This window comes from Thermobia domestica, chromosome 6, assembly GCF_964235325.1.
Source record: "Thermobia domestica chromosome 6, izTheDome1.hap1.1, whole genome shotgun sequence".
Lineage (NCBI taxonomy): Eukaryota > Metazoa > Arthropoda > Insecta > Zygentoma > Lepismatidae > Thermobia > Thermobia domestica.
In genome coordinates, this window is record NC_137459.1 from 38,485,807 (window position 1) to 38,539,903 (window position 54,097).

The window sequence follows — 54,097 nt, forward strand, 5'->3', positions numbered from 1 at the left end:
ATAAAGACCGTTACATTTGGTAGCTGAGCTTTGCACGCCGGGAGCTTGTGAATTCATTTCACCTTGGTTTGTTAAGAATTTTGTTCTAGTGTTTCGGCTTTAAGGTTGGAATGGGTATGTTTATAAATATAACACTGAACCAAGTAACTCAATACTTTTTTTAATTTGCAAAAGCAAAAGATGTGACTAATACATTCACAGTGATTCATCTATGTATTCTGTATCGATTTTAGTCTTTTTTTTTTTTTTTTTTTTTTTTTTTTTAGAAAGATACATCATAAAATGTCTTCTTAATATATCACTCTATTGGATAATCACCACTCGTTTATTTTTATTCAGGTGCAATACTGTTTATAATTATATAACTGTACGTAAATTTTGTGTTTTAGTAACCATTTGCAAGAAACGGGCTAGGAATATCACCAAACTGGACCACACTGTAATTCTCATGAAGTGTCTTCTTAAGCTCTCGTGCATGCTCCATGTCACGTGTTTCACATACCACTTTCACCTGCAGAAAGAGAAAGACAACGGTTGTTAGTTTTGAGGTTAAATCAGTAGTTCTCAATCTAATTCTATCACAACTCTCATTTTATCACATCCTCTTGCCAGCGACCCCCTTATAATTTCTGGTTTCTAATAAGCTTGTGTGGATTTTTAATATACCTATTGCGGGGCTCTCACGATATCCATCTATTTCTGTAATAGTAGAATCCATTTCTTGTATATAGTGCCTACAGTAACTTTCCTAAAAGCGAATGAATTGAAACCAAATTTGGTCCGTTCATTCATATTACAAATATGGAATCCGATCCGTCATACTGTTTCAAAATGGTGGCCGTTTGAAAATTTTAAAATTTCATAATTCCTTTAATTTTGGATCAAATGTTTTAAAAAATAGTGATTTTTGATTTTGGTTTAAAACTTGAGTATTTTTAATGACTTAATAATGTACGTCACGAAGATTGAACCGGAAATTGCCGTACAAGCGAAATCACACCATGCTCAAGTACCTCATTAACTTTCAATTTTAATTGTATTTCAATATGCAGGTTTTGTTGCATTTGTATTTTTCTGGTATTTCAATATGCAGTTCTCATTACTTTCCTATCATACCTCTTTCATTTAAATTGACTTTTAAACAACTCTGCATCTGTTGAAAATGTTTAGTAGACCTATTTTTTGTTCTTAACAGTATGTATAAAATATGCCTATCAGAACAAAATTCAAAATAATATTTAAAAATATTTTCCTGTATTAGATTCTAACTATGTTTATCACTCCCACTTATCTTTGCTACCCCCAGGTTGAGAAATCCTGTGTTAGATCATGCAACAAAGGAAAAACTTGATTGAAACTAGTGAAGCACAGCGGTTCATAGTAGAACGCTCACCTCTATTGTAAGTGGTTTTACGTTCAATCTCAGGTCGCGTAAAAGTTTTCTCGATATTTTCTTTTTCTCCATATTTTTACTTCATCAATAGGGTACGAAATCCTGGTAGTGGTAGTGGGAATTGAACCTGCACGTAACATTTTTGGAAGAAAATTCCCCCCCCCCCCCACTAATACCTTACTGGGAGGTGGATAAAATGACACTATTATCAGAAGTTTCAAAATTAATTACAGTAATTCATACGTAATTGATGAGTGAATTAGTGGTTACATAGTAAATGCAAGAGTAAAGTGTTAGATGTTCAAATATGTAAACTCTCTATGTCAAAACACACCAGTGGGAATTTTTTACTCCATCCCTCCACTTTGACTTTTACGATTTTGCATCCTGTCCACCAATTCTTCTATAAGCATTCTCTTGCGTTTATAGTCAGTCTCGTTTAGCCAATAAGGTAAAACTGTGGGATGTGGAACTAAAGATTTTTATTTCATTTCACTGATTGATATATAGGGTGGCCCAAAAGTAGTGGAGCTTTTGGAAGATGCTGGAAGAACAATTTCTAACTTAAGTTTCCATTTGACATAGGGACTCGGGACATGGTGGCTCAGTGGTAAAGCGCTTATCTCTGGTGCATGGGATCCCTAGTTCGATTCCCGACCAAGTACGTTTGTGGTGAACAATATTGTGTCCGTAAGTTTTCTCGAGTGCTCCCGTTTCCTTCTACATACTCACTCTATCAATTCTTTCATCATGATTCACTTATCTTAGCCATCCGTCTTCCTTAGCCGTGAGGGCATAATCGTGGGACGCTAAGCTGAAAGATTTCATTTCATGACATACAAACTGAGAATAGCTCCATTTCCTTCCACTATATTACACATCTAGTTAGATGTTTCCCATCTCACTTCACACTGTGAGAAATCTAATACTCTAATAAGTTTCCTAATCTAACACACCTGGACTTTTTGATATGATTTTCCACAAAGAACTCAGTTTATAAAATCATTCTTTTTTTTAAAAAATGATCTGGCTAAAATTGAGGTAAGAATAATCGTGAATAACTGTTAAAATATAACATTTGGAGAAGCTAATCTCGATCAGAATAATGTACTCGAACATCATACTCAGGGCTTTTTAATAGGCATTCTACACTCCATAACTGTCTATTGTTACTTCCAACGTCTTCCACGTATCTAATGAATTACCGGTACTTACTTCCACACTGAAGATATCCGAGGTAATCCATGCTCTCTCATGCATTATATCCTTGATCGAAACTCCTAGCGACGAAAGAAGGCGTGTTAACTCGGCGATTCCTCCAGGACGGTCGCTCACAGTCACGGAGAATTTTAACAATCTTCCATCAACAGCCAGGCCGCGCTCAAGGCATCGTCCGAGAATCGTGGTGTCAATATTCCCTCCGCACAAAGGTATTACAACCCTAGTCAGACAAAAGGATTTGATTTACAGTTTTGATAAATACTAGTGCAGTTGATTATTTGTTCAAAATCGCAAATTTTCACAAGAAACACAATTCTGATCATGCAGTTTCACCAAGGTCCAGAGGGGTGTATGGAGACCAAACACTATGTAACTTACTAAGGAAGTTCAAGAGCAAATAGATCAAGACACACATGGAGAGAACAGCTGAGGAACGGAAACGTGGAAAGCAAGAAGGAGACCAAGAAAATGCTCAAATAATCAGACCATATGTCGTGCTTTAGAGAGAATTTATCTTCACAAGGAAGATAGGAATTAAATAAGTCAATTTATATTTACTGAAATATTAATATCACTACGAATACAAACACTTACTTAAACAATTCAGTTTTGATTTGCATTGTAAAATTACAGTGAACTTCCAAACTATTGGGATCTAGAACTGAAACCGATTTTTTTTTTTTTTTTTTTTTTTTTGATCAAGAGATCCAACATATTTCGAATATATTTCGATCAAAATTTTTCTTGTATGCCTTATATCTCAAGAACTACATATAATGTAGCCAAACCCAAACTATCAATTAACTCAGCATGATGTGCTTATTCCGTAGAAAATACGAAAACTTGATTTAGGGGCCGTTCAAAAATTTTGTGGCCCCTGATTCAAAAATTGGCCAAAATCGCAATCTTTTGATGCATTTTTGATCAATCCTAAAATTCTTGGCCAAGATCGCAATCTTTTGATCCATTTATTGGATCATTCCTAAAATTCTTGTTAATTAAGAACATAACTCGAGATTCTACCTAGCCCTCACCAGATGGATTTCAAGTAATTTTATTTTCGTCTTAATATTCGAGATCTCAAGAGGGAACCTTGAGTCGATCATTATGGATTTTTCAATATTTTGTAGAAATGTTGCAGAATCAGTATAATGGATTTTGATAATGAAGGAAGTCAGTATCTCCAGAATCAGGAAGATACGATCTTACCAGTTTCACTACTGGAATAAAGATGGAACCTGTTCTCGAAACCCTGAATCTATTGTCTTACTATCTCGTACCGTTTTTGTTCTATGTGGATCTAATCTTGGAATCATCTACTATCGATATCCATACAAGGATAGAAATTGAGAATGAATATGTTATTGAGACACTAAATCCATTTCTTTAAATCCCGTAATCTCTAATCGTTCTCATTGTCACACCTGGTGATAGACAGATGGACGGAAAGGGTGGTTCTAGAAGACTTTCCATACTTCTGTGTAGCATATTTCGAAGTCTAAAACTGCTTTAATACAGAAATTGACCACGTACGAGATTCTAACTAATTTCGTATTATTAGATATATGTCTCAGTAAATCTAGAAAGTTTTTTTTTTTTTTTCGGCTATTCTATCTTCATTATATTAGCAAGAATAATAACAAATATTTATCGGCATAATCAAAATCAATTCTTAACTGTACTCAATTCAGTTCTACGCTAGGAATATCCCCTGTTTCTTTGTTTGTCGAGTAGGTTTCCGCCTTAGTCGCGGCGAATACAGAAGGATACTCTGTGTGAACACAACAGATTGGCTCATCAACTACCACCGTGATATGTTACTTTCTGTTTTTACCTAATCTTTTTAATTATTTTTTGTTTCTCAACATTTATAGAAACATTTTTTAAATAACTTTCAAACGAAAATATCAGATTTGTTAGGAAAAATGAATGATTGTTAAATTTGTTAGGAAATACCTTTTGCCCTTCATTTCGTCAAGTTGCCCTGCCAAGATTGCTGCTAAGGCTGCTGCTCCGGCTCCTTCCACAACACACTTTTCGTGTTCTACGAGCCGAAGAATAGCAATGGCAATCCATTCTTCTTTTACGACTACCTGAAAAGGAGAGAAAAAATTACAAATTTAGTTCTAACTCATTTCATATCTATTTATCTCTTTTTTCTAACTCATTTCATATCAAGACAAAAAAAAAGTCCTCGTCTAATGGTCTATGCGCATGCCCTTAGTACACAAGAACCTCGCTTCTATTCCTTGTAGGGGAGTCCTCCCATCTCGCCTAACGATTTATTAGACACTAATGTCTCCAAGATAAGAATGTTCGCTATTTTAGGCGAGATGGAAATTCCCATCTTGCCTAATCCCATCTCGCCTAAAATGACGGTAAGACGCAATATACTAGTTCAGATCTAGAATAGCCAGCTTATGATAAGCCAAAAATCGGGACACAGTTGATGAGCATATGTTCATTGCTGGTTCCTCAGACCCAAACTTGTAAAATGAACTATTTATTAAGAATAATAAATACTATTCTAGAAAGAAGTACATTTATTCATGAATAAAATATTGCAATGGGGAATTTAAACAAACAAGAACTAAACCGAAGACTCGCGACATTAGCTTAGAGGTTAATTAAACAACAATTAAAAACTATTGAACTTAAAAGGAGTAATATTTGTAGTGGTTCAATTGCTACCAACATGAGAAGTTTAAGCGATAGAATCATATCGATATCTCGATAGTCATAAGTACAAATCGTGGGTAGAAATTTATAAATGTTACTTTAGAACTTCTGTCGCATAATTTAGAAATGTCTTGGATAATTTAACGTCCCACATAAGCATGATCCGGGACGCTGAACAAGTTCTTAAAATTCGGGATGCCCCAACTAATTCTAGATAAGTAGCAACCATATTCAGATCCCACTTTAAGCTGTATATAACTATTGCCCCATATAATGCCTCTCCTCACAATGGGCGTAAATATATAACAATAAATAATAATAATAATAATAATAATAATAATAATAATAATAATAATAATAATAATAATAAAACAGTCTCCTTCAGAACTTTCCATGAATTTCATATGTTGTTATTTTGTCGAGTAATTAGAATCGATTCGTACTAAGAACAGAATAAAATAGAATATTAATTACTTTAATTGCTTTCGAAAAAAACAAGTAAAACTCAAAATGTTTAAGATAAAACTAATGTTTACCACTATCTAATGTTCTAAAAGGGAACAAATTTTAGAAAGTTATAGCAATCAAGATTCGTTGAGTTGCAGATATTTTAATATTTTTAGTCTTTCCATTGTTGTCCTGTTTCATACATCTAAGTATAATTATATCCGTGTGTTTTTTTACACTTTTTTCTTTATTAAGTCTATTTCAAATAGCCTAGGTGCTGAAAAGGGGAAAACCATTTTGCCCTGATGACGGAATAAAGTTGTGTCCGAAATAATATTATAAGTATTCTGCTTTTTGGCAGATACTGGGCCAATTTTTAAATTTTTTTTAAAGATTTGGGCCTGGAAATGTTTCTTCCACGTTTCTCGATTTTCAGCTTCATCTTTTAACTCCCAATATTTTCTTCTATTTTTCAAATCATCGATCAGCTGTGTTCTCCGTACACGGAGAAAAATGCATAATCCAGTCGGCATGTAAATGCTGTTTTTACCAGGTTACGCGCGTCACTACATTAAGTAATGTTGTTTCATCAGTAGTACGATCTACACCACCGTCCAGCGAAAATTTTGTATTGTGGGACCACCATTTCAAATCTAGAATTAACGCCATACCCATTCCGACGGTGGTAACTTACGTATATAATGTTGTTACTACCTTTATACGAGTGTCCCCTCTTGGTTCTTTCTAAATCTGTGACTCCCTACCTTACGAGAGTAATACTTTTTAACACGAAATCAATCATGTGAATAAAATTATCCAATCACAGCGAGTCTAGTTCGACGCCGAAGGTTTAAAATACAATTATTCCATATCTATTTTGAGGATTATGAGCGGGTGTCGGTAATTTTATTGTTCAGAGTTGGCAACCCTAGTGAAAACACTGTTGCCACTACTTTTTATCCAACCTATGTAATAATAATGCACATTGACTGGACACATAGAAGTGGGGATCGATGAAAAGTCCAACAAATAGGAAGAATTGGTTCCACTTCCCCGGCATTACCTTCATCTCTCTTTGAAAATCAAATATTGGGGAAAAGTACTTTATTTCTTATTTTCGGTCAGTCTTTCAGTGACAACAATAGAAATTATATTTGTTAATGTTGAGTGTAATAATCCTACAAATAGAGTTAGAGCACTTACCATTCTATCAATAAGTGGAGCTGCAGTCACAAAAGCATTATATCCTACCATAGGCACTGCTAAACCATCAGCTAGTGTTGATTCAATTGGCGTGTATACAGGTTTGCCTGCTTTAAGAGCATTTGAAAAGCTTGCACATCGTTCAGACTCGACACCCTAAAAATATATTTAAAATAATAATTTCAAAGAAAAGTTATTTCACTCAATTTAATTCTATATTATGAAATATGCAATACAATCCGTAGCAACCATGCATTTCACAGTTTAAATCGCGAGCTAGCTTGTTGGTGGCTCTGGTAGGGAATTTGGGGTGTCACAGAGTCTCTAAGTAAACATAAATAAATAAAAATTAAAAAATCTCTATATAGTCATCGTTCTGACAGAAGTCACTAAGTCCAAAATATTAGTTTTGAGATACAGATGTTTCAAAGTTAGAAAACCATTGCTAAAATCAGTGTGAAGTGTTAACTGATGCCGATAGACGTTTTATGTTTTCCTTTGAAAACTTGAGGAAGGGCTGTGAAGAATATGTGGTGAAAATAAATGTTTAGAAAGACAAAAGCCATGGTGATTGGAATGAGGGGGTCGGTGAAAAATATAGAAGTAGCAAGGAAGAAGATAGAACAGGTGACTTAATTTCGATACTTGAGTAGTATTATTAGTGATAATATGAAGTGTGAACGTGAAATAAAATCAAGAATAAGAATGGCGAAAGAAGCCTTTAGGAGAAAAAGAAAGACTATTTTGTGGGACCTTGATTAAAGAGTTGAGAAAAAGACTTATAAAATGCTTCGTGTGGAATATTGTACTGTACACTGAGAAAAAAAATGTATGAGGCGTACGTAAAATCATATGTTACATCTGTAAATCCTGTAGTTTTTGGACTTAATGTACAGCAAACGTATAACTGAAAAGGCATGTTTTATAATGCATTCTGTATAAGTGTACCACCTGTCCATACTTTCCGTATGAAATAATATAGGCGGTCAGAATCTCACATACAAATGGACGTATATAACATATAGCTGACGAAGGTAACATACATATATGTATGTATATAAGGAAGACTGTTAGATATCAGACATCCTCGAACGGCAAGATGTAACATCTAAGGGTACCGGTATTGCATATATAGCATATGGATAACGTATGCTTCGTACTGATTTCTGTAGTAAGCAAGAGGATTCCGTATATTTGTGCAATATACCGTTGCCCGTAGAACGGACTTTTCTCAGTGTATGGGTCAGGATCTAAAACATTAGTCGGACAATAGCTATGATTGCTTGTTGGGCATTCAAATCCTTTAGGATATATGTGTAATGCATTCTTTCACCATTTATTTGATACCATCATTAATGTCTCATCCTCTCATTTTGTTAAAACGATGCAATCGTAAAACAAACAAATAAATTATCTTACTCCTCTTCTGTTAATGATTGCTAATGAAACCTATTGCATCAGAGTAAGACATAAGAATGAGTATAAAGTGTCTGCAGTACTCACTATAACTTTAACGTGTGGATAAAGGGTTTTAACAGCCAAACCAACGCCCGCTATAAGTCCTCCTCCTCCAACAGGAACAATGACAGCATCAATATCAGGTACTTGCTCAACAATTTCTAAACCGAGTGTTCCTTGGCCAGCCATGATGTGAGGGTGGTCATACCTGGAAAAGAAGTCATTTAGTAAAAGTGAAGAAGTATTGGAACTTGAAGTAGATGAAGGGTTAATTGTTTCTTCTCATCACAAAAAATCACAGGCTTCTGTTACAGTGTTATATGTTGTTAAGTCGTAGTACTCTTAATACTAATTCTGAGCTCATAAACATTGAACGTCTGTGCATTACACGCGCTAATTCTTAATAAAGTCACACTGATAGATATCGCTACCTATGATATCGCTTGCCTACCTGACGCCAATAGATATTGTTACCTGCGCGCTAGTTTGTTAAACTGTGCAGACAATTTGCCAATTGTAGATAATCAGGGACAGACTTGGGAGATAAGGGCCTCAGGTGCCCAGCCAACTCCCACCTGTATAAGTGTGCATGTGCTTGCAAAATGCAAATTGAGTCAATAGAAAGATGATAAAATGATAATGTTTCTTGGATAAAGAATTTGTCTAGACTAAAAGTCAAATAAGAAGTAACATAATACATAATTTTTAAAGTATCATAATTTCTTAATTTTTAAAGTATTTTTGTACTTTGGCTACAAAATACAGGGTGTTTATTTAAAAGCAACATTGCCATAAAATAGGTCTTATGTGTAGCTACTGAGCAGCATTGCCCAATTATGGTAAAATATGATAGGAATACTCTAAGTAATTACCAACAGTTTCGTTGAAATATTTTCCTACAGAGAAAGAAACCACAAATAATAAAAAAAGAACTTTTCGCGGAACGTAGGAGATAAAGCTTCTACAATATTAAATTTGACTATCCCCTGTTGACGAATATTAGAAGTATCTAAAAAAAGCGACCCGCAAATCAGGTATATCAATATTGCATGAAAGCAATAATGCCAATTAAATGATCACTGAAGTAATAATTTGTGCGGATAACGCAATAGAATATGATGTTGCTTGAGAGCAACCCTGCCCAATAAAAGGTTAAATATTTAAATTGAGGTTATATATAAATATTGAAAAACTTATATTGGTCCATATACTACAAAAGTATTTATTAAAAATTACATGAAGAAGCAATAGAAAGAAAAAAGATACATGACGAAGTTGAAATGATTCCACTTACCAAATAAGAAATAAAAATTTTTAACAGCTCAAATACTTGTCATATATGTGAGAGAAATTTGAATAATTTACCACTTGATGTAATTGAAAAACAAACACAATAAAGAAAAACACAAATCTCCAAGGATAAAGATAATTTGGTTGATAAGTTAAAGAAATATAAAGATGAATTAAGAAAATGCTTGCGCGAGGTAAATATGAATAAATCAAAAGTAAGAAATCATGATCTAACTGGAATGTTTAGAAGTGCAGCTCATAGCCATTGCAATTTAACCTATAAAAATCCTAAACTTATTCAAGTATTTATTCACAACTTCAGTGCTTATGATATTTATTTATTAAAGAACTTCCTTATGATACAAATGCAAAAAACAAGTGGCAAATAGTGAAGAAAAATATATAAGATACTCGAAATATGTAAAGATTGGTAAAAAGAATAGAATTCACATAAAATTTCTAGACTCATTTAGATTTCAATCGAAAAGGTTAGCAGAATTAGGAATTTAGAAAGCAATATATAGAAACATCAAAGCACTTTTCAAATGATCTATTAGATTTAGTAATTAAGAAAGAAATGAAATGAAATGAACTCTTTGAGTTTTACGACACACGATTATGTTGGCTAAGCTAAAGGAGACGGTGATGATGGGAAATGAACGAAATGGTGGAATGAAGAAAGTGGGAGGAAAGAAAGAACTCCGAGGAAACTCAAGCACACGATGTTTGTCCACCACAAAGTTCACTTGGCGCGATCTGGGATCGAACCATGGACCCCAAGCACCAAAGCAGCCAAGCTCTTTACTGAGCTACCGTGGCCCCTTAATTAAGAAAGTTGTGTACTCATATGATGATATAGATTCAATTGAAAACTTAAATAAACACAACTACCTCCAAAAGAAAAATTATTTAATAAACTTACCAAACTCATACAAGTGACAAACATTATACCTATGATCAAGCCGAAAACGTTTGGAAATCATTCATTAAAAATCTTGCAGAACATACTAAACTTTATTACAAAACAATATTAATTCTAGCACATGTGTTTGCGAATTTTAAAGATGTGTGCTTAAATTGAATTGAGTTGATTTTAGGTTAGCGTCCCTTTCAGCAGCGAGGCTATATGAGATGTGGACCTACTGATTAACGTGGAATCCGAACCACATGAGCTTCTGCCGGGAATCGAACCCGGGTCTCCCACGCCATAGGCGCGTACGCATGTGTGCTTAAAGGCATATGGATTAGATATTGCTTGGTGTTATATAGCATCTGGCTTTCCATGGGATTTAATGTTAAAAATAACTCAAATTAAAATAGAAATGTTAATTGATTATGATAATATTAATGATAAAAAGGCTATAAAATATAGAATCTCTCAATGCGTTAAAGGATATGTAAAAATTATTAACAACTACATGTGTGACTTTAATAAATATGAATGTTCAACATATCTGGCATATTTAGATGCAAATAACTTGTATGAGTGGGATGTAAGGCAAAATATGCCTTATACAGACTTCAAAGGATTCTCTCTTATATATAGTGAATATGCCAGATGACTCTGAAACTGGTTGCATATTAGAAGTCGGTTTAGAATATCCAAAGTACTTACATAACCAACACTCAGATTTACCATTATGTTTAGAAAACATGTGTCCACCAGAATCAAAACAAAGAAATTAATAATACTTTGCAAGAAAGAAAGATACGTTATTCAGTATAGAGACTTAAAAGTGTATATGCCACTTGGAGTGAGATTTAAAAAAAGAGTACATAGAGTATTAGAGTTTTAAAAATCAGATTAATCAAAGAAATATATTGATTCAAATACGAATATGAAACAAAAGTCAAGACCGATTTCGAAAAAAGATTTTTATAAACTCCTGAATAATTCTGTGTTCGGTAGAACTACGGAAAACATTAGAAAGAGGCCATGTGTTATCTTAGAATGTGATCCTAAGAAAGTAGAAAATTAACAGCGTAAACCAACTTTGATTATAGAACGATATTTACGGAAAAATCCCTGTGCAATACGTATGAAAAAAGAGCAATTAGCATTTAGTACTCTAATATATGTGAGTATAAGTGGATTACAATTATCAAAACTGTTAATCTACGACTTTTACTAGTATGTTATGAAGCTAGAGTATGCAAACAATATAGAGTTATGTTATATGGACATTGATAGTTTTATATATAAAATTACATAAGATGATTTAAGATACGAAACAAATGATACATCATTTCGACAGAAGTGATATCAAAAAGACCATAAATATAAAACACCACTCATTAATAAGACAGTATTGAGAAAGATGAATGATGAGAATAAATGTAAAATAATGACTGAACTTGTTGAATTAAAATAAAAAAAACATATACATTTAAAGTAAATGACAGATGGCAGAAAAAGCAAAAGAAATAACCAAATCAGTAGCAGCAAAAGAAATTAAATTTGTTGATTATAAGCAATATCTTTTAGAGAATAACATATAAAGATGTAAACCTAATTCGAAGTCATAAACATGATATTTATACTATAACTGTCAATAAGCTAGCGTTAGATTCTTTACATAATAGGACGTTTTAAATATTGAGATTTATATATAAAAATGTGGTCTAGAAAAAGTGGCGGTTGAGTCCAGAAGTCCCATTTACCTACTGCTATAACCTGTACACTTACCTCACCTTTGAATTGTTTCAAACCCTGCATCTCTCATGTTTAAACATAAGATTTTACAATCATTCTGAGAAAAATTAAAATTACTTTAAGATTTAAATATTAAATTCGCACTTTCTTCATTACATTTTTATCCCCTCTCACAGAAAATTCTGCACAATTGCTTTTTCCATTATCAATTTCTTTAGATATGAGTGATATACATGATGACATAAGTTGTTTTAACATTTTTTGTCTTATTTATAATATGCTGAAATTTGTGTGTTTTAAAAACTAGCTTTCTACTGCGTAAGTGTTACAGCAAAACTGGTTTTCTATACGAAAACTATTTTTAAAATGAAATCAGGCACTACAAAACGCATTAAAAGAAAATTAACAGCAATAACTGTTTCATATTTTTAACAATACTTCCTCTTTCGTCATTGAGAAGTTTGTTTTATTCTTTATTGGACAGAAACTTGTCTTACATATACAATTTTCGAATGTTACTGCCCTAATGTAATGTTTAAGACATAATAAGCGAAAAATTACCTCTCATTACAAACATTTACACAAAATCATTTATAACAACATTATATCTACTGGCATAAAATTTAAATTCTAGCAACTCCGAAAGATTCTCTAAATTTGATAGGCTATCTTGTCTCTCATGAAATGTGTTTGATTGGCAGCGTATGAATCAAGAAGCGGAAAGAAACGTCTTAGGTTCTATTGGTAGCTTCTATAGTTTTAATCATTTACATATCATATGTTTTTCATTAAAAACATAGGAAGCATTGATCACACTGTTTCTTATTTTGTGAAAATATATTGGTGAGATTTAAAGGATATATGAAAGAAATAATACAGAAAATCCGGATCAATTAAGGAGAAAAAAAATAACCTTAACTTACCCATTAACATAGCACAATCCTTTTTCTTTTGCTAACTTCATGGCCAGTCTTTTGGCTTCCCCCATGTCTTTGCCTTGTACGACGACGTTAGCTCCATATTGACGGCAGCTTTGGATCTTCATGATTGGTGCTACAATTGGCATAACAACTGTCACAGGAATGTCTAGAGATTGTCCATGATAGCAAAGTGCTAGTGCATGGTTTCCCAAGGACGCTGAAATAACGCCCTTTTTCTTCTGTTCATCTGATAACATCAAAAGAGCATAGCGGGCACCTCGTTCTTTAAAGCTACAACAAACAAACAGACCCTTAACTAGAAATTCTCTAAGATCATGGTCAGACTAAAAGAAAATTGTGCCTCCCAGTTCCGCTTGTCTCAATTAAAGTATACTACAAATCCGTATATTCCTATAAATTAAGCTACTGTATTTGCCTTTCTTTTATTAAGTTATTGTGGTTCCTTCAGGTTTCCTTAAAAACGAAGTTGTAATTAAACAGAAACAACTATAAACAAGAACAAATATGTTCCTTAGCATTCCGCACCCAAAAGCATACTCTAGCTACGATTCTTTCTCGGATGGTGAAATATCACAAGAATTGCAAGTGGTCGAGTGGATAATACGCGTGCTTTTTGTGCGCGGGGTCCTGAATTTTAACATGAAGGATACATTAGTTTTCATGAATGTAAACGTATTTAATATCTTATTGACTATACAAAGTAAGCAGGATTTGTGCACTTTTAATCAAACATTAAACAAGATTTATATATATAATTTATCGCGAGGATAGAATGCCAAAATAAATAACGAAACTCCAACGGCACGACAGATTTGATCTGATGTATCAGAAAGCGCAAGAATTAGGAGGGAAAGGTAACAAATGCATACGCACATTTGGAATCGAAGATCAACAAAGTCATATAGTCACTGACCACCAAAGAATTCTTAGAGTTTGGGAGGTATACATAGAAGATCTGTATGACCAGAAGAGCCGCCCCTAAGATATTGCGATCAAAACAGAAGAAGAGGTAGGTGATGAAGAAAAAGAACCAACTAGATTGAAAAGTGAAAGAGTACAAGCCATCAAGGACATGTGAAAGAGGAAGGCCGCTGGAGACGACGACATACCAGTAGATTTGCTCAAGGGATTAGGAGACAATGCAATGAAAGTGCTGACTTCACTTATTAACAACATCTACATGAGTGGAGGATGGCCGAAGGATTTTCTTCATGTTATAATGTTGGCATTAACGATGAGAAAGGAAGCAAATAAGTGCAGCGATCACAGAACCATTAGCCTCATTTCCCATGCTGGAAAGATATTGCGCGCATACTGAACAGACGGCTGGAAAATAAGATATGAGAGACGTTGGAGGAGGATCAATTTGGATTCCGGAAAGGAAAAGGCACCAGAAATGCCAATTGGTTGATGAGAATCATCTCAGAACGAGTTCTTGACGTAAAGGAAGAGTTGCGTTGTGCTTCATATACTGGTAAAAAGCTTTCGATAGGGTCAATTGGGCGAAACGTTTGCAAATGCTTAAAGAAATTGGGGTCAACTGGGAAGACCGACGGCTCATTCGCAACCTGTACATAGGATAACGAGTAAAGATGCACTTGAATGAAGGAGAAACCAATAGTGTGGAGATTGGAAGAGGAGTCTCATAAGGACGTAGTATGTCACCCAAATTATTCAACATTTACAGTGGATGTTTAATGAAGGAAGCATTAATGAAAATTGGAGATCTCAAGAATGGAGGACAGATTATTAACAAGATCAGGTATGCAGATGATACAGTTATTATAGCTAGAACCGAAGAAGGACTACAAGAGATGATTGACAAAGTAGATGACACTGGGAAACAATATAGAATGGAAATCAACATCGAAAAATCGAAAGTCGTGAGAATATTCCATGGAAATGCGTCCTTACGGGTCAGAGTAGAACAAACGGTGCTTGAAGAGGTCGACCATTTCATATATCTGGAAAGTATTTTGACGAAAGACGTGTACTGCACCAGATAGATCATGTCGAGAATTACCATAGCCAAAGAAGCATTGAACAAGAAAAGGTCACTCTTAGCTAGCAGCCTTAATATTGGACCAAGGAAGAAATTGGTCAAGTGTTATATATGGAGCATTGGACTTCATGGTTCAGAGACTTGGACATTACTGAAGTTAGAGAAGAAATATTTAGAGAGCTTCGAAATATGGTATTGGAGAAAGGTGAAGAAGACAAAATGGACAGAAAGAGTAAGAAACGAAGACGTTTTAAAACGGATAGGAGAGATAGGACACTTCTAGCCACCATCCTTCGTAGAAAGACCAATTGGATTGAACACATCTTGGGAAGAAATTATCTTCTTCACACTGCCATAGAAGTAAAGATGGAAGGGAAGCGAGGAATAGGAAGAAGAAGAACATAAGTGATCGATGATTTGAAACTAGAAGAAAATATTGGGAGTTAACACTTTCAATCCTAAGCCCGAGTCAAACTCGGGTTGTACGTTTATTCCAAAACGCCGGAGCTGCAGCCTAACTCGTTTTTTTTTTTTTTTTTTTTTTTTTTTTTTTTTTTTTTTTTTTGCGTATAATAGTCCCTATGTAACTTATTATGGGTTCAGTTTAGATTAAAGTTTAGATTTCAGATCGGAAGGTGAAATTGACGATTCAGATTTGGATCCTGATTTCGAAATTTAGAAAGCAGGTGTGTATATGAAAAACGTGGAAGAAACATTTCCAGACCCAAAATTAAAATCAAGAAAAAGGAAACAAACTAATTTGTACTAGGAACTGCCAAAAGGCAGAATACTTAATAACAATAATAATACATAGGAACACCCATATGAAATATGTGTACGAGGCACATACAGAAAGTAACTTTCCCACGCGTCCCATAGCTAGGAAACCGTATGTGGTGCCCAGCGGCTGCATGCATGTGAGAGAGTAAGGTCCTAGCTTGGCGCATGCGCCAGCGGAACTTCTCTAGTGCTCTCAGTAGCGTCCTGGCAGTGGTTGAAGTTGGACGTTCCTATCCCAGCTCCCGAAGCGTGCGAAGTGAGAGCAGTGATAAAGTTTTTAAATGCACAGGGCGTAGCACCGAGTAAAATCAATTGTCAACTGTGCCAAGTCTATATATCTAACGTCATGAACAAGCAGATGGCGCGTTGCTGGCTCAGTCAATTTGCAGCAAGAACCAAAAATGTGCATGATGAAGATCGCAGTGGGAATTCAACCGTCATCACAGACGACCTTGTGCACCTTGTTCGGGAACGCATCATACAGAATTGTCGCTTCAAATATCGGAACTCAGCGGTCAGTTCCCGCAGACTTCCTGCTCCTTATTTCACACCATTTTCACTGCTCGCATTTCACACGCGGCAGGAGTATTATTTTTCTATTGTATATTTTTTCGATTGTTCAAAATGCACATATTTGAAACAGCAGTGTAGCAAACTACCCCTTTTTACATCACAAAATTATAAATTTGTAATAAAGTCTAAAATCCAAATATTTGTTTCCAATGATTTTAGTGAATCTATTATTATTTAGCAATGTGCTATAATCTATTTAAAAAGGCCTAAAAACCCCAGGATACTGGAATAAACAAGGTCAGATTAGCCCAGGATCGAAAGTGTTAAAAGAGCAAGCTGAAAATTGAGAAAAATGGAAGAAACATTTCCAGGAACAAACTGAAAATTAAGAAGAAAATAAGAAAAAATCATTAGTCCCAGGACCTGCCAAAAGGAAAATACTTAATAATAATAATAATAATAATAATAATAATAATAATAATAATAATAATAATAATAATAATAATAATAATAATAATAATAATAATAATATGTATTTTACAGTTACTTTCAAGCACTTAAAGACGACAAGTAATTCAGATGTACTTTGAGTTTCTGTGCTTTGTATCCTTACGCAAAACGAGGTTATGAAGAATGGGACCTAGTGACATGGGCTCCGAACTACGACCGAGGTTTGAATTCAGTGCAGTTGGCACATGTGTCTAGTATCAAAAGCCACCAAATCATTTTTTTTTACCGAAATTGAGTTATATATCGCTTGTTATATGTTTGATCTAAAGGAATTCCATAGAAACATAATTTTGTTTAAAAGCTTAATACTTCATACTAAAAAAAACTAGTTCAAATATGGGACTTTGTTCGCGTGTATATGGAGCTTCACTACACGTTTCGCGAGATTACTCGTAACTAAGCGAAATGGATGTGGCGGATTTAGATACTAGGCGCCTCAAGTACAGTCACAGACCCTCATCCAAGATTAATCCCCACAGTATAAGCCGTTCCCACTACTACCTTGCCGAGAAGAAAGCTGGATTACAGGACCAAGGACTCAATAATAAAGTACTGACCTCTGGCGGGAAAAGTTCCAGCCTTGGTCCTAAGTTATTAGAGTTTGTAGTACGTAACGTATTGTTTCATAATTTTCTCGTGGTTCTTACGTTCTCCCTAGTGTTGTTAAAATTGGAATAGTTAGAAAGGCAAAAGTCATGATAATTGAACGAAGGGGTCGGTGTCAAAAATAGAAGTAGAAGGGAAAAAAATAGAATAGGTGACTAGTTTTCGATAACTGAGTAGTATTATTAGTGATGGTATGAAGTGTAAACGTGAAATAAATGCAAGGACAGGAATGGCGATAGAAGCCTTTCGGAGAAAGGAAAGACGACTCGTATTTTGTGGGACCTTGAATAAAGGGTTGAGAAAAAGGCTTATAAAATGCGTTGTGTTTAGTATGGTTTTCTGTGGGTGAAAAATATGGATATTACGCAAAAATAATGAAATGATGAGGGAGAAAAGAACACTTTCAGATATTATTAAGAAGAGGAGAAGACTCTGGTTGGGATATTAGCTAAGAAAAAAAACTGCATCATGAGTGACGTGCAAGAGGGTATCGTGGCAGGAAAGAGAGGGAGGGGCTGAGGAGGCTACAATTAATGGACGATATCAAAAGAGAAAATTCGTACATGAACACGAAGAAGTTAGCGGAAGACCGTGGAGCATGGAAGCTTTTCAGTTGCACAAAGTGACCTGCCAATAATGGCAGAATACCTATTATGATGATGATTATTATTATTTGAAGATTCAAATAATGGATTCCTCCGATATTAGTTACTCGAACATTCCAGCAAAATTCGTTATTCGTATAACTATTTTGTGTCACAAATATTCAAATAATGAATAAATATCAAAATAATAGTATTGTAAAAAGGGAGTTCTGGGCCACGGAGCTCACACCCATTTCGTCAATCCCGACTGATGCAGAAAACGAATTTCCTAGTGCCGCCTGATACGCGATGTCAGACGACCCTGGTACGAGTCGAAAAATTGAGTCCTCCGTTATAGGGGTGTATTCGTTCTCTTTTACGACCCTTTTTAGGGGTGTATTCGTTCCGTTTACAACCCCTTTTTTCAACCACTATGTAAGATCTCACACGTATCGCCCAGCTGTGGAGAATCGAACACCCCCGTAGAACTCGTTCCCTTTTACGACCACTTTTTAGGGTGTATTCGTTCTCTTTTATGACCACTTTTTTCAACTCCTATTTTAACATAGCAGAAATTACATAAGACAATGAACACAGTTTTCAACCCCTATGTAACATAGCAGAGCTAATAAAAGAGTGGTTTATTTTTCCACCTATTTTAACATAGAAAAAATACATAAGACTATGAACATAAAGACTAACAACACATATTTTAGCAGCACTTCTATGTAACATAGCAAAGACTACTAACATAGCAGAGAATAATGGGGGTGTATTCGTTTCCTTTTTCAACCCCCATTTTAACATCGCAGAAATTACTTAAGACAATGAACACATACTCCAATCAGAAATTATACAGAGACTACGAAATTAGCAGAGCTAATAAAAGACTATGAACACGTTTTCCAACCCTTTGTAACATAGCACATATTACATAAGACTATGAACACGTAGCAGAGCTAATAAAAGAGTTTGGCTTATTATTTCAGCCCTTTTTTAACATAACAACAATTATATAAAACTATGAATTAATTAAGAGGCTATTAAAATTTATTTAGCAATGCTACTTTAAAGTCGCCCTTTCTCTGGGTGACACAAAAATATACAAAATCTAGAACTACAACTAAATAGACCACTAAAATTTATTCTTTCGTTTATTTGAATCCCCCAGAAAGGTATAAAATGCTGAGCTAGTTAAAATGGACCTTCTTTGCTTTTCTTCTGATTGGTACAAAAAACCCACCCAAATTTATTCCTTCGTTTATTTGAGTAGCACAGAATGGTATAAAATACTCAGCTAGTTAAAATGGACCTTCTTTGCTTTTTTCTGCTTGGTACAAAATTGAATAGGTAACTCAAATTTAACCATTCGTTTATTTGAATAGCACAAAAAGGTATAAAATGCTGAGCTAGTTAAAATGGACCTTCTTTGCATTTCTTCTGATTGGTACAAAAATAGAATAGACCACTCAAATGTATTTCTTCCTTTATTTGAGTAGCACAAAATGGTACAGAAATATTGAGCTACTTAAAATGGACCTTCTTTGCTTTTTTTCTTGATTGGAACAAATCTAAAATGGATCACTCAAATTTATTCCTTCGCTTATTAGATTAGTACAAAATGGTACTTCTTTCCTTTTTCTGCTTGCTACAAAATTGAATAGGTCACACAAATTTATTCCTTCCTTTATTTGATTACTACAAAATGATATAAAACTCCTTCTTCACTTTTTCTGGTTAGTACAAATTTATTCTTTCGTTTATTTGAATAGCACAAAAAGTATAAAATGCTGAGTTAGTTAAAATGGCATTTCTCGTTGGTACAAAATTGAATAGGTCACTCAAATTTAACTCTTCGTTTGTTTAAATATTACAAAAGGTATCAAATTCTAACCCAGTCAAAAATGGTCAATCTTTGCTTTTTTCCTCGTTGGTACAAAAGGAAATAGGACACCCGAATTTATTTATTCATTTCTCTAAATGGCACAAAAAAGTATAAAATGCTGAGCAAGTTAAAATCGGCCTTCTTTGCTCCTCTTGTGATTGGTACAAAAATAGAATAGACCACTCAAATTTATTCCTTCGTTTATTTGAATAACACATAAAGGTAGAAAATGCTGAGTTAGTTAAAATGGCATTTCTCGTTGGTACAAATTGAATAGGTTACTCAAATTTAACTCTTCGTTTGTTTAAATATTACAAGAGGTATAAGATTCAAACCCAGTCAAAAATGGTCATTCTTAGCTTTTTTCCTCGTTGGTACAAAAGGAAATAAGACACCCGAATGTATTTATTCATTTCTTTAAATGACACAAAATGGTAAAAGAGTTCTCAGCTAGTTAAAATAGTCCTTTTTCCCTTTCTCTGGTCAGTATATATTTATTCCTTCGTTTATTTAAATAGTAAAAAGTGGTATAAAAAGTGGAACACCCAGATTTATTCTTTCGTTTATTGGAGTAGTACAAAAAGTACATAAATTCTGAGCTAGTTAAAATGGTCCTTTTTTCTTTTCCTGGTCAGTACAAATTTATTCCTTTGTTTATTTAAATAGTACAAAATGGTATAAAATACTCAGCTAGTTAAAACGGTCCTTCTTCACTTCAGCCACTCAAAGCTATCTCTTCGTTTGTTTAAATAGTACAAAATATTACAGAAATTCTGAGCTAGTTAAAATGGGCCTTCTTCGTTTTTTCTGGTTTTCTACAAAATTGAATAGGTCACACAAATTTATCCCTTCGTTTGTTTAAATAGTGCAAAACGTATAAAATTTTAAGCCAGTTAAAGTGGTCCTTTTTCGCTTTTTCTGGTTAATACAAATTTATTCTTTTGTTTATTTAATTAGTACAAAATGGTGTAAAATACTCAGCAAGTTAAAATGAATCTTCTCCGCCATTTTTCTGTTTGGTATATAAAGTAGAACACCCAAATTTATTTTTTCGTCTATTGAATTAGTACTAAAGCTACAGAAATTCTGAGCTAGTTAAAATGGACATTCTTCGCTTTTTCTGGTTGGTATAAATTTATTCCTTCGTACTTGATGACCTGTTACTAAATTTGGAAACAGCACTATAATATGTGACTCCGTTTACGAGTTATTTACGTTTAAATGTTTGACCTTTAACCTCGATGATCAGTACTTTTGGGACATGTAGTACTTGATGACCTATTACTAAATGTAAAAGCACCACTTCAATATGTGACTCCATTTAAGAGATATTCGTGTTTAAATATTTGACCTTTGACCTCGATGGTCTGCACTTTTGGGAAATGTAGTAGCTGATGACCTATTACTAAACGTGGAAACAGCAACTCAATATATGGTTATGTTTACGAGTTATTTACGTTTAAATATTTGACCTTTGACCTCGATGGTCAGTAGTTTTGGGGCATGTAGTAATTGATGACCTATTACTAAATGTGGAAACGGCACCTCAATATGTGACTCCGTTTACGAGTTATTTACGTTTAAATATTTGACCTTTGACCTCGATGGTCAGTACTTTTGGGACATGTAGTATTTGATTACCTATTGGTAAATGTGGAAACATCACCTTAGCACCTTGCTCCATTTACAAGTTATTCGGGTTTAAACTTTTGACGTCGATGGTCGGTACTTTCGGGACATGTAGTACTAGATGAATGCTTGTGTAATTTCTGCTATGTTACATAGGATTTGATAGAAGTACACACCTGCTATTGGTTCATTCTCTGCTGTTCATAGTCTTACGTATTCTGTGCTATGCTGCATATTTGTTGATATAAGGTACGACTCTGCTATTGGTTCATTCTCTGCTGTGTTAAATAGCGGTTGAAAAAGGAGTCCTTAAAGAGAACGAGTACACCCCTAGGCTATGTTACATAGGAGTTCTGCTAAAATAGATTTTCGTAGTCTTATGTACTTTCTGGTATGATACATAGGTGTTGGAAAATGTATTCATAATGTTATGTAATTTTTGTTATGTAAAAAGGGGCTGGAATAATAAGCCAAACTCTTTTATTAGCTCTGCTACGTGTACATAGTCTTATGTAATATGTGCTATGTTACAAAGGGTTGGAAAATGTGTTCATAGTCTTTTATTAGCTCTGCTAATTTCGTAGTCTCTGTGTAATTTCTGATTGGAGTATGTGTTCATTGTCTTAAGTAGTTAAAATGGGGATTGAAAAAGGAAACGAATACACCCCCATTATTCTCTGCTATGTTAGTAGTCTTTGCTATGTTACATAGAAGTGCTGCTAAAATATGTGTTGTTAGTCTTTATGTTCATAGTCTTATGTATTTTTTGCTATGTTAAAATAGGTGGAAAAATAAACCAAACTCTTTTATTAGCTCTGCTATGTTGCATAGGGGTTGAAAACTGTGTTCATTGTCTTATGTAATTTCTGCTATGTTAAAATAGGAGTTGAAAAAAGTGGCCATAAAAGAGAACGAATACACCCCTAAAAAGTGGTCGTAAAAGGGAACGAGTTCTACGGGGGTGTTCGATTTTCAACAGCTGGGCGATACGTGTGACATCTTACATAGGGGTTGAAAAAAGGGGTTGTAAACGGAACGAATACACCCCTAAAAAAGGTCGTAAAAGAGAACGAATACACCCCTATAACGGAGGAGTCAATTTTTCGACTCGTACCTGGGTCATCTGACATCGCGTATCAGGCGGCACTGGGAAATTTGTTTTCTGCATCAGTCGGAACTGACGAAATGGGTGTGAGCTCCGTGGCCCAAAACTCCCTTTCTTACACTACTAATGATTATTCAAATATATTGATAACGAAATGGTTTGAATAATTTTAACAACACTAGTTCCATAGTATGTTGAAGCGTTCAAGCTTAACTTCCAAAAACCAAAAGCAAAAACAAGTATAATGAAGATTTGTACCAGCTAAGTTTGAGCTAAAGTGTATCTGCATGTAAATAAATGTGAGACCTTATGCTTTCCGTTATCCTTACAAAAAGAAAGTACTACGCTAAAACCATTAATTGACCGATATTTAAAATTAATGTTTAAGAGTTAATCATACTTTTAATTTATAATATCTGATTATTCATTGTGTGTGTTACTAACATCGTGCTAGTGTCATAATGGAAGAGTTGATTTTTGGGGGGGTGAGAACTATTTATTAAATTGTAATCTTTGACATTATTATTATTATCTACTACGAATATTGTAGCATTTAGCTATGAAATTGGTTGGAATCATAGTTAAGTACTTGGAATGATATATTTCTCTTGATAACGGAAGACATTCCTTGTTTCATGATTTTGAGTAGTTTTTCGTTGATTCTTTGGCCATTCGCTCAGACAGGATAGCTCGTTTGAAACCATATTTAAGTATTAAAATAATCATAAGTTAACTTGCTTAAAATAATCACCTGCCAGTGTACTGGAGAAAATCCTTTTTCATATATACCTCCATGCCTGTTAATTCGGACAAATGAGATCTCTGAAAGAAAAATTATATTATTATTATTATTATTATTATTATTATTATTATTATTATTATTATTATTAACATTTTTAAAGCTAAATATTCCCTCTCCCAACTTTACAAATAGAAGAAATCCCTTGTCATATTATATTACCTTAGGACAATGTTGAAATCTGCTACACCAAAAACTACAATCCTTCCTTACGGCACTGAGTTCAAAAATGTTAACATGCTTTCTTCCAGATGTCCGGCAGGGCTAGGGGAGGAGGAGGGTAAAATAAAAATTAGAATATGGTGAATTGCGGGGAACACTATTTGGTATAGGGCTTGCTCAGCACAAAAGTAACATGTAATACCAATATACCAGCTCCGGCGACGGGAAAAAGTTGGCCAACTCCAAGGATCCAAAGCTCCCGATCTTTTTTAGCCCGGAAGAAGTATTGGTTGTTAATTAAATTAAAATTGATAAACTTTAAAGCTTCATATAATCTATAGGGTGTTATAAATCTTCCACCCGGGCCCTTAGTTTGAAGCAGTAAGTTTTATACGTATAACTTCCCTCAAGAACCGCCACTGAAATTTATTATCGAGAAACAATTTTTATTATTATTATTTTCATAGAAATGATGCAGCTCTATCCGTAATTAGTGTGCTTTGAAAATTCAGAAATGTGACACATCAGACAAAATAATAATGTTGAATACTATACACAGGAGTACAAAAACCTATTCTATATAGTGTGTATTTATGTAAACAAATCAGAAGGTTGTGCAATTGTGTGCTACGCAGAAAAAAAAAGTGATTCACTTGAATATGTTCTCAATCGATTTTCAGAAGTGAATACCTCACAGAACCGGCTGATTCGCACCGTTTCCTCCGAACCGATTGTTAAGATTTCTCAGGTTCCCACAACCGTTTGTTAAAAGTGTTACTTCATCTCTAAGATGTAGTACTTAAAAATAATGATGATTCTTCAGATGTTACATGAATTAATCTTAGTCACTATTTCTAGTATCGTTTAAATAATAATAATAATAATAATAATAATAATAATAATAATAATAATAATAATAATAATAATAATAATAAATCATATAGTACTAATATTAATACTAAGTTAATAAAAGGGGCCGCGGTGGCTCAGTGGTAGAGCGTTCCCCTCTGGTGCTTGGGGTCCCGGGTTCGATCCCAGCCCCCGCCAAGTGAACTTTGTGGTGGACAAACACCGTGTGCGTGGGTTTTCTCGGGGTTCTCCCGTTTCCTCCCACTTTCTTCATTCCACAATTTTCATTCATTACTCATCATCACCGTCTCCTTTAGCCTAACCGGCATAACCGTGGGACGTGAAACTCAAAGATTTCATTTCATTTTTTAAGTTAATAAAACACAGAACCGGATGTTAAATGATTTGAATGACGCCACTACACACAACGGTAACTACAGCTTATATTGAAGAAACTATTTAGAAATAGCCTGCACTTTCTTGCACTAAACAGTGATGAAAAACGTTAAATTAATCATGCTTTTCAATAATCGTAATTATATATAATGCAACAAAAAAAAATACTTTCTCAAATACTATTCGCTCAATACATTGTAGCATAATTGTGTTTAATATTCTGTAATTACAATAGGGTCATAGATTAGATTTTATTTTTCTTTTATTTCTGAAGCACGTGATATTATACACAAAACGCCAGTGGAAACAGTGTGGGTAAGGCAGCCGAGCTGTAACTACAATAATAACTTGTCGTTGACCAACAGTTTGAGCAGGATTCTTTTCCCGGAACTAAGTAGTGTTTTATGTACTTTTATTTCTTCTCTGAATCGAGTAGATGTTCATTAGAGTAATGTCATTGTGTTTTGTTGCATTAAACACATGTATGTGCCTGTACACCTAGTCTAGCTCTTCCTATGTAAAGTGGTCTATATGAACAAGAAATGGTCCTAATTGAAATTTCGGAAAACAAATTTACTGTTTTACCAAAAAGAGCAAGATTAACTAAAATAAACTCATTCCGCCTTATGCAGAGTTGTTTTGACGTATGATTAGCGTCATACTAAAGGCCTGACTACTGCAGGAAACACATGTTACTCGAATTCTTTAGTATAGCACTAATAAAGCCTCAGAACAACTCTGCATAAAGACAATTGTATCGCCACATATGTAAAATGTTTTGTACAGAAAAGCAAAATTCGACCCCTGAGTTTGTTACTGATCCCAAACGATATTAATTATTTCCAACGGACTTTTGTTATTTGGTCTGTTGTGGAAAGGTAATTCAGTTGTGGCAATATCGCTTTGATATTTTGTATAGCCAGATAAAATAGGAACCAGTCAGAGAAACAAGTAGCAGAAAGAGGGAGCCAAGGCGAATTTGAAAATGTAAGAGAAAAAATACATAACTACATATATATTGTTACATTTTGATTCCTCCGCGATAGAAACACTACAATTAAGAAAAAATACTTTGGTAAAGGCACGCTCATGAATTTTACTCCAAATAGCATGCTAAATAAAATTGTGGATTGGCCCTTTCTGTGTTCAACACCACAATGTTATTAATAATATTTTATAAATTTGCTTTTCCTTAGTACTTAAGTTAAAATAATACTTTTTTGTATAATATTGTAGTTCCTTCTTGGTAGTAAACACATGAATAATGAAAATTGTATGCAGTTTTCATTATATAAATTAAGTGTATATCATGAATCCATAACTATAAATTAAGTGTGCGAGTAATAATTACGGATTTCTGAAGACAAAACCCACTGAAACTTTAATATCCATCAATATTTTTCTATATCTCTGTGTCTAGTTAGAATTTCAGGTTTTAATTATTCCGTTTTAAAAAACAATGAATGGAATATAAAGGAAGAAAAATTTATTTCGATGACATTGTTTATATTTCTTCTAATAGATTATAAGAGAAAGAGACATTCCGTAGCATAATTTTTACTTCGAAGTTACTGCATGATTCCGTCGTTATATTGTGATAAGAATCTCAACGGCCTATCCGCTTTGCCTTAAGGACCAGATTATGTCACGTGATCAGGTCAAAAGTCAAGTTCCTTCCTAAATCGAGTCTAGATATTTCAAATCAAGATGTGAGATGGTCTATATCAAACACGAAAACTCCGCGTGGGACGCCCTGGGTAATTCGAAGAAGGTGCATATACTTTACCATTATTATTTATTTTACTCCAACAACTTGATTTTTGACAAAGAGCTTCTTCGTGGCTAAGTGGTAAGCGTACGCGCCTTTGGCGTGGGAGACCCGGATTCGATTCACAGTGGGAGCTCATGTGGTTTGAATTCCACGATAATCAGTAGGTGCATGTCTTATATAGCTTCGCTGCTGAACGGGAGGTTAAACTCAATATCAACTCAACTTAATTTTTGACAATGTTTCATCCATGTTTACCTTGAGAGTTATAAACCGTTTTTAAGCTCTTCAATATGTCTTTGCAATAAGCTTTCAATTAGTTATCTGTTTATTATAGTTTTTGAGATATATATGGACAAATTCATTTTTGTTCATTGATTTTCATTGACATTAATGTTAATATTTTGTGCCCTTTTTTACTATATTCCATCCATTTTAGGACAATTTGCTTTTGAAATATAGAATCTACATAGTATCGTATATGGGCTGAGTTTGAGTCATCTCCCGTTTTTAGTTTTTGAGATAAGGTGAGGGATTTTTTTCACTGATTTTCCATTGATATTAATGTAAATATTTAGTTTTTTTTTTTACTATGTTCCATCTATTTTAGGACAATTTGGTTTTCTGATATAGAATTTACATAATCTCTTCTACATTTGAGCTGAATTTTAGCTATCTCCCCCAAAGTCTGTTCACATCATTGCAACAGTATAGGGTCCCTTTGGTCCCCGAAAATTATTGTGATAAGAATCTACGTTTGACCAGGGTCTACTCATCAAAATTTCAAAATCTGTTCAGCAGCGTAGGAATTATCTGTCAAACTTTTTCACATTTCCTTTTTACATATAGGACCTAAATAATTCTAAAATGAAATAGATAAGTATGTCGATAAACATGATACGTTTCTTGTATAAGCATTTTCCAGTTTCATGATAAAACATGAAAATAACAAAAACAACAAAAAGTGTTTGACTTACCATAGTTAAGCTATGTTATATATTAAAGGAGATGGCAATGAATAAGTTAAAAGCAAATGAATGATAGTGAAAGAATTGGTAGAATGAACTAAGTAGAAAGAAATGGTAAGAAAAAGGAGGTCTCACGTCAGGACGGTAGCCGCTTTGCCTACGCCACTGGTGTTTGAAACTTGATTAAACCATGTAGGCCTTAAGACAAACAAGTATTTTCTGTACAGGTCTCACCAGGCGAGACCTCACTGTTTCTTTTTCTAACAGCCTTCTTCGGCTTACAACAATACATAATCAAAATATATAAACTTAGAAAGATTGACTTTCTGAATTGCACTTACTACACATGGGGTAACCTTCACTCCGTTTTTTATTTTGAATGCCGCTGAAGTAATGTCTTCAAAATGAATTTTTTGAGGACTTGTTGAAGAACACCATGGATCTTCATAATCTTCAGTTTTCTGAAATAAAGACAATATATATAAACAAAAGAGCAAATTCATTGACTGACTCACTGACTCATTAACATATGTACGAAACTACTATGCTTAGAACCTTGAAATTTTAGATAAATATTGTCTTTCCACCATAGAATATAGAATCAGATTTGACCTAGTGCTACCCTTAATAGAAGATAAAGGGATTGGATATTTTATGCTGTTCAGTAGCTCTCTGGAACTATTAGGCGTTGAACCTTTAAAAATTTGCGTGAGTATTCTCCTTGCACACTTGGCGAAATTTTCATTCCAATTCCAATTACCTAAAATATGATATTGTAGGTTCCCCCCCCCAAAAAAAAAGGCCTATTTATATAACATGGGAAATTTCTTCTTCCCCACCTTAGACGTCCTAAAAATTAAAAAAAAAAATATTCACTTTTGACAATTTTGCTGTAGGTTAGTCCCGGAAAGTTACAATCAGTAGTATAAGTGAGACGGTATGCGGTGATATGCCATACTGCCTCTGGTTTCTCAGTGATGAAGACATACCGCTTCTGGTTTTTCAGTGATCAAGACATACCGTCACTGGAAAATGTATGGTAATATATCTTTAATAAATCCATTTGATACACAGTAATTGACGAATTGCTTTGCACATCAAAGATGTTATTTCTTATGTAGAGATAATTTCTAAGTAGACAACACCAATATATTATTATATTTTTCCTATCTTTTGTTTTTAAAATGAGGTGAATTATTTACAAAGAAGTTCATCCCTTGCTCTTAGGTAAGAACTTGTGTTGGTTGTGTTGGTCACAGATAAGGGTCACATGACAGAAGGAAATTAGTCATGGGACCAATCCAAACAAAGGGTAGTGTAAACTGAAATCGGAAAGTACCTGTATTGTTATGAGTTCGCCGGGACTTTTTTGTGTGTACGATGGGAAAGAAATACGTAACTAAGTCCGGTATTAACAAGAAAAAAGAATATAGTTTATACAATCAAAAAAATGTGTTATTTTGCTTAAGTATTCGTTTATGCGATGTGTCAAGAAGATTAAATTGATGGAGCTTATAATTGGATAACAACCTTCCGGGGATCTGAAATACCATCAGTTGAGTGGAGAGTTCTGGAGTTTACCCGTGGAAATCGTTTAAAAATTTATAATATACAAAAATCGGTTTTAGAGCATTCTCGTGTGTAATTCTCTATAATACAACATGAGGGGATTTTTTTTATTAGTCGCAGAAAATTGGAGGCGGGGGCAAAGCCTCTCCATACCCCATCCGCAACTACGAAAAGTTCTCTCATGGTTTGGGGTCATTATGTGAATAGAAATGTTATCTTTTAGGAAACATACCATCACTGTACTTCGACATTTAGATAGCCGGTGTGTCGAGACAAAATCGTAATAAAACATAACGCCTCCGCTCTTTTTCCACTTCGAACACTGTCTATAATCATGCCGAACTTCAACTTTCCACGTCAACCGGAAGTACCCTTTTATTTTATGTCAGTTCGTGTAGTTATATATATATATATATATATATATATATATATATATATATATATATATATATATATATATATATATATATATATATATATATATATATATAGTGGCGGATGCAGGATATGATCAAGGGACGGGCTAAACCATAATTTGCCGCTTTATCCAGTGTAAAACAGGATTGAAACAGGATACATTTTATCGAGTGTATACCTGAACGTCATGAAAGGGGGCTATAGCCCATATAGACCACCTTGCATCGCTCCTGTATATATATACAGGGTGTGCCATCTTAATCAATCCACGGAAATATCTGAAAAATGATAAAAGATAGCAGAAATGTTTGAAGTGCACGTTATATATTGCTAAGGGGGAAAACCAATTAATGGGGGTAACGGGGGATAACTTTGAAATGTCAAATGGGAACATGGGTCGAGTAATACCTCGTTCGAAAGGTCTTAGAAAACTAAGTAACGCTGTACCAAAATATGTCCCATATGGAGCACCAGTTTCAAAATGGCCGCCATGATATGGTTCAAAAACTCTAGTACCCGTAGCATGAAAACCATGGAAGGTAAATGAATATAACAAAATTGAAATACGTAAATATCATAGGGCACAGCGAATGGTGTTGTCCCTGTGATCCCAGTGGCCTTCCTGAAGGGATCTTGGGGGCTAACTTCAAAATTTCAAATAGTAACATGAGTCGAGTGGTACCACGTTCGATAAATCTTGCAAAATCAAAAATCTTGCAAAAGAAAACGATTAAGGTGAAATGGCACTGTTCTCAAAAGGCTGCCGAAACATAATATCCGTGTCAGAGAAAAGGTATAGAACACTCTGAATTGGCAACTTTTCTGATGTTTCAGTGTATCACAAGGTGTGTTAAAGATCTGTCTACTTTATGCAATTCCTGAAAATAATGAAAAACAAACTTTGAAATTATCATGATAAAACGTTTACTTATATGCATCCGGCAACACTGCTACTATCAGAAACAAGGATGTTATAAATAGAGGATCCGCCCATATGTATCTTCATCCTATTAAACAGATGAAGCCAAAAAACAACCGAGCATCGGCACGTCTGATTGGCTACTCTCGTTTCTGCCATCGTCTGATTGGCTACTTTCGTTCCCGCCATGATTGTTGGCTCAAAATATTGCGATCCTATTGGTCGGAGTGGGCAGAGTAGGGGTGGCGAAACTGTGACGTTTGGCTTCAAGATTTTGTTGTAAGGGCAGATCCTCTATTTTATAAGATCCTTGATCAGAAATGAGTTACCAGCTCTACAGTGGATGCTGAGAGTGTCCCCTGTTTTGATTCAAACACTGGTTCACCGTTTCACCAGGTTGGCAGCAACTTTACGAAGAATAGAAGTGTTAATGTTCTCAATGGCACTGCGAATGTTCGTTTCCAGGTCTTGAATAGTTGGAGAATTGTTCTTGTATACCTCTTGCTTTAAATAGCCCCATAGAAATGAATAGCAGTGTTGCCGGGTGCATGGAAGTAAAAATTTTATCACGATAATTTCAAAGTTTGTTTTTCATTGTTTTCACGAATTGCATAATGTAGACAGTCCTTAACACACCTTTTGATGCACTGAAACATCAACAGGGTTGGCAATTCAGAGCGTTTATTTATGAAAACTACGATTTCCATAGTTCCTCTTTACAGTGGCCTCATCCGATTAGTTATCGGTGGAAATGAAAAATTCTTCTTTCTGCTCTACAGTTTCCAAGCTACTCCAACTAAGCAAACTGAAAATTAATGACAGAACATCCATACGTGTGAGTTATAAGTCAATTTACATGTTTTGCAAAAAAATTGATTTACACCTTTGGTTACATCTGGCAACACTGTGTGGTTCCTAGTGTACTTTAACCGTTGCTTCCTAGCTTAAAAATATATGCATGAACAAGGCTTAATTTTGGTATAACCATTATTTGTGTATCACTTCAGGTTCAAAAGTTCTGCTATCCCAAACTCCGGATTGCATTGTATATTGGACACCCCTGTATCATATGTATTGGAATTGATGACCTACTTAGAAACGAACTTTGCACACAAGAGCTTGTTAACTTTAAAATTACAGTATTTTACCAGTACAAAAGATCAATGATCAGACTTAATGAGGTCTAATGATGTAATTCTTTATTTCAGTGAATTCACTTCTATTAATTAGATATACGCATAATAATTATGCGTTCTGTGAAAACAAACATAAAGGTAACCAAGAAAGTCCTATCGCTTTTTCACCCACGACTTTCGAACATCGATATGTCACCTGGAAGATTAAAATTAGTCCCCATAAGCATCGACGACCTTTTGCCAACGTACTGGAAGGCCATGGATTCCATCGCACTAGAACTTTGTGGGCCGTGAAGCGAAGAAGGTATCAAGTGCATTTTTCACCTCTAATAGGGATTTGAACTGACATTCTCTAAGGTGACTGTCCAAGGAATGGAACAGGTGATAATCGGAGGTGCAATGTCCGGGGAGTATGGCCGATGCAATAGTGTTTCCCCATCCAAGGCGTAGAGTGATGTCCCGGGTCATCCTAGCCACGTGAGGCTTAGCGTTGTCCCATAACCGGAGGACCTCTTTGCGATTCAGAAGTGATGGCTCCAGAGTTTTGAGATTTTCTTGAACACTGCTCAACTACTGATAGTACCTAGTTGCATTGATGCTCTGACCAGCTGGTACCAGTTCCCGATGCAAGATGCCGCGAGCAGTCTCCCAAACACATAGGAGGACTTTCTTCTGGTGCAGTGCTGGTTTCGACGGTTTCGGAACCGGTTCATGGGATGCTAAACAATGATGACGGCGCCGTGGATCTTCGTACAGGACCCGCATCTGATTACATGTCAACACGCTCTCCTCGGACGAGACAGCAAAGAAACACAGGTATCTGCTCGCGTTTCGACGGCAGAGCGTTCCCTCAAGTGTTCCGTCACCGTCCTTAAACTTGTTAAACCACCGTTGTACTGTCCGCGTAGTCACACCTTCACCAAAGGCCTGGCATATCTTTCACTTCGTAGCAGCGGCGTTTGACCCAAGTTTGAACTCGTACAGTATACACTCCCTTATGACGCTCTGTAGAGATCCCATGTTCACTCTGTCCTTACGCAAGTTCACGATGTAACTGAACTGTCACAACCAAGTATTATGTTGCATATACCAACAATAAAAACTGACTTTCGCCTTATCTCCATTCGCATTCAACTCACGGTGTGAGGGCCAATTGAGCACAGACCTCCACAAGAAAAGCGACAAAACTTTGTTGGTTACCTTTATATTTTCATACCGGTGGTCATGGGTTCCATTCCTGTTGGAAGCACATCATTTTTGATTGAATAGATCGTATATTTTGAGGTAATCGACAAGCCACTTGAAGTAAATCACATTGAACTTCGGTCTACGAAGGCGTAAAAATCTGCTATTGGAAACTGAAATGAAATCTTTTAAGTTGTGCATCCCACGTTACATGGTTAATATTAAGTTCTTCTTTCTCTTCTCAACCATATGTTGCTGGGCAATATGGAAATTTTAAAACTTTTCTCTCCGTTGGGAGAGCTGTTTTATACTTTGATGAGACCTCTTCTTTGTAACTGCATCTAGGTATTCTATCATTGGGTTTCCTCTTCCTGGTCTTCCTTCTGCCTTTCCCTCTATCAATACAGTGATCCAATCGGAGTGTCGAATAAGATGGCCAAGCAAGCTGTTTCTTCTTTTTTCTATTATCTTCATGATCTGTCGTGCTTCATTAACTTCCTTTAGTACGTCTTCATGCCTTTTCCTTTCGTCCATGATATGCGCAGCATTCTGCGCCAACACCACATTTCAAATGCTTCCAGCTTGGATATTTCAACTTTCCTCAATGTCCACGTCTTTGATCCGTAAATCGCCACGCTCCATATTAGAGTCTTAATAAATCGTTTGTAGTTTAAAAACTACAAATTAATAAAATGGTTGTATAGTCCGCAGCAAAAAACCTGCAACATGAGCATGTAAGTTTATTGTGAAACGACGAGATTTTTTGCTCCAAAATAAGTGTGCTGAGGAGGACGCCGAGGTTTCTCCTGGAAGATTCGTGCCACTTAGACGTTATGTTGATTTTCTGTACTGTTAAGCGTAGTTTCGCAATAAACTTACATGCTCATGTTGCAGGTTTTTTGATGTGGATTGTACCTATACAATGGAAAGCATTTTATCAACTCTTACATATACGCAAGTCATTACATAATATACTCGAATAATAAATATGATTTAATGTTGTTATATCACAAACTTTGTGGAATTCTGACGCGGACGGATTCTAGCAACTACCAAAAGAAATTATGAAAAAAAACAGAGCATAAATTTTGTTCAGAACATGGCAAAAAGAGACGAAAAATATCGAGATAAGGCGAAAAAGTTTTTTTCGGGAATCGAGACGAGACGAGATAAACTTATCTCGTCTCGTGGGGAACACTAGTGGCAAGATATTCAGTTTAACAAATAGCGATAGTACCTTCATTAGCTATCAATGGACCATGGATGGAAAGATTTATGATAGAGAATGGGTTATACTTATTTTCTGTATACAGGGTGTTACAAAAGTTTGTCACAATATTTTGGAAACAGATTCCTCACATCAAAATAAGAAAAAAAGTTCATGTGAACCTGCGTTCAAAAGTGGATAGTTTCGGAGTTATAAAGTGCCGAAAACGTGAAATAAGTGAACTTCAGAAGTTCATAGCTCCAGTACTATATGGGACCTATTGTAGTTAAGGCATCACTGAGGAACTGGTATGTGAACTATCCAAATATCTATGTTTAAGAATGTTCCAGTATTTGCACACCAATTTTTAGGGGTAAGTGGAGAGTTAAGAAGTATTGCCAAGCAGTCACTTTGAAAGTGATCGTGCAAGTACCGGAGGTTCTGAAAGATGGATATTTGGATAATTCACATACTATACTAATGCCACATTGACTTGATCCCTAGTCTTCCGTTGCAAGCGCTGCTATCGGCTGAAGGAATTCCACTCGCTTTCTTTCGCTTAGCAATAGCTGAACACTTATTGGCTCAACGCGTGGGTGGGTGAGGGTGTGAGCTTTAGTTCGCATTTTTGCCACGGCTCAACACATCTTGGCAGCACAATAGTTCCTCAGTGATGTTGACCCGACTACGATCGGTCCTACATTAGTCTACTGGAACTATGGACCTTTAAACTTCATTTTTTTTTTCGCGTTTCCGGTACCCTACAACTACGAAACTGTGCACTTCCTACCGTAGGTTCATATGAACTTTTTTTTCTTATTTTAATGTGAGGAATCCATTTTCAAAATATTGTGGTAAATGTTTATAAAACACTGGATATAATATAGAAATTCAATCTTTAACGTCCGACACTTATATCATCTAGATTAAATAAAACAAGTGAATAATGAAAGCGAATAGTAATGAAATAATTCGCGAAATGAGAATGTGAGAACGGGAGTATTCGAAAAAAAACTACCAACACCGCCTTAAATTTGCATGTCGGGGGATCGAACAAGGCACTTTTCGTACCGAAGGAGAACGCTCCACCACTGAGCCACCATATCCTCTATACGATTCAGGTATAAATATTCATAAAAACAAAGAAGTGAAAGAAACACGTATTTGAACGATTTGTTCCTTTGACGCTGAGCACGGGTCTCGTTGAAATTGTGAAATGGATCTCCGGTAGCAGATAGGTCCATATCCTGGTTGCTGTATGAAGCAACGTGCTTGAATCTTCTACGAATCTTCCTTCTTTTCTCTCCCTACCTTCCTGTACTGTTCCATTTTTAATACGCATTCATTATCACCTTCTTTAGACTGTAAAATATGTCTATTGAACTTTTATTCAAGATTTCTTCTTTCTTTCTTTCATTTCCTTTATGTCTAAGAAACAGGATTTTCTACAGTTCATACACAATGCTTGGTAGTTATTGTACGCATTACACATTAGAACAAACAAAAATCTGCATTTACTAAGGGTCAAAAATTACTTCTTTCCCGCCTTACGGTTGTCCAAAAATGTGAGTAAGCGAACTTTTGATGCAACTTTTGGCCAAACAAAACAGGTGACAGGTGGTTCAAAAAGGAACACTGACTGTCCAAAGATTTAAAAATCAGATGGGTACAATGAGTGTAGAAGGATTTCCCAAGAGCAGTGAGAGATTGTGCGGACGTTACGAGAGAAGTCTGGGTCAAGGGGATATATGTAGACGAATAACCACTCATAGAAAATTCAATATCGATAAGTGATGATGGAAGAACGAACACAAGAATATGCAAGATAGAGAAGTTCTGCATACTTGCATAACCTAACAACAGCAAAGAGATGCTGTACTGCGACAAAGACAGTGCCCTAGGTAGTTAGCTCAATTTTCTACTGCTATATGAGATATCCAAAAGTCTAGGAAACAGTTGTGAAAACGGAAACTATAGTCTCTTGTCCAGTAATGGAATGTAACACCACTCCAACATCACAATACTGCAGCATCACATAAAATTAAATTTATGTGCTCTCGCACCAGGACCACGTGCACCAAAAGCGCACGCGCTAGCCACTAGATTAGAGGGCAGAATTGAAGGAAACAAATAAAATACACTAATATCTTTAGTACTCTTTTCGATTAAAGTATCCACTCCCTTTACTTCTTCACTGACATAGAATTAGTCCGAGTGGTGACTCTAGGCCAGCGTTTCCCAACCTTTTTCAACTTGCGGCACACTACGGGTGTTACTTGGAGTCTCGCGGAACACTTATAGATATTATTATTTGTAAGTATGAAACACAGTGGTATTTTTTCTGTTATTATTGATCTCACAGAGAAGAAAGCTCTATCACTGTTTTTTTTCCCGTGGTAAATCATTATGCTTATTTTTCATTCTAATTTAAAAACAGAAAACAATTGCAATGAAAATTTGGAGTCAGGCTTTTAAAAATACACTTTCTGTTTAGAAAACTGTATCCAACCTTTTACTAAGAAGGAAAATCACTAAATAACGAACGAACAAACAAATCTCTCTTACTTTTAAAATACAAATGTAGGTAATTTGTCGAAAGGATTGAATGATATTTTAAATTTTTAAGTTACGAAAAAGTCTGCAACAATAAAGAAGCAATAATGGTCATAACAATGATAACCATTTTTTTTCAACATTAGAATTGTACAGAACAGTAACCCGGTGTGAAACTTAAAATTGTAGGTTCATAGTAGAGATTCATAGTAATGTGAAATACAAATATACATTTTTCCTTAGGTTTCGCAATTTGATTGCTATAACATTAATAATTTTGTTTCGATTCCTCGCGGCACACCAGCGGCCCATTCACAGTACACCGGTTGGGAAACGCTGCTTTAGGCTCATAGAAAATCATTATCAGTGCTTACTTTAAGAAAAATATTCTCAGTGCTTTAACGTGGAGTGAAATTAATTTCAAGAGACTAAGATCGTGGAATAGTTTACATGCTACTGTACGTAATCTCTATGCAATATATATATATATATATATATATCAGTGGGATGCGAAAGTTATTTTTAATATATGATTGTGGACAAGCTAATCACAATCTAGCTTATCACTGAAACTTTTATACAAAAATGAAAATGTAATCTTTCAGTCTCAGTTTTACATCCTACGATTATGCCGACTAGGCTAAAGGCGACGATGATGATGAGAAATGAATACAATGGTGGAATGAATAAAGTGAGAGGGAACGGAAAAATCCCTAGAAAATCCATGCGTACTAGTTTATGTAAAACATATAACGTAAAAGTATGATAAAGTATAACGGACCTTCATCCTATTTGTCACTTCAAATTTCCATAGAAGGAAAATTAAAGACAACATATGATAGAAAAGTGTGATCATGCCTAATTGGCCTTCCTCAAACTTGGCACTTCAAAGTTCTATACAAGAAAAATTAGAGACAATATATGATGGAAAATATGATCGTTTCTAATGGGCCTCTATCAAATTTGTTACTTCAAATTTCCGTGAAAGAAATATTAGATAAAACGTATGTTGGAAAAATATGATCACATCTAACTGACCTAAGGCTTCATATATTTATACATAGGACTAGGCCCGTATTTACATGTTGTGCGCTCCTGTGCTCTAAATAATTTGCCGCCCCTCCCGCACAAACTTAAGTCTCAAATAAGGAAAAAGCCGTGATTTTTTAAACATGCCTTATCTAGTTGAGTAGCAGTTTAGGTATCACAAGTTTAAAATTTACAACGTACCTTTAAATGGCCTAATTCTCTAAATGAGGATTATGATGTGGTGTTAGATGGACCATAATATTGGGCGTTTGAATTAAGGGCAGTATTTGTGCTATTGCAACACAGCGGATTATTGGAAGTGCCAGGATACCTATTTGGAAGTGTTATCCCTGGGCTATCAGAGAATTATTTGACCTCCGATTTAAGTGAAAAGAACACTTGTTTTCAGTGCCTTGAACATGGCGGGCTTTGTGCCTGAAAAACATCATTTGCGGGAAGCGCTACTCTTCTGCTTCCATCTTAAGAAATCAGCTGCAGAAAGTTATCGTTTGCTAGTGGAGGTGTATGGAGAGCATGCTTTATCGGAAACAACGTATAGAGAATGGTTTCAATGATTCAAAAACAATGATTTTGACTTGAGCGACAAAGTGAACCTTGGCCAGCCGAAAAAGCTTGAACATGGAGACTTAGAGGCGCTACTGAAAGAAGATTCATCTCAGACGTTTAAACGGTTATCTCAAACTCTAAATGTTGATGATTCAACTGTTAGTAAGCGTTTAAAATCCATCGGAATAATCCAGAAAATGGGAAACTGGATGCCACATAAATTGACGGAAAGACATATTGCGAAACGTTTAAGCATTTGTGAAGTGCTGCTGAAAAGACATAAACGGAAGTCTTTTTTTGCAACGCACTGTAACCAGGGATGAAAAATGGGTTCGTTATGACAATCTCAAGCGCAGAAAATCATGGGTGAGGCCGTGAACCATCAACATCAACGCCAAAACAGGACATTTATGGAAAGAAAATCATGCTGTGTATTTGGTGGGATCAAGTCGGTAAGGTTTATTATGAGCTGTTTCAACTGGGTCAAACGATGAATGCTGATCGTTATCGTATATAGTTACTGCATATGAATCAAGCACTTCTAGAAAAATGACCGGAGTATGCCAAGAGACACGACAAAGTGATTCTGCTCCATAGCAATGCCAGACCACGTGTTGCAAATGTAGTGAAAGAAACAAAGGGATTGCGATGGGACGTCTTAACCCACCCACCACATTCACAAGACGTCGCCTCTTCCGAATGCCATTTGCTTCGATCCATGTAACATGACCTTTCTGACCAACACTTCAGAACTGCCGAAGATATCCAAAACTGGCTCGATGGATGGATTAGCTCAAAGGAACCAGCATTTTTCTATACCAGAATACATTTGTTATCTGAAAAGTGGGAAAGGGTTGTAACTGCTGAGGGACAGTACTTTCAGTAGAAGATATTGTTCTGTTCTTGTGGAATGACAATATTTATCATTGGTATAAAAACAGCGGGGATTAATTCAAGCACCCAATAGATAAAAACATGAAATTTTAATGTTCTAAAGCTCTCAGAGAAATGATCCAAATGACCTGTTCCAGGTCGCTAGGTTACACCTGAGCTGAGATATGGGGATGCAAAGTCCCCATAAGAATAACATGGGGGCATTTTTAAAATAATCGGAAACGACCAATAATAGAATTGAGTTCACAGTTTTTGCGGTCGCTGATATGAATAGTGACAGTTTTAATCCAATTCAACTTTGAGGTCATACTCCACTCCCGAGGAGGGGGCAAGATTTTAAAAGTAATCGAAAACCACAGATATTAGTGTACAATTCAGTTTTCGAGGTCGTTGAGTTTAACGGTATCAGTTTTCATGATGTTCAAGTTCATCCTCAGCTTGGGGGTGTGGTGGGAGAGGATAACTTTTTAAAAATAATCAGATAAGCTAGCTAATTAGTAACTACTGTAATTAGAGCGAATTACACACATTAACATATTTTTTCGCGCTTACATGGGACTCTGTGGGTTGCTAATTTTAAATATTACTTTATTGTAAATCTTTAAAAAATCCAAAATTTTGCCGCCCCGTGCTCGACCACAGAATAGCACTTAACGGTACCTAAATACGGGCCTGCATAGGACGGTTTGGAATTACAAAACTTAATGCAACTTATTCTCTGAACGTATATGTCAGTTAATGTGATATTTATTTTCAATAAGAAACATAGTTTATCTTTGTTTTAGAAACATGTATTTTCTATTGCAATTTTCTCTCCAAATTCTTGAACTTCGCGTGTCTCATTCCGTAACGATCTTCGCAAAATTTGAGAATAGCAATCTGCTATGCTGACTATCGCAATCTAAAAAGCAAATTTTGCCTTACGTTGACACAAATTGGTACAGAATGTGGCTCTGTGTCCAAACAAAGAAATACATTTTAATCATGTTTTACGTAGGAAAGAAACATATTTGGTTGGTAACAAAGTATTTGCTGAAGAGCTAGTTTGTTTTTAGTGCGTTTTGTACTGGCATTATCCAGAAACATAAATAATTCTGCCGCACTGTACAATCTTACTCAAATAAGAATTATATCAACTTGATAATGTTGTGATAATGAAAAAACTAATAGTATCACGTAAATAAGCCATTCTAATAGCATGTTTTGGAATCCTAGCGACAACAGTGACTAAATATACTTTCATCACGTGTTTGTATTATATTGTCACAATATTGAGTAAAGTAAATAAAACTAGATCTTTTTATTCATAGTAACAACGGCAGTCAGAGATAACTCTCGTCACAAAGTTTTCTTTTAAAAAAATATCCAGTTACCTTTCTGTCAATACGAGCATCCTTATCACTTAGAACTATCTTGCCTGCACTTTGGCCATTCGTTAACTTCTGGCGAATAGTTTCGATGTGGTTAGATGACCCATTCTGTTTACTTTTCTTCATTGGACAATCAGGCTCTAAATAGTTGTCAATTGGGTCAAACGTGCCCCTGGACTGGCTATCTTCGGTACTTGGAGACGTTGAATCCATACTAAAAAGAAAAATATATGTATATTTTTATTTCTTAATGAATATATCAGCATTGATCTTATGCAGTGATCTGCTGGCGCACATTAATAGTACAATTCACATTGAAACTGTAATAAATTCTGCAATATTAAGTCAGAAAATGAGATTTATGCATACAAGCGTTTATTATTATTATTATTATTATTATTATTATTATTATTATTATTATTATTATTATTATTATTATTATTATTATTATTATTATTATTATTATTATTATTAAGTATTCTGCGCTTTGGGAGACCCTGGGGCTAATGAGTTTTTTTCTTCTTTCAATTGCAGGTTTGGGTCTAGAAATGTTTCTTCCACGTTTATCGATCCTCAGCTTCCTCTTTTAACTTCCAATATTTTCTTCTATTTTTCAATTCATCCATCAGTTGTGTTCTTCTTCTTATTCCTCGTTTTCCTACTCTTTCCTTCTGTGGTGGTATGAAGAAGACAATTTCTTCGCAAGATGGTCCAATCCAATTAACCATCCTACGAAGGATGCTGGCTGGAAGCGTTCTTTTCTCTCCTATCCGTTTCAAAACATCTTCATTTGTTACTCTCTCTGTCCATTTTATCTTCTCCATTTTCCTAAAATATCACATTTCAAAGATCTCTAAACATTTCTTCCCTAACTTTCTTAATGTCCAAGGCTCTGAACCATACAGTCCAATACTCCATATATAGTACTTGACCACTTCTTCTTTAGTCCAATATTAAGCCTAATTCATATTCTAGACAAATTGGGCCTTATGCAGAGTCGCTCTGACAAGTGATTAGTGCAATACTAAAGAGCTAGACTAACATATGTTTCCTGCAGTAGTCAAACCTTTAGTATGACGCTAATCATAAGTCAAAACGACTCTGCATAAGGCGGATTATGTCCAAATCAAGTCTCTTTTTTTCCATTTTTTATTTTTAATTTGTAAATCGAAGACTAGTTTTTCTTTCACCATTTTAGTGAAAAACAAGATAATGTACCAAAAGAACGTTTCTGAGTTAATATTATGAAATAAATATACCCATATATCATTTATGAACGCTCTTATCCAAAGCCATGAAAGAGAGAAAAGTTAGTACAGCTGAAGCCCTCGTTTTCGTTAGCTGATTTCCTAGAAAAATAAGCTGAAGCTATGCATTTCGAAAGCCCATTGGGGCACTTATCTTGTACATACGATAATATTTTGAAGTACATATGGTCTCTTTGTCGTCAGTTTTAAGTGTGTTCTCCAGTAATGTGTTGTATAGTTTGTAGTATATTATATAGTAACCGCGAAGATTCGTGAAGTCTGGATTCTACAAGAAGCAAAGAATTACTTTCATCTCATATGTGATGCATCGGAAGAATTCGTTACGGTTCGTGGAGCTGTCTTCCGATCGCACACTTAAAGAAAAAAAAAAAACGAAAGTGCACCAACAATGTTGCCAAACTTCGAAGTAATCGCGAAAGAGTTATTTCTGTCATGGGCGTCTCTGGCGGGGGGGGGACGAGGGGGACGCGTCCCCCCAATATTTTGAAGTACAAAATGTTCAATATTCTATTTAATTTAACTTATTTACTAACGACAGAATAACATATAAACAATAATTATTATATTTATTTGGAATATAATATTCAGGCAATGAAACGATTATAACAAAGTTCTTAATATGTCTCAAGAGAGTCCGGGAAGGTAGGCAAAAAGGTTACAAATGGAATCAGAGATAAATAAACAAGTTGGGCTAGGTACTACTATTTAAATCATTTTCTTTGATGTCCCCCCCCCAAAGTTTACATGCCAGAGACGTCAGTGATTTCTGTATAACTTTGGAGATGCCCGTTCAGGTATACGTGTTTTGTTGTTAGTTATCCAAGCAAGTATATTTATAGAGTCGGTAAGTCATAGAGAGAAGATATTGGTGTTAATCAATACCTAAGAGGATGATAAACATTTTGGTACCGATACTAACTGGTGGCCACTGGCCAAATCAGAGACCAGTTGAACATTGGCTACCAGTTACTATTTGGTACCAAAATATTCACCATCCTCTTAGGTATTGATCAACACCATCATCTCTTTATAACTTCTGGTTCCCAAGATATGGCTCCTTAAGCCTCCAGAAATCGGGCCATAGTTTTAGATGCTCTATCGAATGGAGGGCTCAAAATTGAAAAAAAAATCGCAACATACACACACACACACAGAGAGAGAAAGGGAGAGAGAGAGAGAGAGAGAGAGAGAGAGAGAATTCAGTAACGAACTTTTTAAGTTCGTTGAAAAGTTAAATGTAAACAATTAAAATTTTTAATTAAGTACGATTTCAAGCTATAATTTGTGTGTGGAGACTGGAGAGCAGGCCTATATCCACGGGGGGCTAGGCGGCCGAGCCCCATAATTTATACTGCCCCCTAAAATTTTCACGATAGGCTTGCAAATATACTACAATGTGGTTGGATCGGGCCCCGTAACTTCAACCAGCCTCCCTATATGTAATCTTAAGTACATCATAGTTTTTGCGTGGGGTGTGATGCAGAGCTGCCAACCCCACAGAACAAAATTATCAACTTTTGACTAAAATTATCGTATATTACAAAAAAATATCGTATATTCATTATGTATGTGTTAATTGTAGAAACAAGTCTAATACTACTAATAATAGTAATAATATATAATAAACTTATCTAGTAATCTTCAGTTTAGAACTCCAAACCGGCATCGCTGTCCTCACCATTTTTGTTTTAAAAAAGTCCTTATTAACACTATTCCGTAACAACAATAATAATTCCACCTCCTCGTAAACGTAACTGAAGTTAAAGAATGGATGCAGGGTTGCCAATTCTCAAATCTTTATTAATTTATTTTAGAGGGAATGGCTGTTATAGACCTCAGTGTGTGAATTATTTCCGTAGTACCAAAATCGGTTGGTCCAACGTTGGGAAAATGGTGGCGATGCAACATACCAACGGTGGCCCAACGTAAGTTTCTCCGGTATAGGCTCGCACCGACCATCACACATCGTTTTGACCAAGTCGTCCTCAATACCCAACATTTAGCCAATCAACCTTGCTACTAGGGTTAATGCACATCGACAATACATTCGCACACTGAAAAACTGCAGAAAAAGTGTGCATTCTAAAATTATCGTATATTCACCTATTATCGCAAGGGCATTATCGTACCCAACATTAAGGCTTAAATTATCGTATATCACCTGTTATCACAAGGACATTAACATATATAGTAGGGATGGCCACATTTTTTCGAAAACGAAAAATGAAAAACGAAAAATTTTTGGAAAAACGAAAAACGAACATTTTTCGGAAAACAAAAAATCTTTCAACAAAGGAAAAACGAAATTTTTTTCGAAAAACGAAAAACAAAAAAAATTTAGGAAAACGAAAAACGAAAAATGAAATTTCCTAAAATCGAAAAACAGATTTTTCGAAAAAGACCATCCCTAATATTAAGGCTTAAATTATCGTATATTCACCTATTATCACAAGGACATTATCGTATATAGCATTAATGCTTAAATTATCGTATCACGATAAATTATCGTATGGTTTGGAAAGTCTGGCTGTAATGGACAAGGAAAAACGTGAATAAACATAGACGGGTACTGGCTTTAGGAGAATTTCAAATGTTGAACCGTTAAAAGCATTCAAGCTTCAATCTATACGTCGTGTACACTGTGACAAAAACCAAACTCTTTCACGTGGTGTACACTGTGAGTACTGGTTTCTACAAACATAGTTGTGATAAAATTTTTAAGCTTGGCTTTATCTTACCCAGAAAATATCTTTTAAGACATGAACATTTAGTAAGAACTATAAGTAAACAAGCTAGTAAAAAAGCGCTTTCGAAAAAAAAATGGTTTCCATCTTCATCGTAAAACATTCCGAAGTGAATTTAAAACATGAAAAAGAAATATGGATGGGTAAAAAGTGGTTAAAAAAGAATAAAGAAATGTTAAGCCCACAACTTCTTGTCACGAAAAGGTCAACACATGTTACTGGCCACTCATTGATCACTTGTTCTCTAGTGCCACTGTGTTTCACATTTTTACTCCTTTTTTAACCACTTTTTTACTTATCCATATTTCGTTTACTCGTATTTATTGAACTCACTTGCATACGAGGTATCACTTGAAATTGTCAATAATCGACATGTAAGCAAACGCTGTAATCGATTCTTTCTCAGGAATCGGTGTCTTGTGACGCACGAGGGTTTGCTAGAACATGGGTTATTGTTTTCTCATCAGGTTTATACCAAAAACTCGAAATCGGATAAATTGGACATACGAGGGTTCACATCTTCAACGGCGATACACTAAATCACTATATATGTTAAATATATTATTAAATATATATTATTATCACTATATAGATTAAATTATTATTATTAAAATACTGAAAATAGTTCAGGAAAAATGTTGAAATCTGTAGTAAATTAGAAACGTTGTGTTTTCATTTGCATATTTTGCAGTATTCACTACTTGAAAGACATCTTTTCTTTTACACATATATATAAGCCTACATTTATTTGTATTAATCACATACACACATTATGTATATACTTTTATATTTACATAAATATACCAGCATATTATCGACTCCTTTCATGTTTTGTCTCCTCTTGGGCTGGCTACGAGCCAAATTCCACTAAACAAGAGTAACTCGACAATTGGTCGTTTTTAAAATCAGAAGATGGAAGTAACTAACTTTGATTACAATAAGCAGGACCTGTATCAAATGTAGCACATGAACATTTTCAAATAGTTACAGTACTCACCAAGCAAAATTGATGCAGTTTTTCTCCTTGTGATCCAAAGTATGTACGAATGTTTTACTTGAGAATATTATATGTTATGTTATATCTATCACATGACCTCGCTGTGTTTGGTTGATGCTGACCCAGAGTTTGATTTTGTGCCATAGGACTTGTGACCTCGTGGCTCCTCTTCCTGAGAGTGTGATAGTGGACAGTTGTTTGTGTCTAAAGGTTTCAAATTGATAAGAATTCATTGTTGTTTTTTTCAGCAACATGTCTCTCCCAAGAAGAACAAAATGTTTATCCTGCTTTATCACTAATTATGCATGTAGTAACTTTTTTCCCGCAATCTTTTAAGCAGACAAGCAACTGTTCTTTGACTTTGAAACGAGATAAATTTCTGGGGGACGGGAAGGATGACTAGTGGACATTAGATTCAGGAAATTATTACTGTTGTTATGCAAGGAATGTTCTCTACTTTTAACAATATTAATTACTATTTAAATTCTGCATTTTCTTCCTAACTCCTTCTCAATAACATTAGTTCAGAGATGAAGAAACTCTGAACAATTACAAACAAATTGCTACTTTAACATTCATCTGCAGATCAAGAACTACTTCAAGACATAAAAGGGCGTGCAGCAGAAAGGGCATGGGTCAATGAAAATTTGATCCATGACCCACTGACCCACCAGCCACCGTAGCCCACGACCCACCGTGACAGACTCTGACAAATGACCCACCAAGACCCATAATGACCTAGTCTGACCTGTCATGATCACTCTTACCCACCACCCACCAAAACCTATCGTCATCAGCTCTGACCCATGATCCACGCCCCCCTCTCACTGACTAAAGAGTTTACACTTGTAATAAAACAAAACTGTTAAATTATCACTAACCGAAGTTTGAATTTCTACGGTCAATGGCTCAAGTACCGTCCTGTTACAATTCCGGTGGATCTGATCTTAACAATATAAAATAGTAAAGTGTTTGTCATGGGCCATATTACGATGAATTTCAATTTAATTATCACATATAATTATTTCCTTGTTGAATTACAGATACTTTTCAGTGGGAAGTACGGTGAAATTTGAACGTTTCAAATCTAGGTAAAGTAGGCCAAAAAAAGTATAAAATATGACTGTGTCTCGAAAGCTAAGTTGTAAGTCCTATTGCTATTATTACAGTTACAAATATTAATATCCAAAAGTGCCTGAAGTTATTTCTTCACTTAGTATGCCTTCACACTAGATCCTGTGAGCCGCAGCTGCGGGCTTTACACTGTCTTAAATGTACACCTTCACACGTGAGCGTGAACTCGGTTGCAATGAAGAAAAGTGTGCATATATTTGATATTGATTTTTTTTTTTCATTTTGGTGTTACTCTGATGAACTGCACTTTATACTATTACACAGTTCGTTAAACTAAGTTATAGACATCCTGAAGTAATTGAAAAATTTTCTTTCATCTTTTGTTAGTTTAGGAAACAGACTGTTACAACAATAACCTGTATTTACGTTGTACGTTGTTTATTTCATTTACTATGTAGGGCAAAAGTGTTTTAATGTATGCACTTGCAATACAATAGAAAAAGAAGAAGAAAATAATACAATGTCATGAATAATCTTATTTTGTAGATGTTATATTGTCAGTCGATAGATATCAATATTTATTGATTCGTTGTTAAGGACAATAGTACGGTTACTATGATAAGAGTTCGTTCCGTTGCCGGACTGGGGGCCGCGGTGGCTCAGTGGTAGAGCGTTTACCTCTGGTGCATGGGGTCCCGGGTTCAAACTCTGCTCCCGCCAAGTGAACTTTGTGGTGGACAAACACCGTGTACGTGGATTTTCTCGGGGTTCTCCTGTTTCCTACCACTTTCTTCATTCCACCATTTCATTCATTTCTCATAATCACCGTCTCCTTTAGCCTAACCGGTATAACTGTGGGACGTAAAACTCAAAGATTCCATTTCCGTTCCCGGACTTGTTTATGTATGCTTGTTAAAAATACAATGCAAGAGGACGCCATGTTATTATGCAGAAGTGCAAGGGCGTCAATTCCACCGGTGACAATGGGGAGGTTTCACCCCCAATATTTGTAAAACGGTTTTGGTCCCACTCAATAGTTCAAGCATCTAGGTCAGCTATGACCCAAAAGAGACTCAACCATGAGAAGTTGACTACGTTCACAAAACAGTTAGACAAAGTGGGTATTAAAAAAGTACCGTAAGACTTCGCACGAGAATTAAGCCATTTTGAAGAAAATCGCATGTAACTTAGAAACGTAATGATTTAGAACACTGTATTTTAAACATATAATAGCTATATATATAAGGAAAACATTAGTGCAAGTTCATTAGTAAACATTCAGTATAACCATAGTTATTTAAATATAAACTTTGGTGCAAAGTAACCCCGTAGCTGGGGTTACTTTGCACAACATACAAAAGTGTGTTCGCCATATGAAAAGTATGGCGAAAAAGTATGTTCGCCATACGAACATAACGTTTCTGTGCAATGTTTTCCCTTCAGTATTTATACATTTTACTTTCTACACAAAACTGCATGCAGTCTACAAATATTGATATTAAAATGATGCTATTGGTATCAGTACTTAGTTTGAATTATCGATATTTGTAAAGAAAATTATGTATTTTCTGTGACCGGCACAGGAACCGCATTTAAAAACTATTTCTCCGCCTGATGCTAATCTTATTTGCTGCAACGTGTTTGAAGCATATATACAGCGTATTTCGCTAGCAGGAAAAATACAGAACTTAAAACAACAGGTTTTAATTTTTCTTTTTAGTTGTCTCATTCCTGATAAAAATACCTCTTTATTATTTGTATATTTTTCGAACAACTCTAAAAGAGACATTATCTTATTTACATATACACACATACACCGCACAAGTCTGAAAATTTGAGCAGCGACAAATATATTAAAGAATTGAACATGTGAAACTTCCGTTCGTTATTATTAAAGACTAGCAAAATACCCGTTCTTCGCACGCAGAGAATACGTTTCATTTTGGGTATAAAGGACAATAAAACTGTCACCAGTAAACTTAGGGACCCCAAAAACTATGAATTCGACACTAGTATTAGTCATTTTCAATTACTTTTACATGTCACCCTCCCCCTTTATGATAATAGAGGCTGAATTTGGATTTAAACGGCATCGGAAGTGTCGCTGTTCATCTTAGGCACCCCGAAAACTATGGTTTCGACATTAATATCGGCCATTTTCGATCATTTTTATATATCCACCCCTTCTCTTTCCCCAAAGCCGCGGCCCTAAATTTGGATTTAAACAGCATTGGAATTGTTAATGTTCATCTCACGACCCTCAAACCATGGATTCGACACTAATATCGGTCATTTTCGATCACTTTTATATATATTTCTCCTCTCTCCCCCGCCCCCAAGTTACGAGGATGAATTTTGATTTAAATGGCATCGGAAATGTTACTGTTCATTTCAGCGACCCCAAAACTATGGATTCCACACTAATATCGGTCATTTTCGATCATACCTATATATCTCCCGGACCCCAAGTTGCGGGGATGAATTTTGATTTAAACGCTATCGGAAATATCAGTGCTCATCTCAGCGACCCCGAAAACTATGTATTTGACACTAATATAGGCCATTTTCAGTAATTTTTATGTATCTCTTCCTACCCAAGTTGCGGGCCTGAATTTGGATTCAAATGGCATCGGAAGTGTTACTGTTCATCACAGCAACCCCAAAAACTATGGATTCAACACTATTGCGCTGCCAAAATGTCTTGAGCCGTGGAAAAAATGCGAACTAAAACTCACACCCTCACACACCCTCGAGTTGAGCCAATAAGAGTTCAACTGTTGCTAAGCGAGAAAATGTGAATGGAGTTCCTTCAGCCGATAGCAGCGCTTGCAACGGAAGACTAGGGATCAAGTCAATGTGGTATATGTATAATATCGATTATTTTCGATCATTTGTATATATATCTCCCCTGCCCCCATTTCACGGCACTGAATTTGGATTTAAATGGCATTAGAAGTGTCACTGTTAATCTCATCGACCGCGAAAACTATGGATTCGACAATAATAGTCTATCTGTCATTTTCGATCATTTTAATATATCATTACCTTCTCCCACCTTAAAATTTCGGCGTTGAATTTGGATTTAAACTGCATCGGAAATGTCACTGTTCATCTCATCGGCCCTGAGAACTATGGATTCACACTAACATCGATCATTTTAAATCATTTTTATATATCTCCCCCTTCCCCCAATTTGAAGGAATAAATTTCGATTTAAACTGCATCGGAAATGTCACTGTTCATCTCAGCGACCCCGAAAACCTATGAATTCACACTAACATCGATCATTTTTAATCATTTTTATATATATCTCCCCCTTCCCCCAATTTGAAGGAATAAATTTGGATTTAAACGGCATCGAAACTGTCACTGTTCACCTCAGCGACCCCGAAAACTTATGGATTAGACACTGATATCGGCTATTTTGAATTATTATATATATACCCTTCCACATCCCGTAAGTTGCGGGCCTGAATTTTTATTTAAACAGCACCGAAAGTGTTACTGTTCATCTCAACAAACACGAAAACTATGGATTCGACACTAATATTGGTCATTTTCGATCATTTTATATATCTCCCCTACCCTTCCCCCAAGTTACAGTGCTGAGTTTGAATTTAAGCTTCATCAATATTTCCGAACAAAAGATTTTTTTTCTAATGGATTCAAAATTTCCAGAAATTTTACACAGCACAAGGAAGATACGTATCTCCATAAAAATATATATTTGATTTTAACATACTGGTATTAACTAAAATGATTCTGGCCCTGTTACTTTAACAGTTCCCTGCCATAAAACGGTAACTTTATAAGATTACTTAAGATAATTAAATGCGTCTATATTAATTAATGTAACTAGGATTATATTTTAGTATATTTTGTAGCCATAACTCCATTCTATCACGGTGCTAACTTTAAACAAGTGGTTCAAATATATTTGTTGCCATAAAATTTCCCTACTCTAATACAAGAAACATAAGTATTCAATAATCATTTAAATGTAAACTTGTAAATATAAAATAGTTTTCATTTTAAAAGCATAATGTAGTAAAATATTCGAAAATTTCAAATTTTCCCAATATTTTCGTTTTTTTCCAAGCTCGGGAAAAAACGGTAAAAAAACTGGTTTTTTATCCAAAATTTCCGGTTTTTTCCAGGCCTTTACAACACTAGCCTTCACACTACAGGTTCACATGAGCGGCTCACAAGACCCAGTGTGAAGGCCCACTTCAGGTATACTCATTTCAGGTAAGTAAATAGAAACAAATAAAAAAGGAATAAAAATGGAGACTTTGAAGGTAAAACGTAGAAAAATTCACCAATATTCAGAAGATACTGTCTACAATGTACTAAGCAGAGTGACTGTGTGTCACACGAGTTCGTGGTTGGTCACGGTGGGTGGTGGGTCACAGTGTCATGTCCTGTTCACCCACGGCTCACTGATCCACTCAAAAATGTTGACCCACTCGACCCACGACCCACTCCATCTCTGATGTGCACTAATCTTCAAGTGTGGTACTTCCAATTTAATCACTAAAGCGTATTTCTTCCAGACATCCTTCCGCGGGCTTAGTTCCTCTCAAGTTCGCCAATTGTTCTTCCTACCGAAGCTAGAATACATTAATATGCGATTACTTATCACTCTTGTACGAAGTACACGTCAGCAAATAGTGTTCCATTGCTAAACCCAACCATAATAAAATTTTTTGTAGAAGAAAGCCTGGAAGTAAATGAAGATGACAGCGAAGAAAAAGTCCCTGACATCTGGTGCTAAGTTGACTTCTTTTAGTCGGCTAGGGTAAAAAAGGTGAATAGAAACTATTTTAGTCAAACTAACTGATATTGAGAGAGGAGTATCAATAATTTTGGAATCCGGTAAGAGCTTACCATCAGGATTACTAATGTTATAAAATTTCTAAATTCAAAGCTGTAACTGCTAATTAATTTATATTTGTCGAGCAATTGATTTTTTTAAAGCTAAGAATATACTACAAAGCTTAAATAAAAACATTTTCCCCCTTTTGCTGAATGTTGGACGCTTTGCTTGTATTATAGAACATTTAAATTTCGAACATCGAACACTCTGGATTGATTACGAGCCGCGATGGCTCAGTGGTAGAGCATTCACCTCTGGTGCGTGGAGTCCCTGATTAGCGCCAATTGGACTTTGTGGTGGACAAACACCATTTTCGTAGGTTTACTCGAGGTTCTCCCGTTTCCTCCCACTTCCATCATTTCACCAATTTAACTCATTTCTCATCATCACCATCACCCGTGGGACGTAAAACTCAAATTTCACTCCGGACTTATTGTGTAGTTTCTGAATGAAGGCTACGGCCACAATAATTAATTATTTTAAAATTAATGTTAGTATATGATCTAGTATTTTACGACTCTCATCCAACTACTTTGTCTTTTCAGCAATCCAGGAATAGGAAACACTCTATCTGATTAGAAGATCCCCATATTTCAGATCTGTCTTTTGTGTGCGTCCTCAAGTTTATTCCGTGAGATAAAGAGATATTTTGAACCTTTTTGCGCACAGTGTCTGCTTATTCCCTCAGTTTTGACCTATCTTATTGCTTCTTTGAATGATTTGATTAAACATTCATAGAAATTAATCCATTTCGTGCTTTTCAGTTGTTCAGGATTTTTAAGAACATGCAACAAAGAATGTTTTTAAATATTAAAGTAGTGTTTTAGTAAAAATAAACCTTTGTTTTCCACTGCAAAATAGTACTAATGCGCCTAAAAGAACTGAACGAGAGATTTACACTTCCAGTTGCAACAAGCGTTACCACTGGATTCAGTAACATTTGAGCATGTGGCAGGAAACTCCTATTACTTAACATGAGAAATCGGATTTATATGTACTGAATCCTCGTCGCCAAAAGTGCCTTTACATCGCCGTGAGGGGTATGTGACCACGCAGTACTCTAAGGAAGGGATGGTTGCATAAGAATTTGTGATTAATTTTGAAGAGTTTTTATTTTGACTAGGGAAATAACCTAGGTATAGAGAATAAAGGCACAGATTTCAAGCATCAGTGCACTGTCATCTCTGTTTTTCAATTTATTGCCTTATATGTTAAGTTAAACACCACATCTGTCACTGATAGCATAGATCATCTTACTTTTTAAAATTGCCACTCTAGCTTATTTGTCCAAACATTAATCTCCAGACATGATGTAGAGAGAAGAGAAAGAAAGAGGTACAGCATCTGTAAGATTTATGAAATTCACTAAGGAACTATAGGTACCGACAGAGCTAATTACTGCTACTAGCGCTTTTAACTCTTCAGGAATTTACTACGACATGTTCGCAGGACACTTTTCTAAGTCCTAAGTCTGCGTATGAATTATTTCATTCGCCTCACTGTAATTATTTGGGAGTGGAAACTGATTACGCTGAACGTGAATATGTTTCGCTGTCGTAAAGCAAGGACCGTAATAAATGTAAATAAGGTTCTCATTATTGCATAAAACACAGAAGTATTTATTCCGTGTATAGAACAATATAATACAGTAACTAAGAAACATCATAATCACTAACGCCCACAGTATTTTATCCAACCGGGGGCAAAAGACTGATATAGAAAAAATCTTTGAGTTTTACGTCTTACGGTTATGCCGGTTAGGCTAAGGGAGACGGTGATGATGAGTAATGAATGAAATGGTGGAATGAAGAAAGTGGGAGGAAACGGGAGAACCCCGAGAAAATCCACGCACACGGTGTTTGTCTACCACAAAGTTCAACTGGCGTGGGCTGGGATCGAACCCGGAAACCCAAGCAGCAGAGGTGAACGCTGTACCACTGAGACTCCGCGGCTCCTGAGTCAAACGGCCCCCGCGTCAAAAGGGCCCGGGTCAAAAGGTCTCCGCAACAAAAGGATGCGAGTCAAGTCCGAGATCGAAAAGCACCTGATCAAAAGGGCCCGGGTCAAAAGGGGCTGAATCAAAACGCCCCTCATAAATAGAGCCCGGGTCAAACGGGCACGGGTGAAAAAGGGGCCCGATACAAAGGGTCCGAGTCAAATGGCCCTGTGTCAAAAATGTTCATGTTAAAAGGGCCCGAGTCGATAGGGGAAGAATCAAACGCCCCTCATTAAAAGAACCCGGGTCAAACGGGTCCCACGACAAAATGGCCCAAGTAAAAAGGCCCTGTGTCAAACGGGCCCGGGTGAAAAAGGGGCCCGCTACAAACGTCCCGAGTCAAACGGCGCTGTGTCAAAAGGGTCCGAGTCAAAAGGCCCTTTATAAAAAGCCCAGGTCCAAAGGGTTCCACAACAAAATGACCCAAATCAAAAGGCCCTGCACGAAACGAGCCC

At 35.5% G+C, this 54,097-nt stretch overlaps 1 protein-coding gene across 1 annotated transcript; it reads right to left on the bottom strand.

Annotated features, from left to right (window-relative positions):
* Positions 1-227: 227 nt before the first annotated feature.
* On the bottom strand, positions 228-45,857 carry Srr (Serine racemase). Its single transcript, XM_081761541.1, has 10 exons — positions 45,697-45,857; positions 40,691-40,901; positions 28,183-28,302; positions 23,651-23,721; positions 13,268-13,555; positions 8,447-8,609; positions 6,944-7,099; positions 4,571-4,707; positions 2,609-2,834; positions 228-511 (listed from the first exon to the last, which is right to left on the bottom strand). Exons 2-10 carry the CDS (start codon positions 40,898-40,900, stop codon positions 386-388), a joined length of 1,497 nt encoding a protein of 498 aa, XP_081617667.1. The 5' UTR covers position 40,901; positions 45,697-45,857; the 3' UTR covers positions 228-385.
* Positions 45,858-54,097: the final 8,240 nt, after the last annotated feature.

What these genes read in the sequence shown, in the direction of transcription:
- Srr (XM_081761541.1), bottom strand. Translation starts at nt 40,900, where the DNA reads ATGGATTCAACGTCTCCAAGTACCGAAGATAGCCAGTCCAGGGGCACG. An exon ending in ATGCTCGTATTGACAGAAAG is followed by an intron (nt 28,303 to 40,690) that starts GTAACTGGATAT and finishes TCTTTATTTCAG; the next exon opens with AAAACTGAAGATTATGAAGA. An exon ending in GGATTGTGCTATGTTAATGG is followed by an intron (nt 8,610 to 13,267) that starts GTAAGTTAAGGT and finishes CTTCTTTTCCAG; the next exon opens with GTATGACCACCCTCACATCA.